Here is a 61135-nt window from a genome sequence, read left to right on the forward strand (position 1 = left end):
ATTAGTACTTATTAAATACATAAAATTACACTGTGTGCGTTTATTGCTATATAATATTGTGACAATTCAAAAACTAATTAGCTGTGACAAGCGCGCGCGATTATACATTATATATTAAGTATATATAAACATCCCCTTTTATATATATAGCATAGGTACTTATTCCACTCTATCCGGAATTAATGATAATATATATTAATTAAGATATATATACAGAACTAACTTACAAAACTAATATTTCTCAATTATTTGTGCCTATCTTGGAATTGTTGGGAGGTTTGTCGATTTCATATGATTCATTTTTTGGGTTATATCTATATATTTCAATGCGTGACATATTTGATCGGAAATTGAGCGAGAATCTAAACACTAAATTAATACAAGAAATATAATATATATATATTATTCTAGATTATTTGTCATTGTGTATAACAATTAGTATCTTGTATGAAATTTAGATCAATACAATACAAGCCATGCATGTATATCATATAAAAAAAATACATCCATTGGCAGAATCAAAAATTATTTTTTAAGAGCTATGAGTAATGTTAAGTTTAGAGAAACTTATAAATTATAATTGTCATTTTATTATAATTTTAGGCTATTGTAATGATATATGATGAATATATATATTGACGACAATAAAAAAAAAATTATATCATATTGGGACTGTAGCTTCCAAATCATTATCCGTCACACGTCAGCAATATAAAGAGACCCTACTCTTTCATTATTTTATTTTTTATTTTTTTTTCAAAACTCTGTTTCATTAATTATTAATGATATTTATGTCTCATGTCTTAAGTAAGAGAAATGTTAAATGACACTAGTGGTTCTAGTATTATATTATGTGTTAATATTCTTATTGGTCCAATAAGTATCGGGTTACATATAATTTAATATAATAATTTTTAAAATATATGGCTAAACAATCGCAAAATATGTCGAAAAAATATTAAGCACCACAAGTGATTAATAGCAATGCTTTTTTTTTTTTTTTTTTTTGAAAGAGGAATAATTTCTACAAATTAATATTAAACTCTTATATATATTTAATTTTAATTAAATTAAATGAAACTCTAAGGCCAAAAGCAAATAGGAAGCTGGTCACTAAACTTTAGGATACTCAGCCAAAGAGCAAGTTTGACCATTAATAGAGAGTTAATGATCTCTAATTAATATTTGAGTATATAAGTTATATTCTAGTTGGATTTTTCTTTTGATCAAGAGATTAGTTTGGAATTCCATTGTTATATAATAGGTTTGATAAATGTTACGAATTATTACACGCAACTTTTGTCTGATCATCTCCATTAAAAGAGCTTTAGTTAACTTCGAGTACTACTTCGGCTTCGGAAAATGTATATCAGAGTATTGTATTTAATATTCTATATATAATTAGTTATAATTATTATTTTATTTAGTAGTGCAATACATGCATTTTTTTCTTCTATATATATATGGTAATTAACATTATGGCGCGGTATACTACTTACAAATGTTCTCCTTTTTCATTCTGTTTATGAATTTAATTATGCTATTTGGTTTGTATATGAATTCCTTTAATTTTACAGCATTAGTTATTTCATCAAAATTTCATAAACACAACACAGATAACATAATTATATATAATACTAAAAATTGAAATATTCCTTAAAATAGAATCTTTTAACCAGCTCGTTTTATTATGTAATAAGATTTTAAAACTAACCTTAATTTATAATTTATTAGCCTACATTGAAAATCTCGGCCATGCATATTTACACTAAATTAAAGTGGTACCAAATTGGGGAGACATTGATTAATTTAAACTCTTACATTATTCTCTATAAAAAGTGTTGTTTAAAAATAAAAAAGACGTTTTTGTCAGTTTACGATATTATGTCAAAGTTACTGTACTAAGCTAGCTAGTCATAGAAATAGAATTGACTAATTAATAAGTTGATGACCACACACATATATATACTATTCGATATCAGTACTTTAATAATTATTATCAATTGCATGTGGCTAACAATTATTAGTCTTTGATTTATATATCTCTAATTAATTAACTAGACTCTCATATAATTAAGCTTGTATGCAAAGAAAACTCAAAAACCTCACGTCCTCCAAATAATGATCATCATCCTCTTTATTTATATATATATTTATATAAGGAGAGAGTTTCACAACTATACACACATTTATTGAATTATTCGAAACTTGGCTTCTCATAATTAAGATCGATGTTTAATACCACATGATTCATTATATGAGTACGTTGTTAACTATTTTTATATTATTTATTAAATTAAAATATATAAGATTAATCTCATATTAATGCCAATATAATATTATAACATATTCATATAATATAGTATTGAACATCATTAATGTATTTTCAAGTAGGTGTACATTACGTACATAGCTTTGAGACATGATTTTTCTTCTTTTTTTTTTTTTTTTGAAGGAAAAGACTATGAGACATGAATTGGAAGTTACTTCCTTCACACGTTAAAAATAAAAACGAGTATACACACTGCCAAACTATTTATAAAATTTTAGATAATGACGACTCGATTTATTTTATTTATTTAATTTGTTAAAATTGCTTATATCACTGTTAATTTCTTCAAAATTAAGACAGTTTTTGTTCCCTAACTAATAAATTTAATGTGATAGCTCATCTCTCGTTGTTGATTAATAAATGATGACGTGCTTGAAAAAAATAAACTTATTTCTTTAATTTTTCTCCTATTATATATATTCTTATATATGGTACTGAGTTTGAAAATCGTCATTCTAAATATATGATTAATGCAGAGTGACTCCTTATTATTATTATTATTATTATTATTATTATTATTATTATTATTGTGGGAGGGATTCCAATTTTTGACCACCCATTTATATAATGAAGTGTGAAACTCGACGCGTTTACTAAACTGTAATTGGAATCAGAATAATCAATGGGAGAAATGTATCGGTTTGAAATGGAAAATAATTAGAATCAATATTTTATTATGCTGTTTACTAAACTGTCCGGAAAGAAAACCAGAATCATATAATTTTGTTTACATAACTAGAAAAGGTAATCGGAATGCTTTAATTTGACAAAATTGCCATTATTAGAGTATGTAAATATTTTTTTGTTTATAGATTTTTAAAAGGGCATATTTGTCTTTTTTATTTTTAATTAATAAAATTAAAATTAGAATAAATTAAGCTAGGAAAGGGAAAGGTATTCCCTATAAAAATAGGGGAGAAGCTTTCTTTTTGTTTTCTCCCAAATTTGTGTGGGTCCCACTACTTTCTCCCTTTCCAAAATTTAGTAAACAATGGTATGAGAATCAATACCATAACATTCATTCTCATTCCCTTTAAGTAAACAAGTAAACATGCCATTAAACTATATTAGGATCATGGAGAGAGATATAGAAAAAATATAGGAGGGGGCAAAATGTAAAAGTAAAAATTAAAAGGGGACGAACATATAAATTTGTAAAGAAGAGTAAAAAAATTAAAAAAATTTAAGTAAAAAATTGGAAAAGAAAAAGTTTGGAACCTATCTATCACCACCTTATCATGGGCGGAGGGAATAGGGACTTGTGGGATATTTGCCTAGTTGCCTACTTCAAATTTCTATAAATTAATTTTTATGATAAAATTTGAAAATATATATTTATTTTTGCCTGCAAGAATTAATAGTTTTTCATTTATATTTTTATATATTTTTATTTTTTCTCTAAAAACTTTATATTTTCTATTATTATTCTACATATGTACTTTTATTTTTATTCCTTTAAAAATTATATTTTTTACATGTATCCCACAAAATTTTATCTTTATCTCATAATAACCTTTTAACAAAAAAAAACTGACCCCAAGAACTGTGGGTGCCACTGCTTATCCTTGTTAATTAAGTATTCACTCTTCCAAGAAAAATTTATATCATTAAGGGTAAATATGATGTTGGACCATTTGTTTTACAAAAAGTAACTAATTTGATCTTTTATTTTGTTAAATGATAAAATGGTCCATGTATTTTCTAAAATAGTTAAATAATACATGAACTAATTTTTTGTTAAAATAAAATTTAATAATAATCTGATCTATAAGTGTTATGACAACTGTTTATATTTTCTGTATTTGTTCGTGTTAGGAATTATCTTCAATTTTGTTATATTAAAAATAAGTTATCGAAAATTAAACTCAGAGTTCTATTTTTACCATTTTAAAAAATACAAGGTCTATTTTATCTTTTAACAAAACAGAGAGTCCAATCGATAACTTTTACAAAACACAGAGTCCAAAATAATATTTACTTTATAATTAACTAAATTTTTTTTAAAAAAAATTATAAAAGTACATTTTTTAAGAAAAATGATAAAAGTACTTTAATATGGAAATTTTTTCATTTTTATACTTAAAATATTTTATTTACAAAAATACTTTTTCAGTAAAAATAGTAAATTATTTTTTTATAATATTTATTTATATTTATAATGAGATTGTTTTATAGTTATTTATAGTTGATTTCTCAGTTTTTTTAGTAATTTTTTTTTTTTTTTGTTGAATAAAATGTATTTTTATAGTTTTAAAATATTATAAACGTATTTTTTAAATAAAAAAATTTAAACGGTATACGATCAGGCCCCACGAACAAAAATATTATTAAATTAAAAAATTAAATGTAAATTTTTTAATTTAATAATTATAGACCAAAATAGTAGAAAAATCCCACAAAATTAGATAAATTTAGTAAGAGTGATTATAATAAATATTTTTTTATAATAAATAAGCTCTCACAAAGTAAAAATTCTGGGTTCGTCACTGTATACGATCATAAGAAAAGAATTGAATAAAGTATTTTTTAAAATACAAAAATAAATAAGAGTTCATCCATACACTTATTTTAAAGAAGTATTGTAGAATTTTTAAAAAATATATATGTTTAAAAATTTACGAATAGTACACGTAGATATAGTTAGGCAGGAGGAGCGCAGTCGAATAAGAATGGTATTTGTAGTCATAAATTAAGTTGGGCTTGATTGAGATTCATAATTATCTAATAAAATGGCACTGATCGATATTAAGGTAATATGTATGTGACTTTCTAGGGCTGGGTTCCAACAAGACGCCTCTGACTCTAGTACTACTCATCACTCGTCGTGATCACCCATCCCACCATCATCACTACTTGGCCAATCTACGTCGACATATCACTTTATGTATGATAGGTATTCCATATATGCTATCAAAACAAACCCAACATATCTCCCTATCCAAACTAACAAACTCAACATATCACAATAAAATAATTAACATACTTCAATCCTAACTTTTTGCTTATCAATTTTTTTTATTTATTCTTCTGCATTAATTTTCGATTCATTATCTAAGATTTTTACTCTAAAATTATAATTTATGTATTATTGTGCCCCTTAAATTTTTCAGCGCATTAAAAATAGTCCATGAACTATTTATAGTAATGTAAATTGGTCATTGTCACACGTGTCAAACAAAATGATGACATACTACTTAGCGAGTTGTTACGTCAGTACCATGTCAAGGCTACTTATGTAACTAATTTGAAAGAAAAAAAAATTTAAAGTATGGTAACACTTTTTTTAATTAAAAAAATGAAAATATTTTCTATAAACATATTCTATAAAACTGTTTTCAGTTTTTAATTTTTTAATTGACAATCAAACAAAAAAATCACCACGACCCCAACTTGTACCTTAGGACCCACACTCCAGTCTCGGCCCCAGTCCTGGACACGGACCACGACCCTGACTGTAGACCAGAACCTAGATCTCACTTAAAAAAAATCAAAAAAGAAAAATAAAGATGAAAATTATAGAACACACTTTTATTTTCTATTTTTAAAATTAAAAAACGAAAGTGATTATAATACATTTTTGTTTTTAAAAACAAAAATTTTACGTAATTTTTTTAATTATTAATTGATTTTTAGTTTAATTATTTTTTAAAAATACATAATTTTTTATATTTTTTAATGTTAAATTATACATGTGGTGCTGATATAGTAATTGACTAAACAATCATGTCATTATTTTATTTGTCACGTGTGACAAAACTTGACAAAATGACTAATTTATAGCGTGAATAGCTCAAAAACTATTTGTAACAAATTAAAAAGTTCAAAAGGACATAATAAAACATATATAATTTAAGGGATAAAAATTCTAAATAACATTTTCCATTTCATAGAAAGAACATATAATCTTCTTTAGTAATGCAAATTCCAAGAGCTTTAATAACAAATCAAACAATTTATTCTCCCCATAGATTCTCTACTAATATTTTAACTGAAATTTACATAAAATATTTAAAATTACTTTTTTACAGATATTTTTTTAAAAAATTTATTGACTTATTTTCTTTTCTTTTTTTTTTGAAAAATATCGTTATTTTTACATTACAAAAATATAATACAGTATTCCAACAACTTGAAAACAATATTTTTTATGAAACAACCAAAAAATAGAGGTTCTTATTTTTGTAAAAAAAAAAAAAAGTTATTAAAAGGTAAACACAAAATAAATCCTTTAAAACGTGAATTTTTTTTTTTATTTTGGGTATTTATAAAAGGGCATTTTACAAAAATACTGGATTTGGGGTAATACTTTTCAATTTTACTGCCACACGGCAGAATTTACATTTATACTGTCCTCCCTTTTTTTTTTCTTTTATACTGTCAATACCAAAACAAAAGTATGAGGCCTCCATCTTTGACAATCACAGACATAACTACCACAACAACACCAAGACAACCAGAAAATAAACATTAATTCCGACAAGATTGAACAAAAGCAGTAAAATCGACGTCAATAAATAATCATGGCAAAACAACGGTAAAACAACACTAAAACAATCAAACAAAACAAAAGAAAAAAAATGATTAAAAAAAACAAACAATCTGCTGCACAACCTCAACACCAGATGCAAAATCAACTATATTTGCAAGTCTATTCCTAGAAAATTATAATAAAAAAAACTACTAAAACAACACTGAAACAACACAAAAACAAATGAAGCAAATATAACTACTTAGAAAAATATAAAAGAAACACACACCTCAAAACTCTCTTGTGAGTGAGCTCGTCAAATGTATTTATAGGAGAACCAAAAGAAAAAAACCACAAAAATAGCCAAAGAGAACGAAGAAGAAATGTATTTATAGCCTCCATCTTCCACACTCACAGACAGAACCATCACAACAACACGAGAACACCCAGAAAATACCTATTAATTCCAGCGAGATGGAGCAAGGGCAGTGAAATCGGCATCAAATAAATAAATCATGAAAAACAACAGTAAAACAATACTAAAACAATACTAAAACAAATAAAACAATAAAAGAAAAAAATGATCAAAAATTAACTATGTTGTGCACATCCTCAATACTAAATGCACTATATTTGCAAGAAAGTTCTGAAAAATTAGAACAAAAAAAACCACACTAACTCTTATATTTTCAAAAAAAACATAACTAAGAACTTCAAAAAATTAAAAAAAAAAAAAAAAAAAAAAAGAAAAGAAAAGAAGATGAAGAAGAAGAACTGAACATGAAAAAAAATAAAAATCATGAAAAACAACAGTAAAACAATACTAAAACAACGGTAAAGATGAAGAAAAAAAAAACTTGAAGAAGAAGATGAATATTAGAACATGGGAGTGAGATTTATGTGAAAAGCTAGAAGATAAAGATGAAGAAGAAGATGAATAGTGAGAAATGGGAGTGGAATTTTTAAATCTATTTAAATAAAAGAAAAAGAGTGAGACATGGGATGTGATTTTTAAATTTATTTAAATAAAAGAAAAAGTAAAACATGTCACTTTTATGACACATCCCATCAACCTTTTAATTAAAATTATAATTATTAAATTATCTCAAAAAATAATAATTATTAAATATTAAAAATAATAAATAATAATTTTTACATCCATTAAAATAAAAAAAAAATAAATAAATAACTTGAGCCCATGTCCCAATCAGTCAAAAAAAAAACAAAACAATAACATATACAATTTGGCAGTATACTGCCGAAATTAAAAATTAAAAAAAAAAACAGTAAAAACGTTTAAGATTACCGTACAACAGTATAATTGAAATAAAAATGAAAAAGTTAGTAAAGAGTGTAAATTTCCCTTTATAAAATAATCTCATATTTTTATGTATCACACATTCAAGTACATTTGCTTAAAATAGAACATTTTCTTATTAAAAATCTAATATTAAATTACATCAACGTATCCCTAATATTTATCTTATTAAATTTGTTATTTCTTAATTAATATTGGGATAAATTGAGAAAATACATTTTTTTGTATTTATTAATTAAAAATACTCTCATATTATATTTCATTATAATATACCTTGTGAGTGGATTGTCCAATTATACCCTCACACTCTACTTAAGTTTAGTATATATTTTTACATTAATCTAAGAATATAATAAAGACATCATCTATAAAATAGGATATATATGTATATAAATTTTTGAAGATAATGATATATCTTAAAGAATATAAAAACAAAAGTTAAAATTAAAACAAATAAAGTAAAATAGATATACAATTTAATTTCCTCAAACACCTTAAAAATAGGAGGTTGGGACAATGGTTCAAACTATTTGGGCCGACCCTAAAAGAGATCGTGAAAATTGCACCCTATACTTTTTTTTGTTAACCCATTTCATTTTTACCTTTCTTTTCTATATATTTAATTTATACCTTCCTTTATTTGTTATATCCGATTATACCCTTATATAATGAAAAATATCTTCCTCCTTTCCCTGAATAGTACCTTATGTAAGGGTATAATCAGTAATGGACTTATAAAAGGGATGCATTTCAATTGAATTTAAAATAAGGATACTTTTAACTAACTGATGAAAAAAGTGGGTATATTTCAACTTAGCCCAAAAAGATCCATGTGCAAATACATGATATAATCTTGGATTTTGCTCTTTCAATCTTCTCAAATAATTGGCCCATCTCACTCTCTATCTTTCTCGTATAATTTGGATTTTGGCTTGCAAAACTGTTGTAATATACAATATTGGCCCATTTCACCGTCAGGCACATTATGTTATGTTTGTTGGTGATGGGCCTGATGGCATGAGTAAAACTGTTGTCTCTTACATTTGGACAGTCAAATTTTTTATAGGGATAAGTTGAAAAATACCACTTTTATTAATCAATTAATCAAATTTACTTTTAATTTTAGATTTAATTGAAACATACCTCTTTTTATATGTATTGTATCCAAAATACCCTGACATAAGAGAGTTACATAGAGAGTATCTTGAACTGACATGGGCAAAATTGGTACAATATTTAAAAAAAGAGGTAAAAATGATAGATTTTAATAAAGAGGGTAAAAATGAAAGAGAACAATATAAAAAGGGTATAGAGTGTAATTTCCTCTTTTTTATAATTGTATATTGTAATTACAATAAACATTTCATTAACTTTTAAAAAAATTAAAATCATTTAGTTATAAAGTATAAAAAGTATTGTTGTTAGGGATGACAATTATACCCACGGGTACTCTCGCCCCTAATGGGACGGAGGCAGGGTCGACTTTCGTGGGCGGGGGCAGATATGGGTTTAATGTTCATACTCGAGTCAGAAACGGGGCAGGGGCGGGAGAATAGATACCCGCCCCGATATAATATATATATTTAAGTTTTAAAATCATGATTACTACAATTAAAATAACTTCATGTTTTAGGCTTTTTATTGATTCTAGTAATGATATATTTCAGTTTTCATGAAAATGCATGTAGTGATGCATATTAATAGTCACACTTAACTGCTTTAAAAAATGATAACCAATTATTTTCGATTACCGATTTTTTATTTACTAACTTTATTTATTATACTCACTATTCCACTTATGTTTATTGTTTTAATGAGTTTTTTTTATTGTTTTTTTTTTTAATTCTCTTTGAGACATTATTTTTTTTTTCAAAAATATATATGTAATGGGTACCCGATGAGTATCCTTCCCCCGTCAAGTAATCCCCGCCCCGCTTCCGCTTTAATTTAAATGAGTATTGAGGTGGGTATTAAGGCGGGTATGGGGTGGGAGAGCAATCCCTGCACCCGCCCCGTCCCGTTTACATCCCTAATTGTTGTCCAAAGAATTGATATTCAATATTGTCGCCACACTTATACAGTGTTCGACAATTAGTTAACAGTTTTAATATTATTTATTAAATTAAAATTTATAAAACTTAATATTAAAATGCACCAATAATAATATAATTTATTATTGGAAATTTGACATTTTATGCTAAAAAAATACACATGGTGTTATTTTATGCCACCCTCACAAAAGTTTTTTAACTATGCTAATCTTTTAATCTTAACCCCAAAATGCCCCTCTCTCCTACAATCAAAAAATTCAGCCTCCTCTCTCTCTCTCTCTCTCTCTCTCTCTCTCTCTCTCTCTCTCTCTCTCTCTCTCTCTCTCTCTCTCTCTCTCTCTCTCTCTCTCTCTCTCTCTCTCTCTCTCTCTCTCTCTCTCTCTCTCTCTCTCTCTCTCTATTCTCGCACTACTCTCTCTTTCACTTTCTCTCTCTATTACTACCGGCCGCCATTTTAACCCTCAACGTCCACCGCTCACTGCCGCCATTTTCACCCTCAACGTCCACGGCCGACTGCCACACCTCTACCATTTCCACCCTCAACATCCACCACACTCAATAAACATATGGGTAAGTGTTTTTCTTAGTAAATAATGTTGCTTTTTGTTGTATTATATGGATCTGAACGTAATTAGTTGTAATTTGTGGCTTTTGTGTCCTTGAAATCGAGGTAGAGTTTGTTCCGAGCAGTCTGTATTTTTCTGGGTTTTTTCATTTTTTGCGATTTTATGCGACATTGTGCGATATTGTGTGCGATGTCATGAGCAATCCAAGGTTAGGGATGAAAAGATTAATTTTGGCGACTTTGTACGATTTGCATGCGATTATGTGTGCGATTGTGATATTTGGCGATTTATGTGCGACCTTTGTGCATCGTTATGCGATTTTGTTATGTATGGTATATTGTGCGACCTTATGCGATATGTTTCCTTCTTTGTGCGATTTGTGTGCGACATGATACTTGTTTATATTGTTGATTTACTAGGCGACATTGTGCGACATTAGTAGTAGCTTGTGCGATTTAGTGTGCGGTATAATATGCTTATTTTTTCTGTTTATTTGTTTGTATTTCTTTGGGACAGATTCAACTGTATTTGTGCTTGTACTGTATGATGGCGTTTGGACTGTCGAGGGTTTCAACTGGGTATTTGATTCCTCAAAAAGTAAGACATTGATGTTGGACATCGACTCTACAATGAAAAAGGTGCGTGAAGTTTTACATGAGGAGTTGGAGGTGGACCCCTTGGTGTATGAATTGAAGTTAGAAGTTCTTTACATGTACATGAAAGACACTAAGTTTCCACCTGAGGTTTTAGTTAAAGATAGTCAACTACGAGTGTTCTTGAGCATGAAGGCGAAAATGAGTGTGGACAACTTGTTGCCACTATTTGTGCCTAAAGTGAAGAAGAATTTGGCGATTTCACTGGTAACATGCCTAATATACTAACTGTCTACTTTTTACGATTTCTATGCGATGTATGTGTGACATTTTTAGCGAGCTAAGCAAGTTATTATTTCAACTTTGATAATTTTTGCGAATTGTATGCGATATATGTGCGACAGTTGAGCAATTTCACATTTCACAGTATAATATAATACAATTGCAAAAATTTATCATCATTAAGTCTACACATTTCACAGTATAATATAATATAATACAAGGCATAACATTACATAAAACTACCATGTCAAGTTCTGGTAAAATAAGTATACACACCACCTATGTTTAAAGGTGAGCATGTTATCATCATTAACTAGCTCTAACGATCGCTCCAGCATGCAGTGCTCAATGTACTCCATGGCAAACACTCCACAATCGTCACTACAAATTAAAAAATTAGTAAATATTAGCAACAATTAAGTTAGTAATTCATAATGGAGTGCAAAATTAAATAAATTACTTAAATTAAAAAGAGAGAGAGAGAGAGAGAGAGAGAGAGAGAGAGAGAGAGAGAGAGAGAGAGAGAGAGATTTACCTGGTGTCCGTTTGTGGTGCAACCTCAGAGGTAGCTCGTCTATAATGTAGGGGTAGGAGCTGAGACATCGCCAAAATTGCCAAAAATCGCATAAACATCGCATAATATTACAGAGAACATATTGTTCAGAGTAAATCGCACAAAAATCGCCAAAAATCGCATGAACATCGCATAATATAACAGGGAACCCATTGTTCAGAGTAAATCACACAAAAATCGCCAAAAATCGCATAAACATCGCATAATATAACAGAAACTATCTAAGCTAACAAAAATCGCACAAAATCGCTCAAAATCCCTAACAAAAACTTGAATTCAATATTAAATCGCATTAAAGTCGCATAAAATCACACAAAACACCAAAATCCAGAAAAATCAATTCCCTCTAGCCTACATTCATCCCCAAACACAAAAACTAGCAATTCGAAACTTTAATAAACTACATATTTCAGTTATATCACAGATTCACAATTTAAAGGATAAATTGCAAAAAGAAAATTAAAAGAAGCCCATACCTGGTTCGTCGATGGTGCCGGGGACGATGATGAACGGATGGAGTGGCTCGTGGGTCGACTGGGATTGAGTGGCTCTCATGGGTCGACTGGGATGGAGTGGGTGTCGTGGGGTTCGGGTCTCGTGGGTCGTCACTGTTCGTGTGGGGTCGAATGGGTTCGTGTGGGTCGACGTCGACTGGGTTCGTGGGTCGACTGCGTGTGGTGGTTCGAATGGTGCGGTGGTGAGAATGAGGGTTAGGTTCGAATGGGGGAACGGTGGTGAGCTTGAAACCGAGAAAGGAAGAGAGAGAGAGAGAGAGAGAGAGAGAGAGAGAGAGAGAGAGAGAGAGAGAGAGAGAGAGAGAGAGAGAGAGAGAGAGAGAGAGAGAGAGAGAGAGAGAGAGAGAGAGAGAGAGAGAGAGAGATTGGGGGGAATTGAAATGAGGGGGGATATTTTTTGAACAAAATTGAAAGTTAAGAATAATTATCAAATGTATATTTTCTGTGTATAAAATAACACCATGTGCATTTTTTTAGCATAAAATGTCAAATTTCCCTATTTTTTTTTTTTGACAAAGTGATTAGAATCACTCATGAATTTACGACGCCCACGTCCGCCACCGGCGCTGGAACCTCTTCGAACCAGGATAGCTCATCGTCTAACCGCAGAGCACGCTTTGCCAAGCCATGGGCCGCTAAATTCTCAGAGCGAGCCACATGGGACAAAACTGCCCCCAGAAATTTAGACAATAAAGCTATAACATCTTCAAACAACACTCCTAACTTGTTGAAATACATCTCCCCATTGTTGATAGTCGTTACCAAAGCTAACGAATCCAAATAAACTGAAAACAAATCAAAAAACCAAAGAATTTTATTAGAAAATAATCAATCCGATCAAAACACTCAAAACTCAAAATTGAAAAACTAGATCCCCATATAAAATACTATAACTAGCCAAAGGGTAGTAGCAACTTAACTCTTGTATTTTACTTCATCATCATCTTAGGATTACTATCCTTTACTAAGATCCTAAAACCTAAAAAATTTTGATATGTAATCTAGTAATAACAAAAACCTGCAATGCTCCCATCCATAGGATATCAAAAGTTTACTTTGAAAATTATCGCAATAATAAAGTAAGCAACGAATAATGTATTCAATAACCTTGATTATCAATGATTAGTGTAATTCAATACAATGAAACAAAATAACCTTGATTATTAAGCATTAATGACCCATTAATTCCATAATCCTTCCCAAAATAAACAAAATGAACCATATTAATTCATTATTAATGTTCTCATTTCCAAAAAATTACAATTTTCTTTATTGTACTTATCCCAAAAAATAATTTTTATACATATTTATTTGTGGTAAAACTTTATTATAATCAAATCAATCTATATTGAATTGAAATTACTTCAAATAATCTAATTCAGTTATTATGACCTAATTATTCTTATTTTAATTTCCAAAAGACAAGTTGTAAAACTTCCGAAAATTGTATCACCATAAAACATTTATAATGATACTTTCTTATACGACATAGATTACAAACCAAATTCCATAAAATTTGACTTCCCAAATATATCTGAACACAATAAATTCGCATTTGACAATAAGTATTCCCACCTCCTTTTATTACAATATCTTCGTATTTATTATTCTTCAAATTGCTTGATTAATTTTAAATAATAATATTAGAATCTGAATACTAAATTCCACCACTTTCCCTTTTTGCTAATAATTCTTAAAAATATGAACCAACCATAGCTAAAACCTATTATCGTTTAAACTTAATCCTCCATAAACCTTATTTCACTTGAAAATATTTTTAAAATATCACTTTAAAATTTCTTTACATCATACCTTAACTTAAAATTTGTCTAGTGCATAACTTGTTTATTTTGCAATTTTATTGTGCCAACATTTTGTTATATTTTCAATACAAGAAGCCGTGAAATTTTAAACAAACTACCCTAAATAATTAGGGGCCAACCATATAATAGGCGCTATAGCCTTGTAAGGCGCCAAAGCCATAAAAATGGTGCAAATATAGAACAAACCAATAACAAAAAGATTACAATATATCCCATCATAACAATTCAACATTATAGAAACAAGAAATTTTCGGACAACAAATTCTTTGAAGAAAACTTTATAGTTTGCTCCGTACTCTTTCCTCTTACAACTATCAAAACAAGATTATACAAGAAAAATAATAAAATTAAAAACAGAATATACAAAATTTAAAATGCAAAAGAAAAAACTTGATGGTAGATCTTATAAGAAAACAACACCATATAAAACTTTAAAGATTTTTTCCATATATTTTGACATTGATTAGAACAGAACAAACCTACACGAATTCATTGATGAAAAAAAATGACAAAAAAACTAAAGAGAACGTAACTCTAATCTTATAATCTTATTAGAGAGAGAACAAGATAAAAGAATGTCAGAATGAACCTTACCTCCGTGCTCAAATTTCCCTATTTAAACTTGTACGATAATGAATTATAATTTATAAAATTATGCTTTAGTGTAAACTCTTCTGATAGCTATGTTATCGATTATACAAGAAGCAAGAATATCAAAGCAGGTAAAGGTTTTTGTATCAAAATCTTCTCAACTATTATTACTAATCAACTCATGCTCTGTCCTTTATCACCATACCTGATTTGATTATAAATGAGGAAAAAGAAACAAGAAAAAGGAAGTAAAATGGGATTTAATGAGTATTCAAAACAAATAATGACCATGTCCTTCTTGAATCTTGATCATATAACTGCATGCGATCAATTTACACAAAGTAGAGAAATATTACAGATAAAAAAGATTCTACATAAGATTGAGACAGAAGAGAACAAAAAGTAATTGATTAGAACAAAATACAATGATCAGGCATGCCTTTGCCAACAGAATCGAAAAGGTAAAAAAACCGTCAAGGCAGCAGCATCATAGTTTTCGAAGATCAATCCCGGCTTTCTTGGCAACAGCATCAAGACCATTCTTCTCAATGGTCTTCAATGCTTTCGTTGACAAACGAAGCTTCACAAAACGCTTCCCTGCCTCCCACCAAACCCTTTTGTACTGTAAGTTTACAAACTGCAACTTCTTTGTCTTGTGGTTTGAGAAAGAGACTTTGTTTGCTCTGTTTGCCTTTTTTCCAGTGAAAGGACAAATTCTACCTGAAAAATATAGCAAACTGCGACAGAAGCAACGGAAAAAGAAAGGGGAGGCAAGGAAATTTCCTAGTAATAATGGTTTACATTATTGGCTTTAAGATTGTTTAGAAACTCAGTATATGAAAATAAACAAAACAGAAGTAACAAAACAAGGGCAAGGTGAGTGCTTTATGGTAATAGAATGATGTTGTACATGAGTTTTCGGAAAGATAATAGAATGTCAAACTTGAAAATAAAAAGGCAAATGAAAAGGAAAAAGGACATTACAGACTCAATCCAAGCTAACAGAAACAGAAACACTTGAGCTGTTAGGCAGAAAATACAGCTGGGAAAGTGTATTTCACTTCAATTACTACATCAGAGAAACCCAGGTACTGTATTTCAGTTCTATTGACACTACAAGTTGTAAGAAAAAAAAAATCAACCTTTACTTCAATCCCAATGCCTAACACACATGAACATAACAATTCTCAACCATTTTAACACACTGGACTTTAAATTCAAGAACCAAACTTTATGAAGTTACAAGAAGTCACACCATGAAAAACTTATATGAGAGAGTCCTTTCCACAACACTTAAATAAAACAGCAAGTTTATTCTCTAAAAAGTTTCTCCAACCATACCAAATGCAACAAGATAAAGTAGCATTGATAAACACATCCTTGGATATAAGACCCTTTAATTCAATATAAATATATATATATGTACAAAGTATATTTTGTGGGTAAAATTGATCATGATTGATGGAAACTAATCCTATAATTTTCAAATATTGTTTTGATGAAAGAGCTACATTAAGCTAATTGGTACCAAAGTAATTATTTAGCACAATAAATAAGTAAAATTAAAAAGCATTATAACAAAACCTTTCTGTTTGGTTCCCGGGAAATTTAGGGAGGAAAAAAAAGAATAAGAGGAAAATAGCAATAAATATTAGGCATTTAAACATAACCCAGAAATTCTTTGTCGAAAAAAACAAGAGCTGAAGAACAAGAAAGTGAAACAAAGAAAGGAGAAAACCGTACGGGCAACAGGTTGAAGAGCAGGAGAGAATTTGGTGAAGATGGGACAGGTTGAAAGGAGTCAACTTTAGAGATTTTGAGTCCACTGAGCTGCGAAGTGACGAACCCAAGGTCGGAAACAGCGCAAGCATTGGTCTTTAGAGAAGCTCTAATAAAAAGATGATGAGTCCGGTTTTGGAAAGGGAATTCGAGTGGAAGTGTTTCCAGAAAAGACTCCGAGAGTGGTGGAAGCAGCCATTGTTGAGGTTGGTAATGAGAAGAGAGTGGTTGTTGTTGTTGTTGTTGGTTGTCTCTCTGGTTTGAATTGAAGTAACGTAAGTAAGTATGGCGTTTGGATAAGAAGGAAGAGGACGAAGAAGAAGAACTGTATCAATATGGGCTCCTCTCATTTCTAAGTCCCATTTTAAATCACTTTTATTTCATAAATACCCAATAAATTCAAAGTTTACAAAATTAAATTATGATAGTTTAAAATAATTAATTTTATTAAATAAAAAAAATCATTTGAGAACGATGTCGGTGAAATATCTATCTTTTTTTAAATAAAAATAAATTAAAAGTTAAATATAAATCCTAATTTGAGTAGAATTATATTAATGGTATTCTATATATAGATAAAGCGTAGGTGTAAGTGTTAATTAGAGAAAAGAAAAAAATTATTAATATTTGAGTGTGTGTTGAAGTTGAAGTAGTAATTAAGTATGGAAACAAAAAAGGCATCTTTCAGAGAAATCTTGATGGTGAGTAAAATGTTCTTATTCTATTCTGCTTCTTTTCTTCTTTAATTCATTCATTCAAGATTTCTTTATCTATTATTAGTGAAAGAGAATTAATTAACTTTAAGAGAGTGAAGTGATGATGAGTGAGATATATTAAGTTTAACATATATACGTCAAAAGCAATAACAAATTAAACGAAAGTAATAATTCATGTTTCTGTATAAGAAGGAAGAAGACGAAGAAGAACTGCATCAATATGGGCCCTCTCGATTCTAAGGCCCATTTAAAATCACATTTATTTCATAAATACCTAATAAAATCAAAGTTAGTGTAAAAATTTATGATAATTATTATTATTATTATTATTATTATTATTATTATTATTATTTTAAAAAATCATTTGAAAATGATGTCGGTGAGGAGAAAATCTGATAAATAATCTATCTTTTTTTAAATAAAAATAAATTAAAAGTTAAATATAAAACTTAATTTGAGTAGAATTATATTAATGATATGGTGTATATATAGATAAATTGTAGGTGTTAAATGTTAATTAGAGAAAAGAAAAAAGTTATTAATATTTGAGTGTGTGTTGAAGTTCAAGTAGTAATTAAATATGGAAACAAAAAAGGCATCATTCAGAGAAATCTTGATGGTAACTAAAATGTTCTTCTATTCTTCTTCTTCTTTCTTCTTTCTTCTTTAATTCATTCATGAATTCTTCATTTATTAGTGAAAGAGAATTAATTAACTTTAAGAGAGTGAAATAGTGAGTGAGATATATTAAGTATAACATATATACTCTAAAAGCAATAACAAATTAAACCAAAGTAATAATTCTAATTTTCTGTACAAATTAAGCTCATGACTTATTAATTACAAACGAAAATGGATTGATCATATATATGGCTACTTTGCTTATGCTTTGTACAGAAAACTAGATTGGAAAACTTCTTATCAGTACAACTTAAAATTTGAATTAATTAATTCAATAACTTGATTAAGCAAAATTATGACACTATCATTTTTGATTAATTATTAATCTTGTTATTTTAAGATTTATTATTATTATTATTATTATTTTGACCAATGACACTTCATTATTTTTTTTTATTTTTTGATTGGAAAATGTATGATCAATTCATTGAAAGAGAGTAATTTATAAAAACTAATATTTTTTTTTCTTCTTTTGATATAGGGAACTCCATCAAACCAACTAAAGCAAATTACAACGGAAGAGAAAAGTTACTCTCAACAAGATCTTATAATATGGGAAAGACAGGAAAATTTCAAGGTAACAAAAATTCTCTAAAAAATTTATTGGAACATTATTAAAATAAATACAATATTAATAATTTGTGCAAATCATGTCTTATAGTAACGTTTGGATTATTAGATTAACAATAACATAGAATTATTTTTTAAAATGAAACTGTTGTTATTGTATTAAATTCATAACACAACTAGCTAGCTATGAGATTCATATATATATTTTTAATTATGTTATGTATATTTATGAATGAGTTTTAGAGTATATGTATAATTCATTAATAAATTTTTGTTAATGATTACAGGAGCAAAATTTAAGTGAGTGGTCATCACCACTAAAATTATTGAGTCAAGATAAAAAAGCATTGTTGAAAGTTCCAGTTTTATTTGCTTCCTTCGATCAAACGAGCCGATTAGCTTCTGGATACGGCGCTTGTTCCGTGATAGCAATATTCATTGCTCACTGGCTTCACTGCAACCCAAAATTAATCCCCACAAGGATACAATTTGAATCCCTAATCCTCGAAGGCTCTTCTGAGTGGCGAGCACTCAGCAACGAATCCTCTTATTGCCAGAACAAATTTTCTAACAATCACTTCGATATAGAGACTGTGATAAATGCTGGTATCAGACCAGTCTCTATTTGCACAGATAGATCAGTTACGGGGATGTTCGGGGTTGAAAATTTCAACTTGTTGAAAGATATGTTCTCTTTAGACAATATGTGGGAGACCGTAACTAAAGATTTAACAGCAGAGCCAAAAATTTTCGTCGTGGGTTGGAACGATCACTTCTTTGTCTTAAAACTAGAACTTCATGTTTGTTATATTATTGATTCATATGGAAGTAGATTATTTCAAGGGTGCAACCAAGCTTATATGCTAAAATTTGACGATTCAAGTGTAATTTACGGCACCGATCAACAAATTCTTTGCACGGGCAAAGATTGCTGCAAGGAATATATGAGAAAGTTTTTAAGTAATAATATTGTTATGAAACTGCAGCAGGAATACAAGAGGGGATACATTCAATTACCTTATCTATATGAGAAGTTGCAAGTAGACATGAGCTATATGTGCTTAAATGCTCCATCGCCAGTATCATCTTCATCGACGTCTTCCTATGATGCCCCATCTCCCCTTCAATTGTGATGATTCTTCTTTTATTAGTGATGCTCATCTTCCTAATGAAGAGTAAACAAGAGTTGTGTGTTATGTAAATGTTCAGTTAATATGTAAATTTATTTATTTTATTATTTTGTGTTTATGTAAAGATTTGATTAATATGTAAATTTATTTATTTTATTAATTTTAAAGGAAATGTTTAAATAAATTTAAAATTTAATTATATGTGAGGAATTAAATTTAATTAGTACTTCAAACAGTCTTCAATAGTGACTAATGTATATCATCATTTTAATCTAAAATAATAAATTAAAGTATATGTAAATAAATCTTAGCATTTTGCCTTATAATTATAAATAAGTTAAGTTTGATATGATCATGCCTAATAACGAAGGCCATATTATATCTCCAAGGAATAAACATAGTAAAGTATTTTTCGATATTCAAAAGCTATTTATTTAGCCAAATTAGTATACTAAAAAAATTTAATAAACCCAACATGTTCATTTTGAGTTTAACTGCCTTAGTATGGTAAATAACCTCTAATAAAATTTAATGTTAAGATATAAATTCCAGTTTGTAAATTACATGGATGTAAAACAACACAACAAAGATTCTTACAATAATTTACCTTAAGATCCTGATTAACCAACCAAGATTCTCTCTTAGATTCGAAGACAAACTTCCCTTGCTTCGATTGAGTTGAAATCCTTTTAGCTATATGAATTTGAACGCCTTTCAGATGAAACGATTTCCATTATCACTTCACCACAAAAGCTTAAACTTTTCAACATTGAAGGAAACTAGAAGAAATAAAGAAGAAGAAGAAGAAGAAGAAGAAGAAAAAAAATAGAATTCTATCCTAACCAGGGCCGGCCCTGAAAATATATGGGTCCAAGACGAATTAAATTTTGGGGCCCTTAAAAATATATAAAAAAATAATCAAAAAAGAGTGTTATGGGATTAAAACCCATGACCTTAGACATTATGCCATCCAACTCAACCAACTAAGCTATGAATATTTGTTGCTTATAATACACTTAAATTTTACTTAAATAAAAGCCTAAATAAATTTTTTTATTTTTTTTATTTCGGGCCCCCGGAAAGTGTGGGCCCTACGCGCGGGCCTAGCCCGCCTATGCCTAGGGCCGGCCCTGATCCTAACAAAGAAAAAATCTCTATCAAAGAATCAAATGAGTGATCGTTAGATTGACAGCTCACATGCCAATACATGACAGCTGTCCAACCTGTCAAAAATAAAATATAAACCAGTAGCATGCCTGCTCAGATGAAACTACCGAGTGTCCATATAACACAAAACTCATAAATTTTGTATACACAAAAATATTGTTCTTACAATCTCCCATAGCTTGAAAAATTATGATGAATGAATTAACCACAATGCATGAAGATAAGCAACATAAACTACAACAATCAAAAACAACATACACCGAGTATGATCACATAAACAACCATGAGATACACACAAAGATATGGTTCCTACATTCTCCCCCTTAAAAATTTATGATCAATGCAACAACAATATAAGAAAGCATGACTAATGGCTAATGAAAAACTAACAAAAACCAAAAAAACCAGAGATGCTAAATTGTCACATAATAATCACCAATACAATTAATATACAATACCTTTCCCTCATTAAGCATAATGAAACACTCCCATTATAGAAACTCCCCTGGTAGATGGTCTGTAGGTGGAATAACAAAAGGACCAGTGTGTTCGCTCTTGTTTACACCAAGAGTAGCCTTGATGACTTAAACATCAATGTTTGACTAGTGGCAAGAAATATGACATTTTGGAGTTAATTAGTCCCGAGTCATAGCAAGTCGACCTGGCAAGGGTCCCTAGCCCTGCGCCTAGGCTGACTTCTGGAACTCCAGAATGGAAGTTCGGACTTCAATAACTTGAATCCAACTCACTATATATCTTTCATTATTTTACACCATGAAGACATGGAGCAATCTAATCCAAGCCCAGCTGAAATTATACGAACATGCAACCCAAAAAGCAAAGCTGGGCACCTAGGGTTTCACCTGGTGCCCAAATTGACATCATAAATTAGGGTTTCAGTTTTTGAGACAGTCTTAATGTAAAAGGGTCAAAACTTGCATTGGGACATCAACAAGACATACTATAGACAAATTCGAATTTCCCAAATTATAATTAATTATCATCAGCACAACAAATTGTACAAGGTGTCATGTCGTTATTAGTGTAATTAGTATTGGATCTCATATAGCATAAGAAAATATTTTTTTAGGAAATATCACTAATAGTACTGCCCAATAACAATGCTCTTCTTTAAACATTAGTGTCAATTAACTAAGGGCTAAATAAATAATTAACTACCAATTTAAAATTAAATTGCATACTATATAGGATATAAATCACTTTGGTGATAAGTGTAATAACTCATGTTCTTATATATGTAGGACAATGTTCTACAATATTCCTCCTTAAGATGTTAGCTACTTTTTGCTCACCAATTTTAAACCATATCAGAGTTGACATGATTATTATCTGTATAGATGCATATCGAACATGATCACATACTTGCAAAAGATATGATGACTCTGATAGAATGTTTAAAAATATGGGATAGTTAATAGGAGAAAGAAGTGCAATAGTTCATAGACTACCCCTATTGATGCTATTGCTAGTGTGAATTGCCACTTCCCCATAAGTGTTCCCAGCCGTTAGAGATAATTGTATACCAATTAATGGTTATGGTGATGGCAGAGTAACATGTTATCCTCTTAGCCCCCCAAGAAATCATACATATTTATACATATATATATATATATATAGGACTTGTCTGTTGTCACGCATCTAATCTTTGAGTGACTAGTGCTGCACACTTTTAATAGCCATTAGATTGTATTAATTTTGATCTAAAGGCTGATATTACACACTTCATATATCATTTCTATATAATATTATATTTGATAAATAAAGGGGTATTTGACTTGAAAATGAGAAGTAAAACCGGTTGTAACCAGTTGCCAAAATCTTGATTTTCGCGCCCATTTAGTAAAGTGAAGAAACATTTTCAGCTTAGTTTCAGCTAAAAAAACTCCTTCATTGTTTCATTGTTTGATTGTTTGAAGGTTCCAAACAGGCCATAAATCAATTTTCAGTTCTCTTTTATTGTTTGAAGATCATCACCAAGGTATTTTTATTGCTTTTATTATCATTTTTCTTGTTCTTATTAGTTGTTTTTAGGGTTCTTAAACTCCTTTGCTACATCACAGAGGGTATCGCCACCGGAGCTCGCGAAGAAGATGTTGCCTTGTCCTATGTAGAATTCTGGGAATCGTTTCTTACTTGTACAAGTAAGTTAATGTTCATCTTCTCTCTCTCTCCCTCTCCATTAATATATAGAGGATCAGAACATGGTGTTCTTCCCATTTCTCTCTGTGTGTCTTCCTTTTAATCCTCAACCAAGATCAGAACCAAACTTTCAAAATGCTTTCAGATCAGACTTTAATAAACACACAAACAAACATATATATAATTATTGAGGGAAAATAAATATATAAATATATATTAGTTTTATTTATTTCAATCTGGGAAATAGGAAATGTGTATGTATACTTATTGATGTGGTGAAGTAAAGAGCAGGACAAATCGTCCTTCCCAAATTAAAAAAAAAAAAAAGAAGAAGAAGAAAAAGAAAAGTTGCACTATCCCACCTTGTTGTTTTGTATACATTTGATGAACTTATAGCTGAAGCTGCAAAATATACCTTATTGGAATTCACATCTTTGAAACAGCTATTTAACTAATTTACTTCATAAATTACAATCTTAGTTTTGGAAAATATGGTTGAGAATTCTCATTTTGGAGTATCCATTTTGCTCTCGGCCAACTCATTCTCTTTTACTCAAATCACCATCTCGATTTGGGTGGATGATTCATAAAAGAACAATATAAAATAAACCAAACTCAATAAAACTTATAGGAAGGCTATAGCAAACATATCCATATTCACAAAAGAACTGAGAAAGTTAGGATGAAAATCCCACTGTCTCCTAAATCTCTACAATACTTCATAATTATTCAAAAAAATTAGCACAATTATTAGTGCCCATATAGAAGAGTGATAGAAGTTATTATGTATCTAGCGATGTACTAATACTTGTTACTTGATTTAAACATCTGTTCTCTCGCACAGTAAATGTATATCTATAGTGTTTCTTGGTACTGATGTTTTTTATACAGATTTGCCAAAAGATTCATGAATAAGAATTAATTTTCATACAGGACTTCTGCTCTAAACTAAAATTTTGGTAGGAATATACATGCCACATTTGATCATTTCTAGAAAATATGTATATTATTGTGTATGTGTGGTAGATTTATTCCACCAGATGAGTTTATTATATTAACCTGGCATTGCTTACTTTAGAGTTAAGAATTTATGAAAAAGGGTACCAAAAATGAACTGTGCTTATTGAGTTTTACATATATAATTCAATTGGGTCTAAATATAAGCATTGTGATAATCATGATGAGTTTCTGGTTATGTGTTTTTAGAAAAAAGTTTATTTTATTATTGATCAAATTATAGTTTGGACTTTGAACTGGAACTATGATTTTGATCAATGTCATAATCTGTAATGGACTTTTTTGATGTCCTTCTTCTCTATATCTTTGTTCATTTATGCAGTTTTGTTAAATTTCCAGAAGTGAATTGATAATGTTTTTTTTAATTTTGTTATGACTTTAGGACAAAAGGTGTCATTTGAGTATCATGGCAATAATTATATTTTCACTGTTCAAATCAACATAGAATTTATAAGGTCACTATTCTTATTTTCTGCGTATTGAGATTGTTGGCATTGTTATGGTTCTAACTTGATAAAATCAGCTGCATTGGGTTTAGTTTTGTAGATAGTTCAGCTGTTGTGTTTTTCTTATATTTTCTCAAGTGTGAACCTGCTCTTTCTGTTATGCACTTAAGGTTAATGGGGTTGAAGATTTGCAATTATGATTCATTTTAGTGTCTCTTGTCTTTATTTATAAGCTCTTAAACAGGGTTCTGATCAATTTTACTAGATAATCAATAAAGAGTCATTATTTTGAAGTTGTGCACATAATGTGGGTTCCTCAAATTATGCAATCAACTGTTATTTGTATACCATTCTCTTATGTCAAACAAAGGGTACTTGGAAAAATGTTGGATGGAAGAGAACCAAAGGTTTGAATGGCTCACTCTTTTCTTTTCCTAAAAATTGATAAAAACACACCTTGCTCTTTGTCCTTAGACTTTATAGTTTGCTCTTTGTCTAATGAGTTTCATACTTTTGGTTTTTGTTTCCTTTCTCCTTTGACATTTAGCCTTACAATCTGTCTTTATCTTAATTGTCAAAGTGTTTTCTTTTTACCTCATTACATACATACTAGTGACATAAATTTGACCCCCGGAGACGGGTACTCACTCCAAATAGGATGGGGATTACCCGACTTAATGGGTAATGGGGCGGGGGTGGGGTGCAATGTGAGTCAAGTAATCACTTGATTCATCAATTTAATGACATTACCTATCTGTATGTTTTATTGAACAAACATTACTACAGAATATCATTCTTTATATATCAAAATAACATTTGAAATCTCCAAAGAACAAAAAAAAAATAGTGTTTTGTGAAGGAGTGCAAAATCTCAACTCTATTCTAACACACATGTTATTTATTTTTCCATATGCAATCAAAATTTTATAGTGCAGGTTCATAATTTTTACAATCTCATAGTCCTCCAATAAGAGACTTTGAGATTTTCTATCCTAACATTAATATTGTATTTAATTACATTAAAAGATGATTGTTAAGGAATTTTGAGACTCTTGTCTCATAATTTATAAACCAGTTTTATACATTTTCTCTCTTCTCTCTGCAATCTCTAAGTTTTGGAACCAAAATGGTGACTTAAAGGAGATTTTAGTAGTAATAGATTGATGGTGTTTAATGGATGAAGCCACATTGTAAATTTTTATGGGAAATGTAAATATTGGTAGAAGAATTGAAGTGCAAACATTTGAGGGATTAGAACTTGATGGAGTGAGTGGACTAGAACTTGGAGTGCAACCACTGAGGAACATAGGGTCTGGTTGGCTGGGCTTTTAGAAGCCACTTTTCAGCCTTTGAAGTTCTAGAAGTACTTTTGAAGTTGGTTGGGTTTCCAATGAATTGTTTTGGGTCTAAAAAGTCAAAAGTGAAAGCCCATCCAACCAACTCATTTGGGGATTTTGATGTTTTCATTTTAGTGCATTGTTTTTCTCTTCTGCTATTCCCTCTTTCTACTCATTCTATCAACTATTTTCCATATATATGAGCCTTTAAAGTTGTCATTGGCAATAAATGCTGGTTCTTTGGTACAGAAGAAGGAAACCACATTGAGAGAATTGAATCATCATTGAAAGGAAAATCTTGTCCAAATAATGGAGGAGAGAGTTATAAATGCTGGGGTTTCCGCCATGAAATAAGATTACGAGGTTTGATTCTATTTCTAACTGCTTTAATCTTAATAACTCTTTTTTTTCTGTATTTTTTAATAATTAGTCTAAATCCAATTGGCATAAGCGTTTAATTGTAGTTCTTGAAAAAATTTAATAACTTTCTGTAATCGTTCCTTTCAAAATCATTAACCCTTTTTTGGGTTTTTATAAAACTTCGTATTGAGAAAATTTGTGTCTTCTTTGTGATTTATTCATATGAATTTATTTATGTTAAATTTTGAGAAAGGGTTTGTGGATTAGCTACAGATTCAGTAATACTTTTCTTTATTCTGTTTGATCCTTTGGATGGAAGAGTTGGAGAAAGTTGAAAGTAACCACACATAGTTCATCTATTCTATGATGAGGGTTAGTTGGTTTGTTTGTATTGAGTTTTCAAAGAAAGTTCATACTTAAATGATTACTACTTTTGATTTTTTTGATTTCTGATAATGGAAAGTCATAATCAAATACCTTTTTGTGTAACTTGAAAATCCAATGTCACACCTTTTTGTGTTTACAAACTACTAACTGGTTTTTTGTTTAAGGCTAATTAGGATCCCTGAATTTTGGTTCTACTAAGTAGCTATATTAGTAGTTTCTTCATGAAGCACAAGTTGCTATGGGGTTTGGTTTTAACATTCAATTTCAATGAACTGTGTAAACCATAAAAGTGCTAAGTATTTATTTAATTCAACCTTTGTTTTGCTAGACTTTTACTTCATTGCTGCTAGTATATACCAGTTAAGGCCAATTCATTAGCTAAGTTAGCACTGTACATATCATCTTGAGACTGGTTCTGGATGTAACTCCGCATATCGATCCTCAGCCATTCTGTTAAGACTTAAATCAGGGTCTATTGTCTTGCTATCTACATATTCGCCACCGGAGAAGCTCGCGAAGAAGATTTCACCTCTGTGACAAACCTCCTCGCCGACCCAAGAAGTGACCAAGGAACGTTAAACCATAAGGTCGGAATTCTTTATTTATTTATTTCATATTGTTCTGTTTTCATCACTACTACTTAGCCATATTTTTGTGACCCCTTATGGTTGAAAACAACAACCAAACTCACAGTTGGAATGGGGAGATAAGAATTAAGAACCAAAATAAAAAAGAATACATTTTTATTCATAGATAATGAATTTTTAGTTACAATTTTTATCAACAACAAGAAGAATAATGAATGAATGAATGAAAGAAAAAAAAAAGTAAAGGGGTAGATAAAATTATTAAGAAATAAATAAAGGAATGGATTTTTGTTATTGTAAAATGATGATATATGATCATGTAAGGTAATTTTCTAAGCACTATAGGTGGATAGTGTGCAAGGCTTCAGAATCCAAAATACATCCAAAGTCTTTGCTTCTTTTGGATCAACAATAGAAGAAGCTCTTTTGTTTTTCTCTAAGGACTCTTCCTTTGCTACTAATAATTGCTTATTCTGCTCTTGAAGGATTCCTCTCTCCTATGAGTTTATGAAACAGATAATAAAGAATAGTCTTGGATAAAGGAGTGTTTTCTGTCTCATCATTTCTTCTGCACAAAAAATAGTTATGAAACTTTACTCTAAAGCCTTTTATTTTCAGTAGTACACATTTGAACTAATCTATACTACATTACAGTCTAGAGTTCCACAATCACAATCTTACCAATATATACAAACATCCTTATCATAATTTTACATAAATATATATAAAGATTCTGTTTTGAGTGTATACTTAGGAAAATTTTTTATTTGGTGTGAACAAAAGTTAATATCTTTGTTGTTATGCTCAATTGCCCAATTTGAGATACTCAGCCAAACTTTAGAGTTCTTGAATGAGACTTTATTTTCTTAACATTTGCATTTTTTTTTTTGAAAATAACTTTTGCATCTTATTACATGGTTTTAATTCAACCAAAAATAAAGAAAAGGGTTCCTCCCAAATAGAAATAAATAATCCAACATATTTTCTTAAACAGAATAATAAATCAATACAGATCTACAACAATAAGAATGATGGGCTTGAAATCTTTGTTGATATTTAGTTTTATTGATTTAAATGTTTGTTGTAGATGTCATCGGGAAAGCGCAATGTCGATGAAGATGACAAGTCAGTTGCTAAGCGCACAAAGGCCTCCGACAAAGGGAAAAAAGTAGTTACCAATGAGGTAAATTTAACATGTATACGTAAATGTGTGATGTCGCATAATTATTATTATTGTATTGTATTGCTAGATATACTTGATCTATGTGTAAAAGGTATAAATAATTTGATCTTTTACATTATTGCAGGAACAAAGTATAAACAACTCACTTGAACGTGCACTGCAACGTCTACTAGAAAAAAAAGCATCAATAATTGCAGGGAAGATCACTGCAAAAGAAAAGATTAAGGAGCCAATAGTAGAGAGTGACAATGACGAAGATCGTTGTAGGGTCCAATGTAGATGCAGTCCAGAACGATTAAGAGAAATTGTGATCGGTTTGAACGAAGCACAAAAGAAAGTTATTTCAGATATAGGCTTCGGGTCCCTCCTTAATCATGAAATTCCGTCAGTGCGTAGTTCTCTCATATGGTACTTGTACAACCATATGGATCTTGAAAAATTTGAACTAGTCCAACATGGGGTAATTTATCCTTTCACTATTCAATCGTTTAAGGAAATTATGAAAATCGAAGATGGTGGTGAGGACATCAACTTTGAAGATTATGTTGACACTGACAACAAAGTTCGAAATGAAGTGTGCAACCTCGAAAAATCCATTAAGTGCACAGACTTGGTGGAGCTTATAACCAACTCTGAAGAAGCTGATGTTTTGTTCGTTGCACGTTTTATGTTGGTAGCATTGGGATCCTTCTTGGTTCCCACATCTGGAACGTACGTAAGAAAGGAGTACATAAATGCACTCTTAGATGTTGGGCGAATAAAGAAGTTGAACTGGGCTTCGTTCATCTTTAAGTTCTTACACGAGAATCTGAAAGCACATCAAAAACGACTCAATAATTCGAAAGATAAGGGCAAGGTTCATTATCTCCCGGGTTGTACTATTTACCTTCAAGTAAGGATTAAACCATCTTTTAATTAATTATGCATCCCTTTCACTGTAGTTTTAATTGCAAATAATTTTTTTTTTGCAGATATATTATTGGAGCCATATAAAAAGGAAGTTGTACACTTCTCCTCGCCTCGGCCTTCCCATGGCTTACTGGAATGAGGACCGAGTGAAAGGAATATCCTCGTTCATCTCCAAGAGTGGGGGATTTGTGAATGGGAAGGTACATTTTTTGGTTTACAACTCTTCAAAGTTACTTGTTATTAGGAATAGGCCAATACAATTTTGTTAATTGTTACTTTTTTTTTTGTAAAGTGATCTTGAAATTTTTCTCATTTTGGGGCAGATTATTCTACACCCGCCTATGTTCAGGAAGACATATGGCCATACAGAAGACACTTCCATTCCATTATCCAACCAGGGAGGAACCTCATCCTCTACATGCTGCAACTGCATCTTAAGAGATGAAATGAAGGAGAGGGATAAAAAGTTAGACACTACTTGTCAAGAACTACTAAGATTATTTGACTCTTTCAAAGCCGACATCTCTAAGGACATCGGAAAGGGCTTCGTCACTATGAAGCAATGTATCATTGACGAGGTTAAGGAATCTTTTATTCCAGAGCTTCGTGAAGCTATATTACCTGAGGTGAGAAAATCTGTGACAGCCGAGTTGCATCAAACAGTGATGAAAGAGTTGAGGCAGTCCGTGTTAATGGAGTTGAGGCAATCTCTACTGAAAGAACTGATGGAAGTTATTGATAAGGACGGGGAGAGAAATGATGAGGAGGCCGACAAAGAAATGATGGAAGTTAGTGATAAGGACGGGGAGAGAGATGATGAGGAGGCCGACAAAGAAACTAGCTCGATGAGCACTTCAAATGAGGATCAGTTTGAAAATGAAAACACGAGAAATTTGGAGTTTGACAACCCGCCTACCAACAATCAATATGAGGTTGGCCCTGTGGATTTGACAATGGTAGAAGACATCGGTCATGAAGGTGAATGCACCTCGGCCATCAAAGTTCTCCTTGCTTCAAACGCGTATCAAAAGACCGAAAAAAGATTCCACTCAAGCAAGGAATTGTATGTGGACACTTTCCACTTGAAGGAGCCAGCAAGCGAGATTGAATTTAAGCTGGCAATGTTCGTTTTCGGAAAAAATTTTGATAAAGGGTAAGTCTTTAATTAGTAGATTGGTAGTTCAGTAAGACTGTGTATTAGTATTACCATATATTGTACCTAATTCCATTGTCTCATTGGCAGGTACCCTTTTGTGAAATTTCAAAAACTTGAACTTTTTCGGCAACAACTACTGTGCTTGAAGCCTGGAATGGAAATAACTGATTCAGTAAATGTCTTCATTAATATTTATCTGTTCTAAGCATTATTAGAAGAAAAAAAAAAATACTACGAAGAGATTATGCTTAGTGGCATGTTGATTTGTGCAAGTTATTAGTTGCTACGCACACTTATTGACGCTGAAAGAACGTGAAGCAGCCCCAGATGGAGTACCGAAATATTGGTTTATGCCTTGTCGGGTCTCTGTAAGTCTCATTAGTATTAATATGAGCACGTGTATTTATATTTTCTATTCAAACTGTGTGATTTGTTTTATAAATCCCAATGCACTGAAAGTTGCCAAAACCTCGAGTCTTTCAACTCCTTATTTAAAGGCCTAAAATCTCTTTCATCTATGCAAATTTAGGAATACATATTTATTTATTTTTTTCAAAAAAAAAAAAAAAACAAGGTAGGAAAGACTTTATTGTAGTGTCACAAATTCAGAAAAGACCATGCATACAAATACAATATATAATGTTATTTTATCAGTACTTTTTCATACTTAGCATAGCAATACATATGCACAGAAAACAAAACAATATGTAAGATTCTATTCAACGCACATGTCTGACAGTTATTTTCTCCTTTACATTGAAATTTCAACAATAAGAATCCTATTTTCTTACTTTGGTAGTTTCTCTGAATCTCAATATTTTCATTGCTCATTAGCTTTCTGCAAATCGATAACTAAGAGCACCATGGCTGTGGAGTTGGTGGTTGGACCTGTTGTTTCTGTTTCCATTGAGTTTTTACCCTAGTTCCAAGTTTTAATAGAACTCTAGTATGAAACTAAGCTAAGGGGGTTTTGTGTTGTTGATCATTTATGTTTATACAATTCTACATTAGTTTTTATTTATACCCTTTACTTATTTATGTCTAAAACACTTAAGGAATGCTTTTTATTTATTATTTCTTTACCAAAATATGTTATCTTTTGATATAGAATAAAACAAAAGAAATCTGCTTCTTCTCGGAGTTTTCACTACTCTGCATTCTAAGCTCTTGAATATTCCATTACTTGATATCTGCATAACAATAATAATGGTTATGATTTTTGTTTAAATAGCATGAAAATCTTGGGTTGTCATGCTCTGTTAGCACTTGGGCAAGACAACAAAATTGGAGGGATCTATTTTACGGCAAGTTGGCAAAAACTGAACATGTAATGACCCTTCAGATTTTTTTAATCATTTAGTTAATTATAATGATGTTATGGTAATAATAAATTTCTGTCCCTTTCATATGCAGATGTGTGTCCCGGTCATATGCAAAACTAAAACTCCCCACTGGTTCATGTGTGACATAGACATGTTGGCGAGTAAGGCATAATGAAGCCGCTAAAGATTTCAAAAGCATGCATACCGTCCCTCATATTCCCGCTGGTAAGACAGATTTCTTGCAAACATATTACAAACAGGCCGCCGCAATTTTCACCAGAAACATATATTATAAAGTAAAAGAACAGATTGAGGAAGAGCAACCCTATTCAATTTCTCATCGGGAAGATCAAGGGGATTCATACCTCTTCTCTTTAGCTAGATTCCAATACGGTACGATAAGACACCCTTATATAACAAAGAGAAGAATGAGTTAAATTGTTCGTGTTTGTTGTTTGAGTCCGATGGTATTCCATGCAAGCATATATGGTGTGTAATGAAAAGTCTTGACATTCGAGTTATACCAGAATCCTTAATATTAACTCGTTGGCGAAAGGATGTCAAGACTTCTTCCTCTACACAAGTTGGTGAACACTCATCCGAGCATCAAAAGATGACCCAATTGTCAAGGTAAATTAAAATTAAATTAGCAAATAAAATTCTTTTATTCTTATTCTATTAGTGTTTTAATTATGATTCATATGATTGTTCAGGTTTGGAGCGCTCAATGCTTATTCAAACTCAATGAATTTCTTTGCATCACACTCAGAAGCAACATTCCAAATGGCAAAGATGGAGTTGGAAAAACTTAATACCATCTTTAGGGCGTCTTACGAGGAGGGACATAATAGCCAAAACTCACAACCAACCACAACATATCGTGATAATCCAAACATAATCCAAGATCCTGTAAGAGTGAGGACGAAGGGCATGGCCTCAACGAATTCTAGAAAAGGAACAAATGATGGAGTACAAGGAGGTAGGCAATGCACACTTTGTGGAGGTCGAGATCATAATAAACGAACTTGTATGAGAAGGACAGGGGTCTAAAACTCATACAAGACCATGATCATCTTCCACCCATGCATGTTGAATACATTCCACAGTAAAAAAGACTAGTCCCCATTCTTAAGCCTTCAATGAAACATCTAATTCTTATTTTATATTGTTATTGTCATTTAATTATGTGAGACCATTAGTTGTTATTTCACCAACTTATATGTAAGACTACTTCAATTCAACATATATGGCATGGTATTGTGGCTTTATTATAGGGAATAGTTTGAGATAGCTAGATTACTTATGCATAAAACCTAATGTTAAATTACACGTGTTTATCATACCCATTTAATTATGAATGAAGTATAAAATTGAATAAATCATACCATTAACGTTATAGTTTAGTTTATGACATATATTTTAGCAATAGTTTTATTAGTTTTAGTTATATTTAAAATAAATAATTTTAGAGAAGCTAAAGAAAATATTATAACTAAGTATAATTTAAAAAATAAAAAATTTATTAAGTTTAATTATTTTAAATTTTTAATTAATATGCCAATTAATATTATTCTTTTTTCAAAAAAAAGAAATCACCCAGTTTAATTACCATATTACTTGTACTCCTAAAGAAAATTCTGATAAACTAATATTTTTCATACATGGTCTATATTTACCCAGTAACATCTATATTATTTAGGTGTGGTTGATATTCACTCAAAAACGTAATAGATTACTTATGCATGAAAACTTAATGTGAAATTACACTTATATCCCTACCTAGCACATATAAAATATTTGTGTCAACTCAACAGGTTAGTATAACCGGCTATATTAGGTTAATATTGTCTTTTATCTATTATTTATTGGCTTAAAATAATAGTTGTCAGAAAAAGAAAAAAATTAAAGGAACACATGTCACTTTTTTAGATTGTACTATGTTTGTTGATATAATATATATATATTATTTTTGTGAGTCACTAGTCACGCATTTCATACAATGCGTGATCACATCCAAAGCCTATATATATATATACATAATCATCACAAATCATGAAATGTTGGGCATATCATAATATATAGGACAATAAATGAAAAGATGATTAATTATTAATTTATTAATTAACTAACCATACATGCTACCAAAAAAGGAAAAGCAAAAAAAGACAACTAGCTAGCTTAGATATTAATAATATATTTAAAGAGATGTGAAATTGAAATTAGAGCACTCAGTTTGTCTAGGAATAAGAGATTTACTGAAACCAAGCCTTGAAACACCCAAATCAAAGAGAAGGAAATTATTCTCAATCTGAAACCCTCCAATAACAACAGCAGTTGTGGTAAACTTAATACCCCAATCAACAAAATGAAGTGGACCACCATCAACTAATCCAAGGCACAACACATCATTACCAACATTAACCATCAAGTTGGGACCAATTATTGACCAAACTTTGTCATTAGTCAACACCAAATCGATTCTAGGCACATTTGGTACAATCCAAGTGAACCATTAAAATGCACAAAAAAAATTGATAAAAAAATCATTAAATTTTTTCTCTTGTTACATTGAAATGGTCTTTCCTTCTTTTTTAAAATAAAATAGTCGTTCCACCAAAATAGTGGAAAGAGCATTCTATTGGAATGTCATTCCAATACTTTAAAATGCAACTGAACAAAAAAATAGAATAAAAATTATTTTATTTTTATTTTATTCCATTTCATTACCTCTAACCAAACGCCAATTAAGTTTTAATAATAAAACAAATACATGTGAATAACCCAATCAAGATTCAATATATAAAAACATAATACTTGGCTAAATTATAAAGTAAGTAACAATAGATCAATCAATAACATTTAATAAAAAATAAAATAATTAATCATAGTAAACAACAAAAAAAGAAAATAATCAAATAGTAACAATGCTAGTACTGAAACTCAAATGAAATCGAAAAATAATTGAATTTTTTTTCTTATATTTTTATTTACAAAGTACATATGCTATAACGAGGAACACTGTAGTATACTTTATCGTACCGAAATCAAAAGCTACAAACTATAATGGAAATTTTATTTCTTCCAACCAAACTCTAAATTCAATAAATACTACAAATAGTCTTGTTTAGCTAATGCAGATCAAAATACTAAAGAATCATCATGCTATCATTATAAAAAGTTGTTACTTTTAATTACAACTTTTTAGTCACAATATAATTTTTAAAATTAGTATTCACTACATACATATATTATTTCATCATCTCATAAAAAAGTCTATAATAAAAGAGTGTGTGATGTATAATATAAAATACCTTAGCAGTAAAGTCATCAGAGCCACTTAGCAAGTAAGTTTTATCACAAGAATTAAAGTAAGCTATGCAATTCACTCCTTTCAAATGGCCATTCAAGGTAAATTTTGGAGTAGGTGAGCCAATATTCCATGTCTATATCAAAATAAGCCACAAATTAACCATTATTATATATATATATTACTCCTCTCAATTGTTACAATATAATTTTTATGAGAATAAATGTGACTTTTAGTCACAACAAAATGTTACTTTTGACTAAATTATAGTATTTAGTTACAAGTTGTCACTAATTTAGTTTTAGTCACAACAAGTATTGTGACTAAAAATACATCTAGTCACAATAAATTGTAATTTTTGTGACTAATATTTTTAGTCACGGACCTTTTAGTCACAACATAAGTATCATAATTTATAATTAGTTACAATTTTTTCACTTTTAATCACAAGTTTTATTGTGACTAAAAGTAAGATTTTTTTAGTGTATTCTAGACATATGTAAATTAATCCCAAAAGCAATTTACCTCATCATTATAAAGGGAAATTTGACATTGTATGCTAGAAAAACACACATGGTGTTATTTTATGCCACCCTCACAAAAGTTTTTTAACTATGCTAATCTTTTAATCTTAACCCCAAAATGCCCCTCTCTCCTACAATCAAAAAATTCAGCCTCCTCTCTCTCTCATTCCATCTCGTGTTGCTCTCTCTCTCTCTCTCTCTCTCTCTCTCTCTCTCTCTCTCTCTCTCTCTCTCTCTCTCTCTCTCTCTCTCTCTCTCTCTCTCTCTCTCTCTCTCTCTCTCTCTCTCTCTCTCTCTCTCTCTCTCTCTCTCTCTCTCTCTCTCTCTCTCTCTCTCTCTTACTACCGGCTGCCATTTTCACCCTCAACGTCCACCGCTCACTGCCGCCATTTTCACCCTCAACGTCCACGGCCGACTGTCACACCTCCACCATTTCCACCCTCAACATCCACCACACTCAACAAACATATGGGTAAGTGTTTTTCTTAGTAAATAATGTTGTTTTTTGTTGTATTGTATGGATCTGAACGTAATTAGTTATAATTTGTGGCTTTTGTGTCCTTGAAATCGAGGTAAAGTTTGTTCCGAGCAGTCTGTATTTTTCTGGGTTTTTTCATTTTTTGCAATTTTATGCGACATTGTGCGATATTGTGTGCGATGTCATGAGAAATCCAAGATTAGGAATGAAATGATTAATTTTGGCGACTTTGTACGATTTGCATGCGATTATGTGTGCGATTGTGATATTTGGCGATTTATGTGCGACCTTTGTGCATCATTATGCGATTTTGTTATGTATGGTATATTGTGCGACCTTATGCGATATGTTTCCCTCTTTGTGCGATTTGTGTGCGACATGATACTTGTTTATATTGTTGATTTATTAGGCGACATTGTGCGACATTAGTAGTAGCTTGTGCGATATAATATGCTTATTTTTTCTGTTTATTTGTTTGTATTTCTTTGGGACAGATTCAACTGTATTTGTGCCTGTACTGTATGATGGCGTTTGGACTGTCGAGGGTTTCAACTGGGTATTTGATTCCTCAAAAAGTAAGACATTGATGTTGGACATTGACTCTACACTGAAAAAGGTGCGTGAAGTTTTACATGAGGAGTTGGAGGTGGACCCCTTGGTGTATGAATTGAAGTTAGAAGTTCTTTACATGTACATGAAAGGCACTAAGTTTCCACCTGAGGTTTTAGTGAAAGATAGTCAACTACGAGTGTTCTTGAGCATGAAGGCGAAAATGAGTGTGGACAACTTGTTGCCACTATTTGTGACTAAAGTGAAGAAGAATTTGGCGATTTCACTGGTAACATGCCTAATATACTAACTGTCTACTTTTTACGATTTCTATGCGATATATGTGTGACATTTTTAGCGAGCTAAACAAGTTATTATTTCAACTTTGACAATATTTGCGATTTGTATGCGATATATGTGCGACAGTTGAGCGATTTCACATTTTACAGTATAATATAATACAATTGCAAAAGTTTATCATCATTAAGTCTACACATTTCACAGTATAATATAATATAATACAAGGCATAACATTACATAAAACTACCATGTCAAGTTCTAGTAAAATAAGTCTACACACCACCTATGTCTAAAGGTGAGCATGTTATCATCATTAACTAGCTCTAACGATCGCTCCAACATGCAGTGCTCAATGTACTCCATGGCAAACACTCCACAATCGTCACTACAAATTAAAAAATTAGTAAATATTAGCAATAATTAAGTTAAGTAATTCATAATGGAGTGCAAAATTAAATAAATTACTTAAATTAAAAAAAAAAAAAAAGAGAGAGAGAGATTTACCTGGTCTCCATTTGTGGTGCAACCTTAGAAGTAGCTCGTCTATAATGTAGGGGTAGGAGCTGAGAAATCGCCAAAATCGCCAAAAATCGCATAAATATCGCATAATATTACAGAGAACACATTGTTCAGAGTAAATCGCACAAAAATCGCCAAAAATCGCATAAACATCGCATAATATAACAGAAACTATCTAAGCTAACAAAAATCGCACAAAATCGCTCAAAATCCCTAACAAAAACTTGAATTCAATATTAAATCGCAATAAAGTCGCATAAAATTGCATAAAATCGCACAAAATACCAAAATCGAAAAAAACCAATTTCCCCTAGCCTACATTCATCCTCAAACACAAAAACTAGCAATTCGAAACTTTAATAAACTACATATTTCAGTTATATCACAGATTCACAATTTAAAGGATAAATTGCAAAAAAAAAATTAAAGGAAGCCCATACCTGGTTCGTCGACGGTGCCGGGGACGATGATGAACGGAAACTGGATCTCGTGGGTCGACTGGGATCGAGTGGCTCTCGTGGGTCGACTGGGATGGAGTGGGTATCGTGGGGTTCGGGTCTCGTGGGTCGTCACTGTTCGTGTGGGGTCGAATGGGTTCGTGTGGGTCGACGTCGACTGGGTTCGTGGGTCGACTGTGTGTGGTGGTTCGAATAGTGTGGTGGTTCGAATGGTGCGGTGGTGAGAATGAGGGTTAGGTTCGAATGGGGGAACGGTGGTGAGCTTGAAACCGAGAAAGGAAGAGAGAGAGGAGAGAGAGGGAAGTTAGAGAGATTGGGGGGAATTGAAATGAGGGGGGTATTTTTGGAACAAAATTGAAAGTTAAGAATAATTATCAAATGTATATTTTATGTGTATAAAATAACACCATGTGCATTTTTTAGCATAAAATGTCAAATTTCCCTTTATTATTTATGGTGCTACCTTAAGCTCGCCTCTTGACATTTCACATTACTATTAGAAAGCAATGGTGTAGTACTCAATGTTTGTTTAACAATTATTCTTACTCTTTTTCTTATTAATTTAAAAAATACTTATTATTAAATAATATTATCTCACATAAATTAATATAAAAATATTAATTTATATATAAAAATATTTGGTCGCTTATTTTGATTTCATTCATTAATTTTGGTACCTATCTATATAAAGGTGTATCAAGGGATGGATTTTGGGTGAGAAGAGAACAAGGCTGGTCCATGGAAGCATCAGGTCGTGGCACTAAGGGTAAGCTCAGACAATGTAATGTTCTACTGTTATGGCATTAAAGGCTACCAAGATACACTCTTCACCCATCTCTCTGCCAATTCTGCTACAATTCATATCTACGAAACCATAGACTTCATATTCAACAACGCCCCAACCGTCATCCAAAACTGCGACATCTTCGTCCTGTCGCCCAATGCCCCACCAAGCCAACATGATCACTGCCCAAGGACGCCAAGACCCCAACGAGAACACCAACATTTCCATCCACAACTCCCGCGTAAGGGTTTGAAACCTCCAATGCCTCGTTCAAGACTACATACTTGGGAAGACTCTGGAGAAAATACTCTAGGATAGTTTTTCTTAAGATTTAGCTAGATGGGTTTATCGATGCCAAGGGGTGGACCGAATGGAGAGGCGGTTTTGCTATTAAGACTTCTTTTTACGGCGAGTATATGAATATTGGGAGGGATGCATCGACAGATATGAGGGTGACTTTGGCCTGATTTTCATGGGCTTAATAGTTCTAGATAGGTTGATCCTTGTACAATTGGGAGTTTTATCCAGAGTATCTCTAATGGTGTATCATTTAACTAAATTGGTATGGAATCTACACACTATTTCACTCTATTGACACACCAAATTATACACCAAATTCTACACATTGGATTATGAATATACACCAGTGTTAATTTTTTTTTTTTGTATTCTAACCTTATTTTATTAATTTATTGTTAAAAATAATCTTACATTTTAGTTCTCAAATAAAATTTATCACAAAGATAATAATTATTGATTTAATTAAAACACTAATATCTTAAAAAAAATACAAAATAACAATAACAAAAATATTAGTATTAAATAAAATAAAACAATATAACACTAAGTTATAAAACAAAAAAAAAACATAAATAAAAATAAACACTAAGTAAAAAAATAATTTAATATGATCACTTAAAAATCTTAACTTTAAAGAATATCAAAATATTATTATATTCACGGGCCGCCTATTTGGACACCCCCAAGTAGGTGGAACATGCGGCACTTGCTGGCACACCGAGCTAGCAAGTCAGCCTAAACGCGCCTGCAGACAAACAAGTTCAAAGGTTAGGCACGATACATGTCTCTCACATGTTGAGTGCAAACAAGAAGCATGAGCAAGCAAACACAAAGCGTCCCCAAGGACCAATCTCACACAACCCAGAAGCAAACGCAATGGCCCAACAAAGGTAGCAAACAGGCATCACAAAGACCATATAGAAGCATACACAAGAAGCATGGATAAACATCGTTTTATTAATATATGGCCTTGATAGGACAAGGGAGTACACAGCTGGGCCCCTATCATGCTGGTGACAAGGTGCTTCATAAGTCACCTGGTCACCCCCTTTAAAGAGCATATTGGGGTTTTAAGGGATTTCCAGGAACATAGATGATTTTAGCTCTGTAGACATATGTGAAGGAAATACAAAGAAAGAAAGCTAAACAACAAAAGGGTCCCAATCTCCATGAGGTGCTTGGTGCAAGACTTGACTAATGATCAAGCACCAAGGCATGCTCTTGTTACAAAATACCCCAATGGGGTGCTTGGTGCAAGACTTGACTAATGATCAAGCACCAAGGCATGCTCATGTTACAAAATGGCCCTATTGTGGGTGTGCCATGGGGCAGCACGCCACATTCTCCCCCACTTAATTTTTCGGCGTCCTCGACGAACCTGCTGCATGATCTTCAGTCTTCTGTATAAACTGCTGCAAGTCCTTCGCCTTTTCCCAGCTGATCTCGTCATCAGCAAGGCCCTTCCATTTGACCAGGTACTCTTTTCTCTTCTTTTTCTTCACACGAACAGTTCTTTCGGCAAGGATTTCTTCTGGTTCTCTGCTACTGCATCGTTGAATGCTGATGTTGTCCCTGGTAGACTGGTTGCGCACTGGATCTTCTGGATCTTCATGATACGGCTTGAGGTTGCTGACGTGCAGGACCGGGTGTATCTTCATCCATGAAGGTAGTTCGACTTTGTAGGATGCTAGGCCAATTTTGGAGATGACTAGAACAAGGCCCTCGTATTTGCGTATGAGTCTGATGTCCTTGTCCCCTCGGAATCTCAATTGTTCTGGCCGCAGTTTGATCAACACTAAGTCACCTGTCTTGAACTCCAGCGGTCGGCGTTTCTGATCTGCCCACTTCTTCATTCTTCGTGAAGCTTTCTCTAGATATGCTTGGGCAATCTCTGTGTTCTTCTTCTAGTCTTTTGTAAAATTAAAGGCCCGCGGATTCCGTCCGTGGTATTCATCCACTGTGTGGGGTAACAGTGGTTGCTGTCCGTTCACAACTTCAAAATGTAGTATCAGATACTTCAAAATGTAGTATCTTAAAAATTTTGAACTCTGAATTTTTAAGCACCGAGAACTGCAACTAATCATAGCTTTGAATCCCAAAATTCTCACCTTCGATAATTGATCAATTTCATCATGAAAAGACTTAAAAAATAACATAACTGACCAAAAACAAAAAACTCTTCATCTTTCACCTGAGAATCAAATAAAAGTAAATATCAAGCATAAATTTGAACAATAAATCACAAAATTACTAAAAACATGCACTAAAACGGAACCTAAAAATGCATAAACTAAACCTAGTATCGCCATTATCTTGCAACTCCACCTCAAACAAATTTATTATCTGAGTTGAGATTAAAAATGCACTTTTTTGCTCGGGGTTCAAGCTCTCCTTGCTTGATGGGAGCATAAGTCACATAACTAAATACTTTTAAGTGCTCATATCTTGTGTTGACTGAAATTTATGACAACTTGAAATAGTATATATAAAAAATATTTATGAGAACTTAATGAGATGAGGTAAATGGTCAATTTAAGCACTTTAGCTATTTTTTTTTAGCTAAATAGCAGTCTAATTCTCTATCTCATTTATCATTTCGTTATTAATTTTATTTTTCATTCATGTTAAAGTAATGTTGAAAGTATAAATATAAAATTAATGCTAGCTATATAAATCGAATTACAAAGTTGATTAAAATCTATTTAAACAAAAACTTACATAATAATAAATCACTGCGTAGAATAGAAAACATACTTTTTTTGTAAACAACAACATAATTTATTAAGAATACACACAAAAGTTATTACAGATATTTCAACAAAATACACAAAATGTAAACTAATGTCTTCTTCCAATTCTACGATCTTGACGAGCATTCCGCTTTGATCTTTTTACCAAACGACTCCATTGTTCTCCTTTCACCATTTCGACCAGCCCATCAATGATTTTATCGGAAAGGAGTATGTATCCCAATGAAATACCAATAACCATTCCACTTCCATATCCCACCAACACAATTTTCCAATCAAATAATCCATTCACATGCTCCTCCTCCTCTTCTTGTTGAGAGGTTGGTGATGATGTTCTGTCCTCGTTGCATGATTTAAGTGGAAATCCACATAAGTCCGAATTCCCATTATATGAATCTTCTTTGAATGTATCGAATTATGGGCCATGAGGAATTGATCCCTCCAATTTGTTCACCGAAATATTTAAAAATCCGAGTTGATTCAGATTTGTAGCCAATTGTCTTGGAATCATTCCATCAAGCTTGTTTGAGGAGAGATCAAACCATTCCAAATTGGTCAAATTTCCCAATGATGAAGGGATATTACCAACAAGCTTGTTATGTGAAAAATTGAGGCCTTTGAGTGAGTTGAGCTTACCAATATCCTTTGGAATCTCTCCTGTGAAGTTGTTTCTTGAGAAGTCAATGGTCATAAGCATGGTTTGAATTTCTGGCAACTCAACGTCACGTCCTTTCATCGTCAATGTGCTTATTTCATAATAGGTAATTGGTCCTAAATGGCTTTGCATGTAGGTTAATTCCTCAGTATTGGCATTCATCATTCCCACAAAATTCTTAAAAAACTTTTGTGGTAAATGGCCAGTGAATTGATTGCCACTAAAATCAACAATTCTCAAATTTTGAAAGGGGTGTCTTACCGTGGGATTGCCTATTGGACCTTGAAATCTATTAGATCTCAAGAAAAGAACTTGAAGATTTGGAAGAGATTCCAACCACCAGGGAAATGATCCATTTATGTTGTTGTTTCCAATATCTAAAAGTTCCAACTCTTTATAGTTGACCAATGATTTGGCAATGACCCTTCCAAATGATTTTCATTAACATTCAAAACTCTTAGACTATTTCCCTTGGCAAAAGCTAGAGGAACGATTCCATGAAACTTATTCTTCCTCAAATCTAGCACTTCGAGATAGCTTGATGAATTTCCTAGGCATGGAGGAATGTTCCCACTTAATTTGTTATTGGACAAATCAACGACTTGGAGCTCACTGAGATTGCAAATGGATGGTGATATTTCCCCAACAAATGAATTGTTTGAGATTGAAATAAATTGTGTATAAGGTGGTAGGATTGGAAGATGACCTTGAAGTCGGTTGAAGGCAAGATTAATGAGTTGTAGAGTCTTCCATGGAATCTGATCTATTTGTGTCAAAGAGTTGTGAGAAATATCTAGGAATATCAATGAATCCTTACCCACATTCCATAACCATTGGGGAACACTGCCTTCAATTTGATTGTTGGAGAGATCCAATAATAACAAATTTTGCAAGCTTCTTAGGAAGTAGGGGAACTCACTTATACCACATGAAGACAAATACAATCCAATAAGAGTATTGGGAAAAGTATCATTATTATAATTATTCGATACACATGAAAAATTATTATTAGAAAGAGAAAGATATTCGAGCTTTTTCAATTTTGAAAATTGGTCTAATTGCATGACACCACTCATATTATTTGAGAAAAGCTCCAAATTAGAAAGATTGACTTGCTGAAAAATTGATGTGGGAAAGAAGCCTTGTAAGTTATTATTATGTAAAAGAACAGATAGCAAGGAATTGTGTTGGAATTCCTGAATGCTACCACTGAATTTATTGGAACTTAGATCTAAATCTTGTAAAGATGGAAGGGAGTATATCCAAGAAGGTATTGTCCCATTAAGCTCATTCCTAGATAGATACAGGAATGCTAAATGCAATGGAGGAGAACCCACTAAGTGATGTTTTGAAGAGATACACGAGAATGGATTTTTTGTTGAGTTACTACAAATTTCTGGAATTTCACCTATGAAATTATTGTATGAAAGATCTAAATGGGTTAGGTGATGTTTATTTAAAATGGATGACCATGGGAAGAAACCACCTAAACTATTCCAAGAAAGGTCTAAGGAGGTGATTTGTGTGCAATTGTCAAGAAATGTGGGTGGTAGTTGTACCAATGATATATGATGAGTTATAAATTGTAAGTACTTGAACTTTCTACAAAGGTAAGGATCTATCATGACTCCAGATTCAGAAAGATTCAACACTTAAGTGGGCTGCTCCAATTATATTGTGGAAAAGAAGCAGTGAGATCGACATTGTAACTCAAATCGAGTCGTTGAAGGTTTGGCAAACTGAGAACATTTTCTGGAAGTTTCCCCTGCAATTCACTGTAACTAAGATCAAGAGATGTCAAAAAAGTTGAGAGATTCATAAAGGAATCAGGTGAAGTAGAAGACATATTGACTTCGCTAAGAAACAACTCTCTGAGATTTGTTAGATTTGCAACAGTTCTTTTCCAGCTAGATGTCTCTAGTTTCAAATGATTATTGCCACTCAAGTGTAAGCAAGTTAGACAAGTAAGACAATTGGAGCGGGACTTGGCCACTGAAACGAGAGTTAGAAAGGTCAAGGTGAACCATATTTGAAAACTTACCAAATTCAGATGAAATTTTGGACTGAGAAAAATTATTATAAGAGAGAATAAGAGATTGGAGATGAGAGAGAGAGAAAAGAGTGTTGTTGGAGTGAAGAATGCCTTGAAGCTCACTGCATTTGAGGTCAAGACGTATGACGTGGCCTGTGACGTCATCGCACGTGACACCACTCCATCTGCAACAATCCTTGCTCTTTATATCCCATGAAATTGCACTATTAGGATTAACAATTTCAAGATGATAATAATCATAACAGTAGGTAGTGCCATTGATGTTGGAGAAAGAGTTTTTAAAGTGGAGCAAAGCAGAGGATTCATGGGATGGCACAATGGAGAAAAAGAAGAAGAAGAAGTAAGAAAGAAGAGAATGAAGATTAGAGAGTAGAGGCATGGAAACAGACCCATCATTTTTATTTTAGACTGAGCTTAGTAGATAATATTAAGCTATATGTGATGAGTGTGTGCTATTGTTTCATCCGTATTTATAGGCACTAAACAGAGGAATATTAATTCTGACTTTTCTTTAGTTTGTCCCCAACAATTACTTTTCATTAATAATATGTAGCTAATTAAGATTCGAATCTAAGTTTACTCGTGCAATTATATATGTTCCTGCACATATTTAATTAAGTTTACTCATGTAATTATATATGTTCCTGCACATATTTAATTAAGTTTACTCATGTAATTATATATGTTCCTGCACATATTTAATTAAGTTTACTCATGTAATTATATATGTTCCTGCACATATTTAATTAAGTTTACTCATGTAATTATATATGTTCCTGCACATATTTAATTAAGTTTACTCATGCAATTATATATGTTCCTGCACATATTTAATTAAGTTTTATTTTTTTCTTTTTAATTATTTCATTGAACTTGTTTATAATTGAAATGAAAGTCTTCTGATTGTTACTTTTACTTATGGGTCCCACTACTGTTTTTCTTATTTTTTACTAATTTATGCAATTTTTTTTTAAGAAATGATAATTTTATTTAGGGTTTGGATATTTTAAGAGCCTTTTACAATTACATATACATCAAATTCAAAATATTTATTTTTAGGAAACGAAAATTTGAGTTAGGGTCCTATATTTTATTAATTTTTAAGTATATATTTTTATACTGATTAAATTTAACTGCCATTATTAATGATCCCATTTAAAATTATTGTAGAATATTAATTTAAGATAATTATTAAAACTGATCATATGTAGCCTAAGCCAATCAATTTATAGTTCCCACCTAATTAATTAATTCCACAAAGAATTGTGAAACTCTAAGTATTAATTGATAGAAAAAGAATTTAAACAATATTATTAATTGGTCAACTTAATTTATGTTTTGGGTTAGAAAATTTGTAATTAACTTTTGGCCTACATTATGTGTTGTATAGAAAATAGAAGTCATTCATTGAAGGATTAAGATCCAAGTCAAATCAAAAAGTATATATAAATATAGAGAAATACTAAATGGCACTAATGGTGCACAACACCCTCTTATGTGTCAATTCGCTATTGGTCCAACTAAGTATCGAGTCTTGAAGAACATTGTCCCACATGGATTAAATGTAAAAGTATTGAGCCACATATAAGAACATGGGCTACTCCACTCATTGCCAATTGGTTTTGAGATGGAACCTGATGATTCTCAACATGGTATCAGAGCCATATCCCTAGCGGGCTTTCGATCCACACCTATCCAGATGGTTAGCCAACCGCACGAGATCCAGATGGTGCAAAGACGCCGAAGATCCAAACAAAAATAAGCGAGCAAATGGCAGGGCCTGTGATATGGTGATTCAAGATTGGTGAGCAAAAATAGCCACCATCTTGAGGGGGATATTGGAGAACATTGTCCCACATGGATTAAATGTAAAAGTATTGAGCCATATATAAGAACATGGGCTACTCCACTCATTGCCAATTAGTTTTGAGATGGAACCCCATGATTCTCAATAGGTCCCATATAATTTAATATAATAGGTTTTATGGAATATTGCTAGCCCATGATTCTCAACAGGCCACATATAAGGTCCAGATTCTTGATCATTAGGTCTAGACAGAAACATGTAGTATCAGTTACTTTCAAATGTTCATTTAATAAATTTAAAACAGAGTCTGTACTGACAAAACTAGAAGAAAATTATATTTTTAAAAATAAATATTGGATTTATGCCGCTTACACACTTAAAACTTTGGGTACTTATGCCGCTATTTACTCTTTCAGTTATTTTTTTTTATTCATGTGTATTTTTTATGATGTATATTTTAATTTATTCTTGATAATTTGTATTGTTGTATGTGTGTTGCTTTATGTAGATACATACATTTAGTAAATATTTTTGACATATTTTTTTAAAATACAATAATAAGATTTTTTTTTATTTTTTTAATTGACACGATGTACAGTAGTAGATATTGACATATTAATTATATATTACCCGTTATAATGTATACCTCATTTTGAAATCATAAGATTTTATTATTTCTATTATTAATGTAATATTTATTTAACTTTTTAAAAATAAATTATCATTTTAACTATCACTAACTCAAAAAAAAAAAATGTTGAAAGAATAAAGTTGTAACAACAAATTCCATACAAAAAAATAATGTATTAGTATAAAATAGATAACTCTATAGTTGTCAAACTAAGTAAAAAAAATCGTAATACAAATATACTGAGGAGTTAGTATTGTTTTGCTTATTGCAATTAGATTAATATTTTATTATTTTTCTGTTGATTTGTAGTTATTTTTTTGTTGTTTTCATATTATTTGTTAAGTTATTTTTAGATTATTTTTTTTTATTTTAGTAAAACACAATATTTTTATAATTTTAAAACTTTAAAATAGTATTTTTTGTAAATTTTGTATAGTAAAAATATAGAAATCCTCGTATTCTAATATTTTTGTAAACTTTTTTCTATTTTTTACTCTTAATACATGGCGTGCAACTAGGGTTCGCCCTGAAGCTACCTTGCCTCCAAACGCTTAAGGCTTGAAATTGTGAAGAAAATAAAAACAATGCGTATTTTGTGAATATAGTAATTAATAATATGATATAATATAGTATTTTGTATAGTGGTAAAGGGTATCATTTCAAGTAACTATTATTTTAATGATAAAACTATTTGTATAGAGTTCAAAATTTAATTGTTTGTCTAAGTCCTATTTACTTTAGACTTTCCCTCCTTGACTATGGTATATTATGTTCATCACAATAAAAAGAGGTAAACGTATATATGCTTACGATGTTTCGAGGTAATGGACTCAAATCATAATTTTTCTTTATTAGAGAAAGAGCACTCACAACACAACCAATGATAATTAAACACACCTTATATTATTCAAATACGCGTCCAAGTCCAAGTCTTAACTCTTAAGTCAAGTTTTTGTATATATATATATGGAACATCTTAATAGTATTAATTATTAATGGGTACTAAATAAATTTAATTATAAATATTAATTTTAAAAATATTAAGCCATTAAATTTTGATTCGATGGTGAATAATAAAAGAGAAATTTGAATTTCTACGCTTAAATTAGTTATTTAATTAAAAAAAATATAAAAAAAATACATTTTTTTACACTATATCAAAAAAATAAGTTTATATGAAAAATATTTAAGTAAAACTCAATATTTTTTATTATTTTTGTGCTAATTTTTTTTATTATTATTTTATTTTCAGTCGATGGAACAACCTCAGCCCATATAATAAAAATATAAGAGATTTTTCTAATTAAATAGAAAAATTAAGCATATAAAAACTCAATTTTTTTATTATTACTCATTCATGGGTAATATCTATTAAAATTACACCTATATATATGCAATACAAGCCACGAGAAATGTCCAAAAACTAAGATAATTAACTTATGTTTATAAATGAGAAATGCTAAAAGTCACTTGTAATTAGTACTTTTATAATAATTTTTATAGAATATTAACTAATTACAAGGCACCACCTACACTATTTCTACTTATTAAAAATGTTCTTTATAAATAGCTAGATCAAATGATTCATGAATACCTCCTTAATTATCAAAAAAAAGAAAGAAAGAAATTCATGAATACCCTTTTAAATTCCTTTTATTAATTAGTCATTTTTGACTTCATTTTTGACTGAGACAAATTGCTTTCTCATCAAGTCATCTACTTTCTCCTCAAGAAATCTTCAGCTTATATAAGTAGAGCCGAATAGGCGGGCAAAATTATTATTCATCAGAAAACTTGATCATCTCATCTCATCTCATCTCATCTTATATATTAGATCTTATAAGAAGCATTATTATTTAATCACTTTAATTTCTGGTTGGAGCTGGAGCTTGTTGCGAGAGATTAATTATTAATAATGGGCGATCATCATCATAGTAGTAGTAACCTTAAAAATAAGAAAGACAAGGAAAGCAGCCACAGTAGTTCAAATTCAAAGTTCAAGTCCTTTGTGTCGTTTTTCTTTGAAACGACAACTGAAAATACGAAGAGTAGCCGAGAAGAGGTATCAGCACCGGAGGTCACCTTGATTCATGCCGCAGCAAAACACTTCTCCTCAAAAGTGCGTTATAATTAAATACTACCTCAGTGGTATCAATCATCAATGCTACTTATTTTACTTAACTTCATCTTATTTATTTTTCCAATTAATGATGACTAGTTTATGATGTCGCCCCAAAACTCTGCTCATCTAGTAATGAAATTGTATTAAATTTTAGCCATAATATTTTTTGTTATTTTTTTTTAAATAATATAATAAGTTTTCTTTATTTGAAAAGTCCTTTTATATTTTTAGTATAAGATATCATGTTGGGAAAGCACATTATTTACACCACCAATCACACATACTAAGGAGAGACTAGACTGCTTGCTATCGCAAGTATACAAAATTGATCCCAAGACTTAGAATGTAAGCTCCTCTTCCACTCACCATAAAAGCTATAGTCAAACCCCAAGAAGAAGAACTAGACAAGATAACTTCAATATCAACATAATTATAAGCAAAATTAAGAAGATTAATTAACATCATTTTTATTTTGCGAAAGAGTAACACCACCACTCCTACCACAAGCCTCAACTGCGATTATATTATCAAAACCCAAAAACGCACACACCCTTTTAACCACATCCTTACAACAAAGAGTTTCGCAAAGAAAAAATTGAGTTTCTTTTGGATCACTAGATCCTGAAGGAATTGAATAACCTGTAGCTTCACAAGCCCACGATGAATCCAGCTTAAAATACTCATAATGTCCAATGGGCCTAAAAACCAAAACCAAGACCCACGTCTAGCCCATTTTTTGAGAGACCAACAACATTCAAACCAAACTCCACTATAGCATTCACATCTGTCTCTAGGGGTGTTCATCTGATCCAATCCGCACTTTTTTAGTCAAACAACATCCAATCCGCACTAAGTGCGAATTTCATAGTTTGGATCAAATCCGATCCACATAACGATTTAAATCCAATCCAATCCAATCCACAATAGTGCGGATTGGATCAGTTATTTTTTTAATGATAAATTATTTAATATTTCATAGAAAAAAATTAAAAAAAAAGACTATTATTTCTTAATCTTCAAGAATAATCTATTTCCATCTCCATTTATATACAAATAAAACCAATACACACATGTATGTCAATATATATGTACTCATATTTTTTTTTTTTTTGACAAAGTGATTAAAATCACTCATGAATTTACGACGCCCACGTCCGCCACCGGCGCTGGAACCTCCTCGAACCAGGATAGCTCATCGTCTAACCGCAGAGCATGCTTTGCCAACCATGGGCCGCTAAAATCTTAGAGCGAGCCCCATGGGACAAAATTGCCCCCGGAAGTTTAGACAATAAAGCTATAACATCTTCAAACAACGCTCCTAACTCAATAAAATACTGAAGTTCCACCTAAAAAAAATCAAAAAACAACATAAAACTTGAATTAGAAAACTATTCAAACTGAAGAGAATCAACCAACCACCAAGACTAAGCAACTAGATCTCCCTATAAAATACTAGAACAAGTCAAAGGGATTACCCTTTGGCTAGTAACAACTAAATTATAGCATTCTACTTCATAACCTTCATAGGATCCCTATTCCTTACTTTTACCCTTTTAAAATCAAACATAAATAAAATTTCTTTTTAATACCCATTATTCCTTAAATATTCAAAATATTATATACTAATTATTTCATTTTATCTCTTAAAAATATTACTTATTTATAGACTAAAACATGTCAAAATCCTTATTAAGTCAAATTATTTATTATTTTATTTATAGCGTAAAACATGGTATCTATAATATTTATTCAGCCTAAATTAAACCAAAATTGTATTAATATCCTTAAAACTTAAGATTGCACTTTTCACATTCAAAAGTAATATTTTCCTAATACCACTTAATCATATATTTAATTAATAAAATTAAACTAATATTAATTAATCCAATTCGGTATTATGACATAATGTTTCCTTATTTATTATTTAAATAGATAACCTCCTAATTATTATACCATTCAAATTATTATAAAAACTATTCATATTAGTATCTTCTTATACAACTAATAAGGCAATAATCTCAATACTTCATTAGCATTTACTTCCCATTTATTTCAATATCTTCCCAAAAATAAAACAAAGTATTCTCAATTCACAATTAATGTCCCTACCTCCAATTTATTACAAAATCTCACATTTATAATTTATATACCAAAATTAATATTATGTTATCTATAATAAACTCATATTTATAATTTATATAGCCAAAATCAATATTATGTTATCTATAATAAACTAATAAGGCAATAATCTCATAATTGTATACTATAATTGTTAGCTATTAAATTTTATAATATTTTTACAATTCATGATATCTTGTAATTTTAAGCAATTACCCTAAATAATTAGTAGCCAGCCATAAATCATGCGCGAAAACCTTAAAAGGCACCAAAGCCCTAAACAATGGAGCATCTCATCCATCAAATTTGTACTTCCATTTCTTCCATAAGAAACTAATACCACTCATCCAGAAATTCTTTAAAAGTACAAATAATATAATAATTTTAGTACATTCCCATAATATTGAGAACAAACCAAATTTTCATAATAATTTGACTTCCCAAACATATACCAATATATTCTCATTAGACCATTAGTTAAACCAAAACATAGCTAATAGGAATTAGCGTTTAAAATAAACACTCTTAAACCTTATTTCAATTTAAAATATTCTTTAAATCATAATTTAACCAAAATAATCCTTTTATTTCGACTAATAAATCTGTATAGTGCATAACTTATTAACTTTAAAATATTATTGTGTCAAAATTTTCTTATACATTCGATACCGAAAAAACGTGAAAATTTAAACAAACTACCCTAAATAATTAGGGGCCCAACCATATAATAGGTGTTAAAGCATTGTAAGGCGCCAAAGCCATAAATAATGGCGCAAAATAGAACAAAATCAATATAAAACAAACCTATAACAAAAAAGAAAAATATTGGAAAAAGAAAGAATAAAAAAGAGTTGTGAAATAAAAAAGAAAAAAAAACATTGAACTCCTTTACAGCAACAAACGATAGACAAAGAAAATTAAAATAGAAAATTCTTAAAGTAACTTGAACAATGAATATGATCAAGAGGTATTAAACTACAGAAAAGTTGCTTCAGAATCGTGATCGCTGGCCCTTAATATAACCAATTTTTTCATGAATCACACAAACATTATATCAAACAGTATATACACCAACTAAACACTATCACAATTCACATAATATCGAAATACGGCTATATAAAATGGAATGAATTCAGTATACGAAAAAGAAAAAAGAAAAACAGAAAGAGATATTTACCGTGATAGATTGGTGGAGGATCAGAACTCTTAAACTATGTATTTGGCTGGTCTTAGCTAAACAAATCAGATCACTTAATTTTGTTTTCATTAATAATTGAAATCTGAACAACTTTTGTATACAAAAGTCATTAGTTAATTTTATTCTCGTCAGAAGAACATGAGATTAATGATTTCAATCAAAAATAAACCCATACTTACATACATATATATACAATTAATTTATTTAAATACCATGATCAATTTTAGCATTCCTAACAAACACCACTTAATCTGTTCATCTCATCATCTTCCTATTAAATCATCTCAAAACCATACATGATGCGATGCCTTAGAATGGGTCGACTGGCCGGAGTTAGAGAGACAAAGAGCGAGAGAAAAATAGAGAGATAATTAATTATATATGTACTCATATTTAAATTTATACTAAAATATATATGTATCTATTACTAAAATAAATAAACTAGTATATATATTTAAGTTTATTTTTTCTTGTGTTTTCTATTATAAAACAAATAAAATGCACCAACTCAATATATTATTAAAAAAATTAAGAAAATAGAACTTTGTGTCTTATTTTTAATATTACTAGAAAATTAATATATATTATATAACTAGCAAAAAATTACGTGTGAGACACGTATACTAAATTTTATGCTAGTCTTTTTCTATGTTAGTTGAAAGTGATACAATTAAAAATTAAAGAAAAAATATTATTAGTGTAATATCCAGATTAAAATAGTATTTAATTTTTTTTTTTGGATATCAATTGAGCGAGGATAATTATCTTGTTTCTTTGTGTTGTTAGTGAGTTGATATTATTGCTTAGAGTAGTTGTACCAATTTTCTAGAGAGAGTTAAAGTTGTATTAACTACGAAAGTAAAATATTATGGTATTTTTACAGAGTAAGTAATCGTTTAATTAAAGCCCAATATGAAGGTCCATTAGGGTTTTATAATATATTTAGTGAGTTTAATTAATTAATGTTAAAAATTAGTAGGTTTGGATAAATTCGCAGGATTAAAAACTGTTTTACTAAAATGATCATATCTGGAGTTCTAGAGCTCGGATTGAGGTGATTTCAGTGGCGTTGGAAAGATAATTTAAAGATCTATAAATTTTGTAGAAATAACTATATCAGAATTCGTAATTTTTCTAGGTCAAAACTAAGCCCTAAAGTTACGAGATTGAGAGCTTACAATTTAAATTTAAAAGTTAGATATTTGTTTATTTAATAATTTATCATATTATTATTGTTATTATGTTAATATTATTATTATTCATAAAACTAAAGCTAATAAGATTCAGAATAGTATAGGTTTCATTAACCCTAAAATTATATCGTTCTATTCTTCCCACCTATTTGAGCAAGACTAACCCTAAAAATTTTCAAGTCATCTTTCCATTACATCCTTAGCCAAATCTATACCACTCTTCACTCTCATCTTTGATCACCATCATCTTATGTCTATCGATCCAAGTAGCTTGATGTATTTGAGGTAAGAAACTCTACATTAACTTATTTATTGATCACAATAGGAGAATTTTCGTAGGTCTCCTTTTCTTATTTTTCAGAATGAAACATGTCTCAGTAAAACTGTCATATCTCTTTAAATACTCATCTGATTCTCGCAATCTTGGTGTCTATAGAAAGCTTATTAAATTTCCTATAATTCTTATGAAGAAAGATTTTACAGAATCGAAATTTATCTATGTCAAAAATTAGTATTTTTACGCTGTTTGTTGTAAATCGTTTTTCATATTTTCTATATAAGTTGTTTCAGTAAAATCCGAATATCTCTCTGAATAATGATCTGATTCTAGCGATCTTGGTACTGTTGAAGAGATAATTCAATTTTCCAAATGTTTTATGAAGAAACCATTCACTAATTATTGATTATTCTAAGTCAAAATTATTGTTTTATTGCTGTAGTTCGAAATCCATTTGTTTCAGGATTTCTAGAAAACTGTTTCGGTATAATATCTATATCTCTTACGTTATAACTCCGATTTTAAATATTTTAGTGTCATTAGAAAGGGAATTTGATTTTCTAAAACTTTTATGAAGAGAGTATTCTCTGATTTGGAATATTTCAGTATCAAAACTTTGTATTTTCGATGTCTCCTGTGATTCGTTACTCCATATTCCTTCTCAGAAATAGTTTCAGTAAAACTATCATAACTCCCTCAGTTTTAATCCATTTTTAATGATCTATATATCGTTGGAAAGATAATTAAATTTCCTATAATTTTTATGAAGGAAACTTTTACTGAATTCGTGTAGTTATTGGTCAAAAATAGTATTCTTTCTGCTGTACTGTAAGAGTGTGAATTTTAATGTTAGGGCCTTGACCCATGTGTTATTATAGGTAGTAGTGACGAGATAACAAGTTTAAGCAGCGGGATTTGAGGTAAGGAAATTAGATAGTTTTGTATGTGTTTATCTGCATAAATTTAATTTTTATGTATTTAAATATGATTTATGATTTGTTATTATGAATATGTATATGGTACTGAGAATGTGTGGTATGGACACAATATGAGGTTGTGAATTGATACATAAATTATGGTTGTATGACTTGTATATGTTGTATGTTGTATTTGTATGTTTTAGGTTGTATGTTGTATGATGTATTTGTATCTTGCATGTTGTATGATGTATTTGTATCTTGCATGTTGTATGTTGTATGGTGTATGGTTTATGTTGTATGTTATATGTTGTATGCTAACGTCTCAGGTAAAGTGAGGGACCATGGTGGGGTATGATACGGGATAAGGCCGTTGAATGTAGAGATACCCTACCCTACATTTTACTGAGTCGTGTATGAGATTGTTATGGTGGGTATGATACAGTGATGTTACTGTTGAATATAGAGATACCCTATCCTATAACAATGGTAGGGCTGCATAGGCCCATGTTATTATATGGGCAGATTAGGCCCAGGATATTGTAGGGTCAGGCTAGGCCCGGGTTATGTAAGTAATGGCTATGATATGCCAATGTTGTGATAATGTTATTATTATCTATAGTATTGATATGATTATGTTATGAGTATGATATTGGAGTTATGATCTCTGTATATGTGTACGGTGTGAACAAATAGTATAGACTTGTATGATAAAGGTTTCTATATGTACAAGTTATTTGGTTATAGTTATAAAAGATCATGTATGATATTGCTAAAACTTAATAAATACATTAATGGTATGTGTGATATTATATGGTATTGTTTGATAAGCATTTCCTTGCGAGCTTTTAGCTCACCCCCCTTACTTTCCCCCTACAGGTATTAGACAGGGAAGTATGTATAGTGAGCAGGGTCAGTTCTGGTACGTATACTGTGAGCGGCTACGGGCGGACAAACGATCTAGAACGCCAGTGGTGCCTTAGTTTTATTTTAAGCAGTTGATAAATCTAACACAGTGGAAATGCATTATTTAAAATTATTTACTTACTGTATCTTGTTTTACAAATGAAGGATCCTTCTCTGTTGCATTTTGATTTTTTTTAAAATCCACTGTTGTATTTAAATTATTTTTTTATCTTTTCAAATTATGCATGAAAATAGTATTTTTGTAAAATAAGGCAAAATATCGGGGCGTTACAGTTGGTATCAGAGCCGATCGTCCGTTAGCCCGAAGGATACTCACGGTATACATACAGAAGACTGAAAAAGACCCTCTCACTATTATGTAAGTGTTAGTTTTAATTTTCTTGGTATTGCCATTAATAGTTTTATATGTGATACATAGATTTTTGTTAAAATATGTTTCCTAGAATTAGTGCCTCATCTGTAGTGGGTGCTTAGAGAAATTAAGAGTATATTACCTGTTATGATTGATTACACTTTTTATGAAGAATATGAATAGGTTTTATTTTTCTTTATTGTCTTGAATTGAAACTAGGAAGGACAGTGTTCCTTTCTTGAAAATTTAGAATAAATTATATTAGGAATTCATAAGATTTTGTTTGATAAATAGAATATTACTAGTTAAGCTTGACAACATTAAGTTTAGATATATTCATGGAATCTTCTCTCCCTATAATTGAACTCTTTTGTTTCTATTAAATTAACCTTTCTTGTAAGAGCTCACACATGAAACTAGAAGATCAGTTAGAATCAATGTGAAAAGAACGACCAATAGAGGTGGGGGCTAAGGATGTGTGTTCCGCTGACCCACAGATGGTTGATGTTCTAGAAAACCCAATAATAGTTAAGGCTAACGATCTAATAGAGGTATTGGAAGGACTACGAGCATGACTAAGGCAATTTGTTGAAGAGTTTTCACAGGCTCAGCAAAATATCACCAACACTAGTAGTGGAACTTGAAGCACATAATGAAATGTACCAATAGCCAACTAAGTACCGACGCATATATTTTCACCTATCTATGAATGGTTGAAGAAGCGGTCTCTACACCTAGCCATGAATGGAACCCCAACATATAGGAAGTAGGGATGACTTAGAATAGTAGACGTTATACCAGACTGGGACAGTATAATTTACGAAACCTACTTATTAAGAAGGATGAAATAATAGATCTTTAAGGAGAAGGTACTATCTTGTTGGATATTCTATAAGTTACACACTCTTAAGTTAGATGGTAAGAAGTATGAGTACTGTATGCAAAGACATTGGAGATAAGTATGTTATAGAAATGAGTCAGGAGAGGACGATGCCATCATATAGAAAGGAGTGTAGTGTCTTTGAATAGAATCCAAAATGAGAAGTTAGAAAGAGACATGATAAAATTACTAGAGGTAATAACTTATGAAGGTATCTTAAACACTAAGAGATAAGCAGAGCATCAACAAATATTAGATTACCGAAGGAAAGTTGTAAACTTTAAACTCAAGGTCATCTACTTGGTGGAGGAGATAATAGAGAAAAATGTGTATGGCTTCGACAGAGACATTTTCAAAGGAGAAAAAAAAAAAAAGGTCCAGGCACAGCTAACAATTTGGGTACAACATGAATGAGAGACAACTAAGAGGGTGACTACTCGGAATTGATCACAACTACACAACTAAGAGATTGTGGATGCAGCTTTGTGGCGGGTGTACAACAAACAACTATAGAGAGTAGATCGCAAATTCAAAACTTGAGAAAGAGGAGGAATTAGCATTCAAGGGTGACATCCCTAGATTCCAAATACTCACTGATGCAACAACAATGGTGTGGAGTATAGCTCAATGAGAAAATGTTAGGAAAGCCTCACTTAGAGACAGGAGAAAAGTGAGACACAATTAGGACCAAAGTAACATATATTGAAGAATGACATGGCATGTCAAGGACTATACAAGTTTTTGATAAGTGTTGGGATTAGAAAATACACTCATGCAACATAAAGGAATTCAAGGCACAACGTAAGCAATGGATACTACAATCCAATTACGACTTATATTATGGGCAATAGTATAAGTATGTTGGAGTGTCATCTAATGAGAAACTAAGAGGAAAACTCACAAAGTCCGGCTGAAAAGAGATGGTGTTTCTAGGCCCTATAGTGCCCGAGAAGAAAATGACTATGGATTTGTCAAAAGCTAAAATTGTTAAGAGCAAAAAAAAAAAGGAAAAATATTAGATATTTTTCTCAATCTAAAAAGCCAGTAATAGAGATCTTTGGAAGGACTCTCTCAAGCTGACAATAACTAACTTATTGCACACTACTAAGTCTTGTCCAATTGAAAGTGCAAAGTTAGAAGAAGAAAAAAAAACAAGATAGGTATTGATAATTTGGTGGCGTTTGGATGTAAAATGAGACGCTTGATTAAATTATTGACTTGTGCTTAAAGGTAGTATGGGAAGTAAGAATAAAAAATTCCTGACTAAGGAATTATAAATAGTGAGTCTCCAGTAATAAATCAAATACAAGTAGGGGTATAGGAGGTATAATAGTGATGGACAGAGTAAGGTCTGTTCGGCATAGTTTGCAAATTATATATATAGTATCCTTACCCTGATAACTTGGATGATCAATACATTATGAGATTGGTATGGTTGACTTATTGTTAAAAGTCAACAAATAATAAATAGTTGGGCTACGATAAGCTATGGTAGGATTGAACTTATTTTAAAGGGGTTATTAGTGTGCTTTCTATGTTTTAATACATATATGTTATAGTCTTAAGTAAATAATCAGTATTGGAATGTATGTTTAAGAGATTTGGAAGATTTAGAGGTACAATTAAGAAGTTGAGATATTTTTTTTTTTTTGGTGAATTAAAGAAGGCTACAATATATATAGGATATGAATATGGCTGGAATAATCAATGCTATGATAAGTATGAAGTTATGTGATACCTCAGATGGCTGGTATATTAGAAGAAGCAATCATTGAACATAACTATTAGAATCTATCGGCATTACAGATTTAAACTTCATCACTATATCGATGTAATACCAAAGTAGATAAAAGTTAGTATAGAAAACTAGCTAATCTCATAATCAAGTCAACTTGATTGAAGGGGGTAATGGAGGACCAAGCACCATAAGAGAGATTAGCAAAGAAAATACAATAGAGTGATACAAAAATCAGACAACAAAAGGATCCAAAGACGATTATCTTGGAAAATGGGAAGTCATGACAAGTGCAACGAATGCATGGATAAAAGAAATTAAGAAGTGAACGTTAGACAAAAAGGTGGTCGGATAGATAGTTAAATATTTATACATAGAAGACCTTTTAAAGAGATTCCATGTTTATTTCCAAGTGCCATGGAAAAAGTATCTATCGATGAGTAACAACTATGAAACTGCAAGAATGACACCGTAGCTTTACAGTGGAAAAAAAAAAGACAGAGAGAGAGTAAGATTTTAGTCTGTAATAACATTCAACGAGAGAATGGGAATAATTAAAGAGAAGTTTGCATAAGATCTTTTACCCTACTCTTTGTGTTTGTTATTTTGTATTGTTTAATGTGTTCTCAAGTGACATGTAAGGATGTTCATTTAGAGAATAAATACTGTGACTCTAAATGGCATGTAAGGATGCTCATAGAAGAATAAATAATTTCACTCTTAATGGCATGTAAGGATGCTCATAGAAGAATAAATAATTTTACTCTTAATGGCATGTAAGGATGGTCATAAGAGAAAGAAAAACTTTTCATATATTACGAGCATGTGATTGCAAAACTTATGTATTCAAAGCATGTATATGTAAGTTATTATGATGGAGTATATTTTGGTATTTAAAGTAATGTATAGAGAAATAATAATACTTAATTAAGTTGTGTATATTTTATGTGTTATGGATTGACCGATAAGACATAGGTTAAATGCATGTTTATTGGGTCCATATATATATGGTAGATAATGAGGTAATGCAGTAAGTGGTGAAAGACATGACGACTCAACACCCCGAGTGTTGGTAAGTTAAATTTCGAGGACGAAATTTCTTTTAAGGAGGGTAGAATGTAATATCCAGATTAAAATAGTATTTAATTTTTTTTTTTGGATATCAATTGAGCGAGGATAATTATCTTGTTTCTTTGTGTTGTTAGTGAGTTGATATTATTGCTTAGAGTAGTTGTACCAATTTTCTAGAGAGAGTTAAAGTTGTATTAACTACGAAAGTAAAATATTATGGTATTTTTACAGAGTAAGTAATCGTTTAATTAAAGCCCAATATGAAGGTCCATTAGGGTTTTATAATATATTTAGTGAGTTTAATTAATTAATGTTAAAAATTAGTAGGTTTGGATAAATTCGCAGGATTAAAAACTGTTTTACTAAAATGATCATATCTGGAGTTCTAGAGCTCGGATTGAGGTGATTTCAGTGGCGTTGGAAAGATAATTTAAAGATCTATAAATTTTGTAGAAATAACTATATCAGAATTCGTAATTTTTCTAGGTCAAAACTAAGCCCTAAAGTTACGAGATTGAGAGCTTACAATTTAAATTTAAAAGTTAGATATTTGTTTATTTAATAATTTATCATATTATTATTGTTATTATGTTAATATTATTATTATTCATAAAACTAAAGCTAATAAGATTCAGAATAGTATAGGTTTCATTAACCCTAAAATTATATCGTTCTATTCTTCCCACCTATTTGAGCAAGACTAACCCTAAAAATTTTCAAGTCATCTTTCCATTACATCCTTAGCCAAATCTATACCACTCTTCACTCTCATCTTTGATCACCATCATCTTATGTCTATCGATCCAAGTAGCTTGATGTATTTGAGGTAAGAAACTCTACATTAACTTATTTATTGATCACAATAGGAGAATTTTCGTAGGTCTCCTTTTCTTATTTTTCAGAATGAAACATGTCTCAGTAAAACTGTCATATCTCTTTAAATACTCATCTGATTCTCGCAATCTTGGTGTCTATAGAAAGCTTATTAAATTTCCTATAATTCTTATGAAGAAAGATTTTACAGAATCGAAATTTATCTATGTCAAAAATTAGTATTTTTACGCTGTTTGTTGTAAATCGTTTTTCATATTTTCTATATAAGTTGTTTCAGTAAAATCCGAATATCTCTCTGAATAATGATCCGATTCTAGCGATCTTGGTACTGTTGAAGAGATAATTCAATTTTCCAAATGTTTTATGAAGAAACCAT

General features: G+C 30.9%; 4 protein-coding genes, 1 long non-coding RNA gene and 1 pseudogene across 5 annotated transcripts; 3 read left to right on the forward strand and 3 right to left on the reverse strand.

Moving 5' to 3' along the window:
• Positions 1-15353: 15353 nt before the first annotated feature.
• On the reverse strand, positions 15354-17573 carry LOC133033624 (large ribosomal subunit protein bL28c-like; annotated as a pseudogene).
• Positions 17574-18188: 615 nt separating this feature from the next.
• On the forward strand, positions 18189-19992 carry LOC133033625 (uncharacterized). Its single transcript, XM_061108610.1, has 3 exons — positions 18189-18227; positions 18771-18866; positions 19147-19992. The coding sequence occupies exons 1-3, from the start codon at positions 18189-18191 to the stop codon at positions 19990-19992; spliced, it is 981 nt and encodes a 326-aa protein (XP_060964593.1).
• Positions 19993-23165: 3173 nt separating this feature from the next.
• LOC115702306 (uncharacterized) lies at positions 23166-32188 on the forward strand. The gene is made up of 10 exons (XM_061107026.1): positions 23166-23318; positions 26366-26479; positions 27374-27450; positions 28538-28633; positions 28758-29525; positions 29605-29742; positions 29866-30695; positions 30786-31066; positions 31930-32025; positions 32112-32188. Exons 4-8 carry the CDS (start codon positions 28538-28540, stop codon positions 30901-30903), a joined length of 1950 nt encoding a protein of 649 aa, XP_060963009.1. The 5' UTR covers positions 23166-23318; positions 26366-26479; positions 27374-27450; the 3' UTR covers positions 30904-31066; positions 31930-32025; positions 32112-32188.
• Positions 32189-42404: 10216 nt separating this feature from the next.
• Positions 42405-42806, reverse strand: LOC115704331 (putative receptor like protein 25). Its single transcript, XM_030631543.2, has one exon. It carries the CDS (start codon positions 42804-42806, stop codon positions 42405-42407), a length of 402 nt encoding a protein of 133 aa, XP_030487403.2.
• Positions 42807-43021: 215 nt separating this feature from the next.
• LOC115704330 (receptor-like protein Cf-9 homolog) lies at positions 43022-45076 on the reverse strand. The gene is made up of 3 exons (XM_061108622.1): positions 44686-45076; positions 44385-44636; positions 43022-44052 (listed from the first exon to the last, which is right to left on the reverse strand). Exons 1-3 carry the CDS (start codon positions 45074-45076, stop codon positions 43022-43024), a joined length of 1674 nt encoding a protein of 557 aa, XP_060964605.1.
• Positions 45077-53324: 8248 nt separating this feature from the next.
• Positions 53325-56087, forward strand: LOC133032741 (uncharacterized). Its single transcript, XR_009685319.1, has 2 exons — positions 53325-54963; positions 55840-56087. It is a non-coding gene; the product is annotated as an uncharacterized LOC133032741 (long non-coding RNA).
• The last annotated feature ends 5048 nt before the right edge of the window (positions 56088-61135 follow it).

Source organism: Cannabis sativa, chromosome 1, assembly GCF_029168945.1.
Source record: "Cannabis sativa cultivar Pink pepper isolate KNU-18-1 chromosome 1, ASM2916894v1, whole genome shotgun sequence".
Classification (NCBI taxonomy): domain Eukaryota; kingdom Viridiplantae; phylum Streptophyta; class Magnoliopsida; order Rosales; family Cannabaceae; genus Cannabis; species Cannabis sativa.

Excerpts from the sequence above, each read along its gene's own strand:
- LOC133033625 (XM_061108610.1), top strand. The coding sequence starts at position 18,189 with ATGGAAACAAAAAAGGCATCATTCAGAGAAATCTTGATG. Across the intron at positions 18,228-18,770 it reads CATTCAGAGAAATCTTGATG|GGAACTCCATCAAACCAACT; the intron begins GTAACTAAAATG and ends CTTTTGATATAG. Across the intron at positions 18,867-19,146 it reads AAAGACAGGAAAATTTCAAG|GAGCAAAATTTAAGTGAGTG; the intron begins GTAACAAAAATT and ends TAATGATTACAG.
- LOC115702306 (XM_061107026.1), top strand. The coding sequence starts at position 28,538 with ATGTCATCGGGAAAGCGCAATGTCGATGAAGATGACAAGTCAGTTGCT. Across the intron at positions 29,526-29,604 it reads GTTGTACTATTTACCTTCAA|ATATATTATTGGAGCCATAT; the intron begins GTAAGGATTAAA and ends TTTTTTTTGCAG. Across the intron at positions 30,696-30,785 it reads GGAAAAAATTTTGATAAAGG|GTACCCTTTTGTGAAATTTC; the intron begins GTAAGTCTTTAA and ends TCTCATTGGCAG.
- LOC115704331 (XM_030631543.2), bottom strand. The coding sequence starts at position 42,806 with ATGAATGCCAATACTGAGGAATTAACCTACATGCAAAGCCATTTAGGA.
- LOC115704330 (XM_061108622.1), bottom strand. The coding sequence starts at position 45,076 with ATGCCTCTACTCTCTAATCTTCATTCTCTTCTTTCTTACTTCTTCTTC. Across the intron at positions 44,637-44,685 it reads CAAAATTTCATCTGAATTTG|TGGCCAAGTCCCGCTCCAAT; the intron begins GTAAGTTTTCAA and ends CTCTCGTTTCAG. Across the intron at positions 44,053-44,384 it reads ACTTCCAGAAAATGTTCTCA|GTGAAATTCCAGAAATTTGT; the intron begins GTTTGCCAAACC and ends ATAATTTCATAG.